Source organism: Schistocerca gregaria, chromosome 2, assembly GCF_023897955.1.
Source record: "Schistocerca gregaria isolate iqSchGreg1 chromosome 2, iqSchGreg1.2, whole genome shotgun sequence".
NCBI classification, from domain to species: domain Eukaryota; kingdom Metazoa; phylum Arthropoda; class Insecta; order Orthoptera; family Acrididae; genus Schistocerca; species Schistocerca gregaria.
The window spans coordinates 180759789-180831877 of record NC_064921.1 but is presented as its reverse complement, the minus strand read 5'-3'; the positions used below and the strand labels follow the sequence as shown (position 1 = coordinate 180831877).

Sequence of the window (72089 nt, the reverse complement as noted above, 5' to 3'; positions counted from 1 at the left end):
GTGATTCTGCCAGAGACTGGCCAAGGACTTGGAAGAGCAGATGGACGGAGTGGATTGTGTATCGAGAAGAGATTATAAGATGAACAATAAAAATAAAACATGTATAATAGAATGTAGTCTAAGTATACTAGGCGATGCTTATGTAATTATATTAGTAAATGGGACACTGAAAATAGTAGTTGAGTTTTGTTACTTGGGTAGCAAAATACAGGATGTGGGCCGAAGCAGAGAAGATATGAAATGCAGACTAGCAACAGCAACAAAAACATTTCTGAAAATGAGGAGTTATAATCAATTTCGGTGTTCAGCAGTCTTACCTGACGTTCTTTGTCCTGGATGTAGCCTTGCATGGAAGTGAAAATAGACGACAAACAGTTCAGAAAAGAAGAGAGAAGGAGAGATTGAAACGCGGTAGTACAGAAGAACACTGAAGATTAGATGGGTATATTGAATAACATATCAGCATCTACTGAATCGAATTGGGGAAAAATAAATTTATTGCACAACTTGACACAAGGGAGGTATAGGTTGATACGAAATATCCTGAGACATCAAGGAATCACCAATTTAGTAAAAGGAAGGAAGTGTGAGTGAAAAAACAGTAGAGGGAGACAAACAGATGAATACAGTAAGCTGATTCAGGAGGATGTAGAATACGGCGAACTGGAGGCCACAACAACAACAACAACAACAACAACAACAACAAAATGAAAATATGTTGAAAATGTGTTTTCTTTCTGTCGGGAATAAAAGCATCTGGAGAAATAAAAGTTCTGTACCTTTAAAATGACATTCGTGCGTTATCAGCGTTAAGCCGGCACGTAAGCGGCTAGCCTGAGTTAGAAAATCGTTGGACACGCTCACCGACGCGATAAACGGAAATTACCTGCCCCGAAATGCTCGTCGATTTGTATCCCCACCGGAAGTCTCATCAGCTTGCAGCGGAGCCGTCGACATCAGTGGCGCAGATATCAGAAACTCGTATGTAGGCCGCAGTACCGGCTATACCGTACCGTCCGCAGACGTTCTATGTAATGATTTCCCTGCTTATTAGTTTAGCACAGCTGTATGATGAGGTATCCCTGTGTGTTAGCAGCTTGTCAAAGGCTATCATGTACGTGATATGCTCTTGTGTGAATAATTACCATCGTGCAGTAACGGTGAGTGGCTTTCATTGAGTACTGGATCGTAGCAAGTTTACACGCTATCCACATAAGGCTGAATCATAATGGGGCTCCTAACATAAAAATTTAAAATAAAAAAAACACACTGAAAAAAATGTTGATGATTAGTATTGCAATTGTCTGTGACAGATAGACTGGTCCCAGAGTGCATTAGCGTTGTTAGTGAATAACGATATATAACGGGCGTGAACGGCCTCAGATATTGAGTGACAACCATAAAGGAGATTGAGATGTCACATACTCGTGTGAGACTGCATAAAAAATGAGGGCAGACACGTTCGTTGTGAAGCTTCCAATCGATTACATCTGTCCACCATATGGGAGCGTCACCGTATTATGTATGGTTCAAATGGCTCTGAACACTATGGGACTTAACATCTGAGGTCATCAGTCCCCTAGAACTTAGAACTACTTAAACCTAACTAACCTAAGGACATCACACACATCTATGCCCAAGGCAGGATTCGAACCTGCGACAGTAGCGGTCGCGCGGTTCCAGACTGAAACGCCTAGAACCGCTCGGCCACAGCGGCTGGCCCGTAGTATGTGTTAAGAACATCGTATCCGTATGACTTTTGTGGCAGCCATCCGAGAATAATCAATGGTTTCCTTGCAATATTCTTTGTCATCTTGCATCATTGGTGGAAATCTGCTAGCAGCAGCCAGGCTAAGGAATAGGTGAAATAGCCGGCAGCGGTGGCCGAGCGGTTCTAGACGCTTTAGTCTGGAACCGCGCAACTGCTATGGTCGCAGGTTCGAATCCTGCCTCGAGCATGGCTGTGTGTGATGTCCTTAGGTTAGTTAGGTTTAAGTAGTTATAAGTTCTAGGGGACTGATGTTCTCAGATGTTAAGTCCCATAGTGCTCAGTACCATTTGAACCAATTTGAATAGGTGAAATATATTCGAATTTGCGAATACTGACAACCATCAGGTATGCAAGTGAATGACGAAAATGAAAATTTGTGGCGGATGGCACTCGAACACGGATCGCCCACTTGTATCCTAAATAAAAATAAATAAATGAATAAGAACCGCACCTCTTCCGGCGTTGGCCTATCTATGCCTGTCCCAAAACAATTAACTTACCACTAAGAGGAGGACTCAGTGAGGTGGCGCCGTGATTAGCACACTGGACTCGCATCCGGGAGGACGACGGTTCAAACCCGCGTCCGGCCATTCTGATTTAAGTATTCAATGATTGCCCTAAATCGCTTCAGCCAGATGTCGGGTTTGTTCCTTTGAATGGTGACGGCCGACTTCCTTACCCACGCTTCCCTAATCCGATGGGACAGATGACCTCGCTGATTGGTGCCCTCCCCCATTTCAACCAACCAACCAATCAACTAAAAGGATGTAGGAAAGGAAGAAAGAAGCGGGAGAGAACATACAGAGTGGCGACGAAAATGAAAGTAGTTGTGTAGGGGCTATTTTACTTTCTTATTTCATTTTTTGTTATTATTTTCTTTTTTGTTTTTGTATTATTATTTTTATTTTTTATTTGTTAAGATACCAGAATTCCAGGAGTGGCTCGCGTCTTCGGATGGTGGAGTTTCCAAAGGTGTCTTCCAAAATTTTAGTCTGTAGTTCGTTTACAGCATGATGTCGGTAGAAGTAAGCATCAGAAACTAATTCGTGTGGACTTTCCAGCTGGAAAGCGGTTCGTGAAAGGGACTCCATAAAAAATTGGAGAGGAACTGCTTGTATCTGGAGTTACGAACAAATGTGCACTGTCAATCGTTAAGGTACGTCCAAAATCCAGTTCCGATTTCTCGTCGTGGCCAAAAAGGTAGTGGTCGGTAAGGCCGCGTATCCAATTCGCAGCTTTATTTCTCCTTGCAGGGTGATGAATGACATCCGGAAATAAAAGGGTCCGGAAAGTGATCTGAGCAGGTGTCTGTCGGGTACGGAAAGCCTGCTCGTAACCTCCAAACATCAGACGACTACCGACTACCCACATTAGAATCGATAGGCGTCTGTGACGTTCACACTATTGTGAACACATACTGGTGTGTCAGCTAGACGGATGCGGTGCAAACGAAATTGTTTGACCCGTTTGTCATTGACGCTGGTGTACCAGACAATTCTACGCTGGTTTTGAGAAAGCCTGCATGCAGTGCTTCCCACACGCAACCTATATAATCTGGGGAAACTTGTGTTTGATGGGACTGGGGGGGGGGGGGGGGGGGGGGTCGACGCATTAGCGCTTTGGCTATCGGTGCACCACTCAAGGCCAGACCCAAACTTCCATAAGTCGTCGTTCCTGCCTAGATACGTCATGTAATTCCCGTACGGGGAAGGACATTTTAACTGAAAGTCGACCCCTGATATAGGTGGAAAAAGACGATACTGCAGTCCCCGTGTTGTTAAGAATAACGATGAAGTGTTCCCAGGGAAATATTGCATCAGTCTTCTTTACAACACAGGCACTATAGCATCGTACCACAAATTCTGTAAAGACTATCGTGTAGGTGCTGTTAACACTACAACACAAACAGTTGCGTTTGAGATGGTGTCGTGACTGGGAAGCATGGGCTTCTAATGAATGGCATCGGATTGTGTTCAGCGATGAATCGCGATTGTTCACTAGCCCGAATGAACATCGTCAGCGACTATGACAAAGAGCTGCATTTGAGATGGTGTCGTGACTAGGAAGCATGGGCTGCTGATGAATGGCATCGGATTGTGTTCAGCGACGAATCGCGATTGTTCACTACCCCGAATGAACATCGTCAGCGACTATGACAAACAGCTGCGTTTGAGATGGTGTCGTGACTGGGAAGCATGGGCTGCTGATGAATGGCATCAGATTGTGTTCAGCAATGAATCGTGATTGTTCACTGCCCCGAATAACCATCATTAGCAACTAGGATAAAGAGCTGCGTTTGAGATGGTGTCATGACTGGGAAGCATGGGCTACTGATGAATGGCATCGAGTTGTGTTCAGCGATGAATCGCGATTGTCCACTACCCCGAATGAACATCGTCAGCGACTGTGGTGTCTACCTGGGGAGAGGTCCTATTCTTGTGATGTTTCGGAGAGTCACGGCGCTGTTACTCATGGTACCATAGTGTTGCGAACCGTCGGTTATGGATTCAGATCGCAGATGCTCATGATTGAGAGAACAATGGTTACAATGGTAAATCACATACTGTCACGCGGCAGTACTGTGCTACAATTTTTCAACAGCACAATGCTCGTCCAACATGATATGTATCTCTATGAACAGTTGAGTGTTGCTGAAGTACTCCAGTGGCCATCAAGAACCTCGGCAGAACATGTATCGGAACAGTTCGGACGTCAACTCCGCCCCTGTGCCAATATCCAGAATATCTAGGACTGATACAACACAGCTGTGAGCCAGCTTCTCACAGAGGAAGATACGACAGCTCTGTGCCACTTTTCCCAACGGAATCAGTGCATTCGTCCAGATCGGAGAGGGTGCTACGACAAACTGATAATTGGGTTCATCCTGTCTCGATTTTGTCATCACTGCAATAACATCACCTACCCTTTCACTCCATGAAATTTCATTTCTTTTTTCCTCCCTTTCTGCTTGCTTCTTTTTTTTCTTTTGGCAGACAGTGTATATTAATTTGGCGCGAGCACCCTCCTCTCCCATAACCGTAAAAGAAGCAGACGTGATTATTTCGAATGACCTTATCAAACGTCGCGTGAAATTCCCATCGCATAGCTGTTCAGACGCGTGGTGCTTTAGTTGCCAAAACCTGTAAGACTATTAAAAGGAGGGTTAACGGCGTTTTGGTAGTTTGATATGAGCTAGATTTGCGAAAAGCCTATCTATTCCGCACTTCGTTCCATCCAAACTAGGATTTGTGTTTTCTTAAGATCACTGAGAATATGCCTTTTGCTTATACTAGCTGAAAACAGGTATCTGGACATCTATAAGTGGACAATTACATGGGGTGTGTCCAACGTTCACCTTTAGGACGGCTTCATCTCCTCTATGGACAATTTCAGTGAAGTATCTGAATGTCTGCGGAGGAGCAGGAACCAGAGAAGGTAGTGCTGCTGGACTCAGGATTCTGCAGCGAAGCCGACGTCCTACCCTGGCCCAAAGGGTAATCTGTTAAGTTCAATTCAGTTCTCTGGGCACGCCAGTCGATTTCAGAAATGTTACTGTCCACAAGCATTTCCCCATAGATCCTGACTTATGACAGAGTGCATTGTCATGCTAATACGACTGTTACCTTACTGTATGCACAACGCAATGCTGTAAAATGTATTCGTATCTTTCCGCATATAGCATTTTTCTTTACCGAAATAAGGGAACCACACATCTACCACGAGAAACACCGCCATACCGTAACACCGCGTTATCCGTACTTCACTGTTGGCCTAACACATGATGGCTGCTAATGTTTCCCAGAGACTGGCCAGAACCAAACCCTCCCCTCAGATTGCCTTATCTGTACTTCACTGTTACCCTAACGCATGATGGCAGCTAACACGATGGTTCTGCCATTCGGTAGTGCCACGTGAGTCGTGGGACCTGGCCGTCCGGAGCCTGGTCTTCTTGCGACCATACATTCTCCCGACCATCACTGCCAGCAGTCAAGTACTGTGATTACATCCCTGCCAAGTCTTTCTGCAATATCGCAGAAGGAACAGCCAGCTTCTCGTAGCCCTATTACACGGCCTCGTTCAAAGTCAGCGAGGTGCTGATAATGACATCTGTGTCGTCTTAATGGCACTCTTGACTAATATATTTACCATGCCCAGTCTCAAAGGTAACTAACTCTTACAACCGTTACGACTTGTATTTGAAGAAAACTTGATTTACTTTCTTGTAGTGGGCTACTATGCGACTGGAGCAAAATTTAAATAGAGATCATCTTTGAAATGTATAAACACGCCTACCAACTTTCGTTTATGTCGCACAACTCCTTCTTCGCGATGAGTCTTTTTCCCAACATTATATTTTTGACCAGTTGATGTATATCATGTAAGTATTCGTGATGCTTTAAATCTGTACGTACTTTCATGTTATTAGAATCTATGAAATCACATACTTGAATTATTTTTGGTTTGTACCTTGCAGTGTCTCCTGTAAATATGGTAGCCAGTACCGAAACTGGCAGAGAATAAATAAAACTGTGCAACTTTTGTCAGAAAAAAATGAGCTTTTTTAAAATAAAAGCGTTCAGGCGCGATCGACCAATGAAGGATAGTATCTGATCGAAAATCGCAAATATCTGGAGACCTATTAGTGGACATAAGTACTGGGTGTGTCCACACTTTGCGTGAGGTGCCTGAAGGTCTGTGGAGGAATGGCGGTCTATTGCCCTCAAGATCCGAAACCAGAGAACGTAGTGATGTTGGATCTTGGTGCCTGGAGCGAAGCTGACGCTCTAAGTTATCCCAAATGTGTTCCATTGGGTTTGGGTCGGGGCTCCGGGGAGACCAGTCGATTTCAGAAACGTTGTTGCGCACAAACTATTACCTCACAGATGCTGCATTGTTACTAGGTCCATTGTCGTGCTGATACAAACAACCATATTCTCCGAACCGTTCCTCTGCCTTATGAAATACACGGTGCTATAAATGTGTTGTTATCTTTTCGCATTAGCGTTTCTTTAAGAGCAGTATGGGAAGAACAGCCTAAGCGCGAAAAAAACACTCCCGTACCATAACACCAATCCTACATACCTCACTGTTGGCACTACACATGATGGCACATAACGTTTCCTATGCATTCGTCAAAGCGAAACGCTTCCATCATAGTTCAACAGAGTATAATGTGATTCATCACTCCGAAACGCTTCTTTCCAGTCATCCACTGCCCAGTGGCGTCGTCTTTTCACCACCTCAAGAGTCGCTTAGCATTGACTGCAGACAAATGGATAGCAGGAGCTGTTCGACCATTGTACACCAGTTTTTTTAACTCCCTCTGCACCGTCGTTGTGCTTGCTGGACTGTCACAATTACTTTGGAACTCGCGAATGACTCCTTCCGCTGATTTCATGCAATTCTTTACAACTACGCTTCTCAGTGTTCGACGATCTCTGTCAGTCGGTACATGAGGCAGGCCTAGCCTTGGTTTAGTTGTGACACCTGAATTGCCCCTGATGGATTAGTCTGTTAGGTGACATCCAATGACTAAGTCCAGGTTCGAAATCACTGAACTCCCCTGACCGACCCATTGTGCTGTTGCTTGTGCTCTTCTAACAACACAGTACTCCCCGCCTCTTCTCACACTTGTAACATTTCCACATTATGCAAGGGTGCCTCGAATCTTTTGATCGCATAATGTACTTCCGTGAATTCCAAGATCGGTACATAACGTCAGAAATCAACCAAGGACGAAGAGTTTTGAGCCGTGCTGCGGCTCAAGTTGGTACTGTTTGTAGGTTTCCGCCCTGTGGTGGAGGCCAGACTGTATCGTTTAGTTGGCATTGTTGCGGCTATTTGTCTTCTTCTCGTCTTGACTGGCGCCACTCGGTTTTGCAAGCGTCGCCTGTCCGCTAGTGGCAGCAGCGGCGCTTATCGATATGTAGTAGCTGTTGCCCTATCTTTGGGGTGACGTCGTTGTTTTTCCGTGTCGTGTGAATGTAGCAGTTAGGTTGGGGACTCTGGAGGAGCCAGGTCCGCGCAGTGCAGGTACACGCCGAGACCACTGGCGGCGCGCATGGACTGCTGGATGGAAGGGCTGTAGTCACGCGGGTGCACAACCTCGACGTAAACAAGTATCGTGCAGGCTTTAAGATGTGTGCGTTTTAATTAGAGAAACCTCAACCATTGTGACATCTCGCTATTCTCCAGTGACTTGGGTTCGTGTTGCTGCTCGTAGTGTCGCCGAGGCGAAGAGCAGCAAGTGGTGTGCTTGGGGGAAAGCGGATCTGATTAGCTTTCCTCGACTTCTTATTACTATTTACTGCATTCAGCTTGTTACAATTTGAAGTTCCACCAGCAGTATTTCTCGTGCCTGGTGGGCGCTAACGTCCCAGTTACCTGCTCTGGGGGTTAGTGTATGTAACGACAGTGTACGTTTCCTCACCTTGCTGCTGCTGTCCGGTAAGGAGTGTAGTTTTGGCACCTATCCTGATTGTAGGCGGTCTGTGATTCTTCCACACTGGTGCTAGTGATTCCTTTCTCGTTCGGGGCACACTAAGCATGGTATTCTGGGGGTTTCGTACAGTCCGCCATTTCCAGCTTTGGCGGTTGTTCCATTCTTGCATTAGGTTCATTGGACGTCAGGTAGCTTCAGCAAGAATGTCATTATTCATTCGTTAGACTGCCGCTAGTATGGTTCAAATGGCTCTGAAAACTATGGGACTTAACATCTATGGTCATCAGTCCCCTAGAACTTAGAACTACTTAAACGTAACTAACCTAAGGACATCACACAACACCCAGCCATCACGAGGCAGAGAAAATCCCTGACCCCGCCGGGAATCGAACCCGGGAACCCGGGCGTGGGAAGCGAGAACGCTACCGCACGACCACGAGACACGGGCGTCGCTAGTATGAGTTACCATCTTGTGAATGCAACTCTTGGCTACCTGTCTCATCGCTCTCGAAAGTTTTTGTTGCCGGACCTTCTCAGGGGTCGATTCCTGGAGCACCATCCGTTATTGGTCCTTGTGTTTTATTATTGTATTATTTATTAGGATATGTTGTAATGCCTACATTAAAGGTTATGTATGTCTAGTTAATAGTTCCGGTCGCCTTATGGAATAAATCTAACAGTGTAAGGGTTGTGTTGCAAGGTTACCATCATCTTATTTCACCCGTTTGGTGGTCAGTTGCTAGTTTTTCTTAATTAACCTTTGCTAGTATTTGCTGTTTTACCGTAGGTTTCTAAATTTTTTATACAACTGCCGATCCTGGTGTGTAAGGCCTTCAGCCGTGACTGTGGCCATCTGCTTTGAAAAAATAATTCGATATTTGTATTTAAGCAGTAAGCCTTAAAACCGTATTTATTGCCATTCCTGGCATCTGATACCTTCTGCTGTGTTTGTGATCACTTACTTTTTAATATTTCAATACCTGTAAGTTGCAATTACAGCGAGTTCTTAAACATTCTTAATTTATTTCCATTCTTGTCATATAAGGCCTTCAGCCGTGATCACAGTGGCTTGTTTTTGTTGTTATTTTTTTTTAACATTATCTGTATCTGTATTTTATGGCGATTTGCTAAACTGAAACGCACTGAGAACAGTAGTATTTACACAGTTGTGTATTTCTTCATTAATAACGAGTCGTATTTTTTATTTCTTATTCAGTCTCGAATTACTGTTTTAAAAATAAATGTGTGTAACTGTAAAAGGCAACCAATAGTAACTGATTATGGCCCCGTCCACAATTGTAATCGAATCCAGCCTCCCCTTGACTACCGGGTCACAAGTTTATGTGAAGACTGCATTGATGAAGTACTCTGGAACATACTTTTAACAAGACGTGAACGCCAAATGGCTGGTAGCGATGCTCGTGATAAATATCATTTAGTGGAATTATACCAGAAATTGCGCTGAAACGAAAAACGCATAAGTGATGGCTGGGTGTTGTGTGATGTCCTTAGGTTAGTTAGGTTTAAGTAGTTCTAAGTTCTAGGGGACTGATGACCATAGATGTTACGTCCCATAGTGCTCAAAGCCATTTGAACCATTTTTGAAAAACACATACTGGTAAGTAATCATGGCGCTAAAAACCACACGTCGGCCGCCGTGGCCGAGAGGTTCTAGGCGTTTCAGTGCGGAACTACGTGACTGCTACGGTCGCAGGTTCGAATCCCGCCCCGGGCATGGATGTGTGTGATGTCCTTAGGTTAGTTAGGTTTAAGTAGTTCTAAGTTCTGGAGGACTGATGACCTCCGATGTTAAGTCCCACAGGGCTCAGAGCCATTTTTCAAAACCACAAAAAATATAAAAAACAGTAGCTACAGTCATAAATCCTTAAACGCCAGTATTGAGTCAGCTATTTAAGTGTAGAACCGAATTAATGGTAACTGGTTTTCCGTTGACGAAGGCACCATGAAAAGAGAGAGTGCTATGTAGCGTCGTCTAACCGTCACTTTAGCTATCGACGGGGGATCTGGCATGCCAAAATTCCACTCTGAGTATGATGTAGTTCTAAAAACATTTTCAACAGACGGTAGGGAAACATCTTCTAGGATTTAGCATGCAGATTTTTCTGTGTTATATTCAGACCATCTGTGATTTTAAAAAATCGTAAAACAGCCCATACAGGAAGGTTTCACACAGCGTTATGAGGAGACCGACACTTTAGCTGACATATGCGACTGACAGGTAGTCCATCGACTCGATGCTTGTGGAAGATGTTAAAATCGTGACAGATCCTCCAAATATGAAACACTTTCTCCCCGTCTGCTCACGTCGCTTATTAATAACGTGATATTCACAAAAACTGTCAATTTCGCGTGGAGTCGAACTCGTCACATGCCACTAGCTACGTGTGGATAAGTCGCTGTCGATTCTGATCAATATTAAAATATTGCGCGTATGATGCGTGTCACGCACGGTTGCACAGATCTCACTGGTTCGCGAGCAGGGCGAGCCTGCAGTCGCAAAATATCAGACTCTAATTAGAGAGAACAGACATTTTCCTTGTACATCAGGAAGAGGAAAGGCTTGTACCATAGTAGCCTTTCCTGACTTCAGCTTCGGAATCTGTATGGAAGCATTGACGCGTAGTATGCGTAGAACTTCATCTGACAGCTATTACATTCACAGAGTAAGACGCGCAAGACACTCCAGCACAGTAACACGTCCCTCTACTTAGTTCAAGTGCCTTAAACATACGAATTTTTGCAATTGGAAATTCTCACCAACAGAACAAGACTCCATTCCATCACAAATATAAGGAAAGGTTTTGGATGTCCGACTTTCTGGTTAATGACGGCCTTCGACCGTCCACTTACGTAATAAAATGAAACACCTGCAACCGTCGTTTTGATATTGTTTTAGTACATTGCAGCCAGTTTCAGTACACTATCTTCAGGCCTTAACTGAACTCTAGTCGTATACACGATCCAGTTATTGGCCAATTTCTGTGAACTGGCTTTCGTAGAATACTGTAATAGTGATGTGCCTGCAACCGTCGCAACATTACTGTTACCGTATTCTACGCAAGCCAGATCAGAAATGTTGTCCACTGATGGGCTCGCTTATACTATTGGAGTTGACACACTCAGCGTCAGGTAAGACCTGAAGAAGATGTACTGTTACCGACACTGGTTGTAGTGTAGTAAAATAACATCAAAACGACCGCTGCAGCTGTTTCATTTTATTACGTAATACGAGGAAAAGTTTGGTGTTGGTATTACTACATCGATGGATATTGACTAAAAACGATTAAACAGCCAAGATCGCATAAAATATTACTTTATTTAAGAAAACCGGTTTCAACAGACTTAACTGTCATCTACACGCCTTAAAAATCTTTTGGTCATAAAACGTTCATTTTACACTGAACCTGTCGCCAAGATATAAAGTGGACCAAAATCACCACAAAACCTTTATAATGTGCTGACTTTTTTTTATCGACTTGATGTCCTGGCGTGAGGATTAGCGTAAAATGAACATGTTTTACAACAAAAAGATTTTTAAGACCTGAAGATGACAGGAAAGTCTGTGAAAACCGGCTGTTTTAAATGAAGTAACATTTTATGCGATCTTGGCTGTTGAATGGTTTTTAGCAATTACAGAAGATCGTCCTTCAGTACTCTCAAAAGGAGAAAATTCAGTTGATAGACATTAAAATTTCAGTATCAGGAAGTATTAAAAACATGTATGTGATTATTGTATGAACACAGTGTGATAGAAAGAATACATGAAGAAATTTCTAGGTGATTTGCGGACGTAAAAGTTTCCAAATTTAGTACACCAGCTGCGACGCAGTCGCGATTATGAACAGTGATCCAATACTGTCCAATGTTTTTTATTCCAGTCTTTGATCACAATATCAATTCCTTTGACGGTGACAGGTTTCAGTCAGCAATGACCATCCTAAGATATGCTCTACAACATGTCCTGATGTGATAAGGCCGTAATGGCATCGTCAAAACACATAAATATACTCATTAGAGCATCGTCACATAGATCTGAAATAAGGTGTAGAATAGGACACGTCGTCCACACAGTCCACCATGACAAATAATCATGGGGCACTGGAATGCAATTGTAGGGGAAAGAGTGGAAGAAAACGTTACAGGAGAGCATGGTCTTCGGACAAGGTATGAGAGAGGAGAAAGACTAATTGAGTTCTGTAATAAATTTCAGCTAATAAAAGCGAATGCGCTGTTCAAGAATCACAAGAGGAGAAGGAATACTTGGAAAAGGCTGGGTGAAACGAGAAGATTTCTACTAAATTACAACACGGTCAGACAGTGATTCCGAAACCAGATACTGGTTTGTAAGGCATGCCCAGGAGCAGACATAGACTCAGATCACAATGTAGTAGTGATGAAGAGTAGTCTTAATTTTAAGCCATTAGTCAGGAAGAATCAATACGCAAAGAAGTGGGATACGGATGCACTAATGAATGATGAGATTCGCTTGAAGTTCTCTAAGGCAACAGATACAGAAATAAGGAATAGCTCAATAGGCAGTACAGTTGAAGAGAAATGGACAAGTCAAAAGGGGTATCACAGAAGTTGGAAAGCAAAACATAGATACAAAGAAGGTAATACGAATAAACCATGGGTAACCGAGAAACACTTCTGTTGATCGATGAAAAGAGGACGTACAAAAATGTTCCAGGAAACTCAGGAATACAGAAATACAAGTTACTGAGGACTGAAATAAATAGGAAGTGCAGGGAAGCTAAGACGAAATGGCGGCTTGAAAAATGTGAAGAAATCGAAAAAGAAATGATAGTCGGAAGGACAATCTCAGCATACATGATAGTCAAAACAACCGTCGGTGACATTAAAAGCAAGGGTCGTAACATTAAGAGTGCAACGGGAATTCCATTGTTAAATGCAGAGAAGAGAGCGAACAGGTGGAAAGAGTACATTGAAGCCCTCTATGAGGAGGGAGATTTGTCTAATGTCATAGAAGAAGAAAAAGGAATCGATTTGGAAGAGGTAAGGTATGCAGTATTAGAGCTAGAATTTAAAAGAGCTTTGGAGGACAAGATCCAAGAAGGCAGAAGGGATAGACAACATTCCATGAGAATTTATAAAATCTTTTGGCAAGTGGCAACAAAACGACTATTCATGTTGATGTGTAGAGTGCATGAGTCTGGCGACATACCATCTGACTTTCGGAAAAACGTCATCCACGCAATTACGGACACTGCAATGGCTGACAAGTGCGAGAATTATCGCACAATCAGCTCAACAGCTCATGCATCCAAGTTGCTGACAGAAGAATGGAAAAGAAAATTAGGTTGTATTAGATGACGATCAGTTTGGCTTTAGAAAAGGTAAAGGCACCAGAGACGTAATTCTCACGTTGCGGTTAGTAATGGAAGAAGACTAAAGAAAAATCAAGACACGTTCATAGAATTTGTCTACCTGGAAAAAGCGTTCGACAGTGTAAAGTGGTGCAAGATGTTCAAAATTCTGCCGGCCGGAGTGGCCGAGCGGTTCTAGGCGCTACAGTGAGGAACCGCGCTGCCGCTACTGTCGCAGGTTCGAATTCTGCCTCGGGCATGGATGTGTGTGATGTCCTTAGGTTAGGACTGAGGGTCACGAAGGAAATGAAGTTAAGGAATTCTGGGGGACTGATGACCTCAGAAGTTAAGTCACGCAGTGCACAGAGCCATTTGAACCATTTTTTTCAAAATTCTGAGAACAATAGGGGTAAGCTATAGGCAGAGACGGATAATATACAGTATGTACAAGAATCAAGAGGGAATAATGCGAGCCGGCCGATGTGGCCGAGCGGTTCTAGGCGCTACAGCCTGGAACTGCGCGACCGCAACGGTCGCAGGTTCGAATACTGCCTCGGGCATGGATGTATGTGATGTCCTTAGGTTAGTTAGGTTTAAGTAGTTCTAAGTTCTAGGGGACTGATGATCTCAGAAGTCCCATAGTAGTCAGAGCCATTTGAACCATTTTTCAATAATAAGAGTGGACGACCAAGAATGAAGTGCTCAGATTAAAAAGGGTGTAAGACAGCGATGTAGTCTTTCTCCCGTACTATTCAATCTGTACATCGAGGAAGCAATGATGGAAAGGAATGAAAGGTTCAGGAGTGGAATTAAAATTCAAAGTGAAAGGATATCAATGATACGATTCTCTGATGACATAGCTATCTAGAAGCAAGTGAAGAAGAATTACATGAATTGCTGAATGGAATGAAGAATCTAATGAGTACAGAATAATGGTTAGGAGTAAGTGGAAGGAAGACGATACTGATGAGATGTAGCTGAGATGAGAACAGCGGGAAACTTAACATCAGGACTGAGGGTCACGAAGGAAATGAAGTTAAGGAATTCTGCTACCTAGGCAGCGAAATAACCAGTGACGTACGAAGGTAGGAGGACATTAAAACGAGAGTAGCACTGAAAAAAAGGCGTTCCTGGCCAAGAGAAGTCTACTAGTACTAAACATAGGCCTCAATTTGAGTAAGAAATTTCTGAGAATGTACGTCTGGAATTAAGTATTGTATGGTAGTGAAACATGGACTGAGAGAAAATCGGAACAGAAGAGAATCGAAGTAGTTGGGATATGGTGCTACAGAAAAATGTTGAAAGTTAGATGGGCGGATAAGTTGAGGACTAAGGAGGTTCTGCGCAGAACTGGAGAGGAAACTAATATGTGAAAACACTGAGACGGATGAGGAACAGAATGACAGGCCATCTGTTAAGATATGAGAGAATAACTTCCATCGTACTACAGTGAGCTTGGGGGAGAAAAACTGCAGGGGAAGACTGAGATTGGAATACATCCAGCAAATAATTGAAGACATAGGTTGCAAGTGCTACTCTGAGATGAAGAGGTTGGCACAGGAGAGGAAGTCACCGCGGGCCTCATCAAGCCAGTCAGAAGACTGATGACCGCAAGAAAAGATGTTTATCGTACACAGGGTGTTACAAAAAAGTACGGCCAAATTTTCAGGAAACATTACCCAGACACAAATAAATAAAATATGTTATGTGGACATGTGTCCGGAAACGCTTAATTTCCATGTTAGAGCTCATTTTAGTTTCTTCAGTATGTACTGTACTTCCTCAATTCACCGCCAGTTGGCCCAATTGAAGGAAGTTAATGTTGACTTCGGTGCTTGTGTTGACATGCGACTCATTGCTCTACAGTTCTAGCATCAAGCACATCAGTACATTGCATCACGTGGTTTTGCAGTCAGTGCAATGTTTACAAATGCGGAGTTGGCAGATGCCCATTTGTTATATGGATTAGCACGGGGCAATAGCCGTGGCGCGGTACGTTTATATCGAGACAGATTTCCAGAATGAAGGTGTCGCCGACAGGAAGACGTTCGAAGCAATTGATCTGCGTCTTAGGGAGCACGGAACATTCCAGCCTATGACTCGCGACTGCGGAAGACCTAGAACGACGAGGACCAATGCAATGGACGAGGCAGTTCTTCGTGCAGTGGGCGATAACCCTAATGTCAGCGTCAGAGAAGTTGCTGCTGTACAAGGTAACGTTGATTACTTCACTGTATGGGGAGTGCTACGGGGGAACCAGTTATATCCGTACCATGTACAGCGTGTGCAGGCACTATCAGCAGATGATTGGCCTCCACGGGTACATTTCTGCCAGTGGTTCATCCAACAGTGTGTCAAACCTCATTTCAGAGCAAATGTTCTCTTTACGGATGAGGCTTCATTCCAAATTGATCAAATTGTAAATTTTCACAATCAACATGTTTGGGCTGACGAGAATCCGCAATTGTGCAATCACGTCATCAACACAGATTTTCTGTGAACGTTTGGGCAGGCATTGTTAGTGATGTCTTGTTTGGGTCCCACGATCTTCCACCTACGCTCAATGGAGCACGTTATCATGATTTCATGTGGGATACTCTGCCTGTGCTGTTAGAACATGTGCCTTTACAAGTACGACACAACATGTGGTTCATGAACGATGCAGCTCCTGCACATTTCAGTCGAAATGTTCGTACGCTTCTCAACAACAAATTCGGTGACCGATGGATTGGTAGAGGCGGACCAATTCCATGGCCTCCACGCTCTCCTGACCTCAACCCTCTTGACTCATTTATGGTAGCATTTGAAAGCTCTTGCCTACGCAAGCCCGGTACCAAATGTAGAGACTCTTCGTGCTCGTATTCTGGACGGCTGTGATACAATACGCCATTCTCCAGGGCTGCATTAGCGCATCAGGGATTGCATGCGACGGAGGGTGGATGCATGTTTCCTCGCTAACGGAGTACATTTTGAACATTTCCTGTAACAAAGTGTTTAAAGTCACGCTGGTACGTTCTGTTGCTGTGTGTTTCCATTCCATGATTAATGTGATTTGAAGAGAAGTAATAAAATGAGCTCTAACATGGAAAGTAAGCGTTTCCGATCACATGTCCACATAACATGTCCTATATAGGATATATAGGATGTAAAGGGTATAAACGCAGCTATTTCTATACTTACTACATATTCGCTGGTCAAGTAGTGAAACTTCAGCATGAAGCACGACGCTTTTATTTATTACTCTTTTACTACCAATTCTATACGTTACACATTTTGCAGACAGTATTTAAACATACAAATGAACGTATCAGCAAAATTTTATCATTGTGCTACACATAGTTCAGGAGATGTATCATAGACACTATGTCTTCAGCCATAAATATTTCACACGCTTATGTCAAATATTTAACACATTAAGTCCTATTTAGATTAATCAGATGTCTGAAGCTGTTTTATACATGGGAATTCGATTCTTTAAATGATCTGAGATGTGGTGGTTCCTGGCTTATGTTGTTGTTGGGTCCTGTGATCACAACTTAACGCTGGAATGAAAGAAAAAGCCTTTCGTCTTTACACTGACTGTAGATACAATTTTTGCTGTTTTCTACGGAAAATTGTGACTGCAGATTCAACATTTAGATAACAACCCGTCGGACTTTTATTTTCAAAACTTAAGCCCGAGTCAGTTGTGTTCTAAAGTTGACAAACAAAGACAGAGCATGAGACGACCGCCTTTAGAAACGAGTACTGCTAGGTAGTTATTTCTCTTCATTTACAGCTGACATCGCAGACCTCAACTGTTCTTGAGCTTCCGTGTTCTGTTTCTAGGTCGGTCGTAAACCCTACACCAAAAACATTATGTTTAGCTTCGTCAGAAATTTACCACTCTTTCGTTAAAGAATATTTCTGTACTCAATGTGGGCTTCCAGTCGTATAATCTATAGGAACGAGCCACACAAATAGCCACAAAACTCTCGAACGTCCGTCAGCGACCGGGCCACATCGCATGTTGTCTTCGAGTATTTTCAGGAAATTACGAAACTGTAGCCGCTGCGGCGCTGCAGTGAGAGCATTCATCAGTGCACTCAGGAACGAGTTTTCGTACCTGTTGGTTTTTCCTTTCACCATTGCCTGACAAAATTGGTATTGCCTTTTGTTTCATAGTCGAAGAACATTTTGTAACTCAAATCTGTCGAATGTAACGTCAATATTAAGTACTATATGTTTTACTATATTTGGGCTATCAAGTACCAGCGGAAAAATGCTCCTATTCGAGCACAAAAATGCGAATATGTTCCAGTTTATTTAAAAGATTTTGAATCCGAAGTGGAGAACCAGCTGCTAAATTTTAACTTCATCAGAACCTTATTCGTGCTTTCTTAACATGCAGCTCGCCTCAAAATCCTACACGCTCCCCTATCCGTAACTCTCTTACACCCATTAGTCTATCACTGTAAGTCGCTGATACCAGTCCACTTCCACTTGCCCTTTCTCACTGATCCAGTTGGCCACATCACTATCATTATCTCTATGTGTTTCTTTGTCATTGACTCCCCTCTCACAGCCACAGTCCCTTCGTTCTGTCCTACTACTCTCGTCCCGTTTCATTGTTATTGTGTTCCTCTTGCTCTCTCTTACTGCTGGTATCTCATTTCTCCCTTCCTACTTCTTCTGTCTGTTCTCACTGTCACTGACTCTTCCTCCGTGTCATATACCCTGTCTCACACTGTCACTGGTTCTCACTCACTTGCACATTATCTTTATCCTGCCTCCCCCCCCTCCCCCACCTCTCTGGCACTGTCAACTTCTCTCTTTTACTAGTACTGTCACTGTCAATTATGTTACACTGCCACTGTGTCTCCTCTTTTTCTGACAGTGTCGTTGTTTCTTTCGATCTTTCCATAACACAGCCAGTGTCTACTATTTTCCAGTATTTATTATATTTCCATCTCTTTGTCAGTGCCACTGTCGTCTTCTCTCTCAGCATAAATAGTACAAACATGTTTGCATCCCAAAATTTTTGTGAAAACTTTAAAGAGGCTGAGAAAGGTAGAATGAGGCAGTTGATACTTCACTTTTCAGTCGGAATCTTTTCAATAAACTGTAAGATATTCGCATTTTTGTGGTCCAATAGGAGCATTTTTCCACTGGTTCCCTTCCTGTCCCTACTGCAGCAGAACATGTAACTCACATGAAAAGAAATGGATTGGTAAGTAAAATTTACATAGTGTACTTTTGTGAAATTGAAATAATGCAAAACTAATTTTACATCTCAGACCGGAATTTTGGCCCAAAAAAGAGAAAAGAAAAAGGGGCATGTGCTTCAGTACTACAAAATGAGATGCCGCCCATTATGATAACGGAGACACTTTACAGCATCTTTCTCCGTGCTACATCACTTTACGAACTACGCTTTTGCCTCACTCCAGATTTCACGTGAAGAAGTAGCGTAACTTAAAATCTGTATCCCGGAAGCAGAAGAAAATTTTCGAGGTTGTTAGGGATCAGGATCTTAGGAATACACTGAAAAAATTATGACCATTTGCTGTGCATAGCCGTCTTTGAATGCTAGGCTGGGATTTGCTTCGCTGGCGGCCGCGAAAATATAGTACAAAAAAAACCTTTTGTCGGATTTCCCAAGGACCGCCCATGAACTAATAGTGCCTCTGTAGGTTCCATCACATCACCGTAGACCACATCAAAAGCAACCCCCCCTCCCTCCCCCCCCCCCCCCCCCCCCTCAATGAACCGTGGACCTTGCCGTCGCTCGGTCGGCCGGCCTGCGTGCCTCAGCGATACAGATAGCCGTACCGTAGGTGCAACCACAACGGAGGAGGTATCTGTTGAGAGGGCAAACACGCGTGTGGGTCCTGATGAAGGACAGCAGCCTTTCCAGAGGTTTCAGGGGCAACAGTCTGAATGACTGGCTGATCTGGCCTTGTAAGGTCAACCAAAATAACATTGCTGTGCTGGTACTGCGAACACTGAAAGCTGAGTGTTGAAAGCAGCCGTAATTATGCCAGAGGTCATGCATCTGTACTGTAAGGTTAAATTATGATGGCGTCCTCTTGGTTAAAATATTCCGAAGGTAAAATCGTCCCCTATCCGGGCGAGGACTACTCACGGGGTGTCGTCATCAGGAGAAACAGAAGTGGTATTCTACGGACTGGAGCGTGGAATGTTAGATCCCTTAATCGGACAGACAGGATAGAAAATTTAAAAAGGGAAATGAGTAGGTTGAAGTTACATATAGTGGGAATTAGTGAAGTTCGGTGGCAGGAGGACCAGGACTTCTGGGCAGGTGAATACAGGGTTATAAACACAAAATCAAACTGGGGCAATGCAGGAGTGGGTTTAATAACGAATAGGAAATAGGAATGTGGGTAAGCTACTATGAACAGTGTAGTGAAAGCATTATCGTAGCCAAGACAGACACGAAGCTGAAGCCTGTCACACTTGTACAAGTTTATATGCCAACTAGCTCAGCAGATGATGAAGAGATTTAAGAAATATATTAATGAGATATAAGAAATTATTCAGTTAGTTAAGGGAGACGAAAATTTAATTGTGATGGGGGTCTGAAATTCGATAGTAGAAAGGAAAAATAGTAAGGGCATATGGACTGTGGGAAAATAATGAAACTGCCGGATGGAATTTTGCACAGAGCATAATTTAATCATCGCTAACACTTGGTTTAAGAATGATGATACAAGGTTGTATACGTGGAGAAGACGTGGAGACACTGGAAGATTTCAGATTGATTATACAATGGTAAGACAGAAATTTCGTGGTGAAGCAATGAATTAAAATTTGTACCAAGGGCATGATTCGAACCTACATCTTCTGCTCACGATCCCTGTGCATGAGCCTAATTTATCTGATTAACTTATTACAGCGTTTGAAATGTGTTTCATCCTAATGTTGGGACCAGATGAAACTGCATTCATCCGGTCACAACTGTGGGTTCTTTGAGTGCGCCAGGAGATGCTTCATTTGTAATTACAACAGATGTATTTTCATTTTTAACTACAGCAGATGAAGTATTAGTTCACTTTATTATACTTTTATTGCCACAGGACTACAGCGTAATTTGCAACTGTCATTGACTGTGAACACGTCAGTTGATGCACTAAGTAAGAAACTGTTCCGTTGCAGCACAAAATGCAGAAGTTAGGAAAGTACATTTCTCGAGAAAGTTAAACTGTCACTGTCCTACTCGGTGATGTTGACTGCTGTAGCTGAGATTTCGAACTGATCAGACCTCTTCCGCGCTCGGCACCGTATTGACGTCAGTGCAGGCTGCTGCTATGCCGAGAGAATGGGCGTGTCTTTTGGAGTGTCTTCCACTGGTTGTTGGAGATTGCAGGGAGCCTTCGCTGTCTGTGATATCGATTCGTGTTGCCGCCTTTTGTGTGGCGTCACGATCTCTGGACGATTCCATACCTAAAGATCTTCAAACGCGATAAACGTACAAGTTTGTTGTTTAACATACCTTCGTGTTTGTGTGGATGTGTGTATTTGCGCTAATTAGCCTTTTGGGTTTACTGGTTACCGCTTTCATTTTACATAGGTTAATCAAAGCGAAGCGTATTACATGACATAGACTACACGACATCATTGCAACGTACTGAGAGCAAATAACCACTACCAAAACTGTTCTGACTTTTATTAAACGTATTACAAATAAGATTCTAAACTTGTCCGTGTGGTTCATCTCTTTCTTCAAGAGTATGTGATTAGCGCCCTTATGTTTCCCTATGAATTCTGCGTATTGTATGTGTCGGTTTATAGTTTGGGTGACGATAATAACTGACTTAGAGTGCGTGCGAAATCTAGTGCCAGTTCGTAGCTTACTGCTCTCTAGTAGAAGCAAGGGGGCCGAAACTCTTTAATGCCGCTATCCGCTGCACATATCACCATTTACAGTGTTCCATATCTTCGCTCCGTGAGGCTAAACTGAGAGATTTCAAAGCTAACCTGGGGTACTTGCACACAGGACGGTATGGAGGATAATGACTTGGGCTAGGGATTTGTGTGACATGACAATTGCCACAAAACGCGGTGTTATGACCAAAAATTTAAGAAAACATGCACAACAACATTAACAATACGACCCTGCGACATTACATTGATGTAAATTTTGTGTTGTAAAATAAATTAGTAAATCAGTTTATAATAATTAACTATTTATTTGAGAATAAAATGAGCATGAGAAGGGAGATAAACTATGGAATTTGATGCTGTAATATGCTTTTATTAAAATTATCAGAATATAGTTAACGTATGATGTATTTTTGTTTTGTGCGTTCTGTTTTTTGCTACAGTTTTTGAGCCCCATGTTGCAATGTATTATTTCAATTAAAAAAGGTTTGCTACTCGTATTAACAGCCACAAAGCATTGTTATACTTCGTAAACCTGCTTTCTGCTTCAGCTGCCATCGTATAAGGAGCAGCATCCCTTACGAAGAGTGGTACATTACTGTATCTAACGCCTTTGGACCCATAGATGTGTCTAACAGTTCACTAATTGTGCAAAAAATTACTTTTTCTATATATTCACACTTTATGAGGAACTTCTCTCCAGCACCTTCTTCTTCCAAAGTTCCCTCAGAGACTTCAAGATATTTCCCATGGAGTATGTGGTTTCAGGAACTGAAACACATACTTTTTTTATTTGAAACCAGTTGTCTCATTTGTTAATTTGCTCTTTTCGTATCCTCGGCCGACGTAATACTTTGTTAATGTGGAAGAATAAGGAAGAGGTTTGTACTTGTAGTTTTCTAAGATCTCACAAAATTTTGGATAGTTTTGTTCAACCAAGGGAATGTCAGCAAGGAGAAGAGCTGACAAAGTTCTTCACACAATGACGAGTATGACTGGCGGGATTCCTCGAGCAGCATTTGCTGTATTGTTTTTCTGTGTGAATTCAGACGAAATAGGGGAGGAACATACTTATTTGCCATTTTCCATGAAATAAAATAGCTTGCGCAATTACTTCTTGAAACAGTGAAAATATTACTAATTTGACCATTTACTTACTAAAATATGCTCTATCAGTGAGAAATGGTCACACATTCATATACAGGGTGTCCCAGCTATCTTGTCCACCCAAAATATCTCTGGAACAATAATAGCTATTGGAAAACGACTTTCACCGGTATCATTGTAGGGCTGGGGCCCTTGAATGTACATATTTGGAAACATTCTAAAACGAAAGCATATGTGTTTTTTAACATAAACTTATATTTTTTAAATGGACCTCCTATATTTTTTCTTCAGCAATCCATAGCATGACAAAGCACATACACAACGGCGTTGATGCATCGCAATATTCCCATTACATCCCGAGATGTTGAGACGCGAAGATGACGCTTGAAGCACCCGACATGCGCTGCTAGCGCACGTCCTGAGGCTCAGGCGTGAACACCATGCTGCCCGTAATCGCGATGTGATTGACATGCGTAATCACACTTCCATACTTATCAAGAGGTCCGAAACGAATAATACGGTCTGCTGCCATCCTGTATTAACGTCGTACGTTCCAGCAGGTATTTATCCCATAGGCTAGGGGTGATGCGGTACTGTAACATATCTGTGTACCGCAACGTTAGTCACAAAGTTAACTTCGCTTATCGTTAATCCGTTAAAACTTTACGTTACTGTAGATCTAGCGTAAGTGACAATTAATCATTCACTCGTAATAGTAAAATTCATGTTGATGGTTTTAGTGAAACGAGCAAGTGAACTAAAAGTTTTACCGTTGTTTAGGTAGAAATGTTTTGATTTAGGAAGTTCAGGTAGAACATAGAAGATGAATGTAAACATGTTTAAACAATTAGTTTTTTTATCACATAATTATCAATGTTATGTTTATCTAATGCGTTAAATGGCAAACTGTTGCAAACAAATGTTTCTTAACATCACTGGGTAAAGTGGCCCTTTGTAGAAACTTCCACTGTGATACCAGCACTACATACTAAACATCGGTGGAGCCAGGCCCTGCGCGACAGGCACAATGGGTCATATAACGCATTAGAGAAACCTTATTTTTGGTGTGCAGGATAAATAAGACAACCTGACGGGTGTACACCGATCGGTACTGGTTCATATTGTGTACGTAGATAAGTAAAACGTGCAAGAGTTGATGGCATCAGACCGTATTATTCGTTTCGGACCTCTTGATAAGTATGGAGGTGTGATTACACATGTCAATCACATCGCGATTACGGGCAGCATGGGGTTCGCGTCTGAGCCTCAGGACGTGCGCTAGCAGCGCATGTCGGGTGTTCCAAGTGTCAACTTCGAGTCTCAATATCTTGGGATGTAATGGGAATATTGCGATGCAATCAACGCCATTGTGTATGTGCTTTGTCATGCTATGGATTTCTGAAGAAAAAATATAGGAGGGCCATTTAAAAAAAAACACAAGATTGTGTAAAAAAACACATATGCTTTCGTTTTAGAATGTTTCCAAAAATGTACATTCATGGGCCCCAGCCGTACATAGATACCGGTGAAAGTCGTTTTCCAATAGCTGTTATTGTTCCAGAAATATTTTGGATGGACAAGATAGCTGGGACACCCTGTATATGACTTAACAGATCACAGTAATTGACTTAATTTTGTCATAACAAGCATTTGTACGTATATAAAGAACATGTCAGTCGAAAAATACGTGATCTATCATAAAAATGCTAGTCCTGACAATAACGCATTTCTTTAATGGTGAAAATTAATTCAACCTTTGCACCTTTAGGATTCGAATCAGACACCTACGTGTGAAATGCATCTACAGGCGGGTGCCATTTCAATATTACCTTCACAGAATACCTACGGAAACGTCGAATTTATTGCTACAGAATTTCGCTAGCTCATTATACTTTTAGTTTTTGAGATTCTCTTTCCACGTCTGTAGATGCCACAAAAGATTTGGAAAATACGTCATACCAGTATTTTCGCTTAACGAAAAAGCCAGGAGATTTATTTGAGCAGTACATAATCGACATCATAAATAAACAGTATATATACAAATCTTTGTTCCATAATTTACTTCATTGACTGTAGTCTTTGCTCGAGAGCTTCGCGTACTCCTTTCCGATGTTCCAAAATCTGTGGATAGCGATCTTCAAAACGTGACAGCCACTGCCTGATGTTAGCGTGTTTCAGATGGTCAACTCCAGCGGCCTTTGGAGTTATCTGGAAAGAATCAAGCATAAAAGTCAAGCGCCAATTAAATAATTAATTAACGGTCGACATTAACAGCCAGTACAACGAATTGGGATGAAGTAACTTTCGGTTAAGTAGACTAATTTCACTCAATATTTTGGTAAATCTCAATATTTTATGAACAATATTCGTATGCTATGTTGTATGTGTAAACCAAAGAGTGTTATAAATAGTTTTTGAAGTTTCCGAGCAAAAGTCATACAATAATGTTTAAAAGAACACGTCGCCATTTCACTGTATTGTTGTTTGTTAAATTACGACCCAGGTTTTGACCTTTTATGCTATTTCCACATGATTGAGTTTATGTCATTAACATATGTTGTAGGTCATCAAGCTCAAAATTGGCCATAAAGTAAGAAAAATATTGGCTCCCCACGAAATGCCGTATGGAAATCATCGTCTTGTAAAGACATCGGTAACTAATAGTGGGGGCACCCGATATTAAAAGGTTTACTTTGGTGTATAGCAAAGATGAACACATGTCCTTGAGTCGTAATGTGTATCCATCTACGTATGAGTTTCCAACATGAAATTTGTGTAGTTTTACCTCAACAGCGGCTAGAGAAGTAGCTACAGCGTAGTCCGCAAGGGTGATATTCTCCCCAGCCAACCACTGTTTATTCTCCAGCATTCGTGACAGGCTCTCGAAACTGTCGTTCACTTTTTCGACATCGCTGGGGTCGAACGATTTGCCAAAAAGTTGCGGGTGCTGTTCAAAAAAGCATAACATCAGCACAGAGATCACTGATTATTAGCAGTCACTATAACCCAAATAAACGCACTTGTACATAAACGTGAAGAACAGGTAAAAACCATAAAGAAAGCAGAAAACATAGTAATCACTGCAATCCAGTTAAACGTATTTCTAAGTAAACATGAAGAACAGGTAAAAAGTCACAAGGAAACCTGGAAATCAGAGCGAATTTTTTTTCCAACGGGAAAAGGAACATTACAGCCGTAACATCCAGAAGATCTCTTAAACCTCTATCCGAACACTGGTTGACACAAATTGTTCTACTCCACCGCTCTCTGTTTCCAATTAGTCTCTCATTTTTTCATATGACACTGCTTCTACTTTTAAAAAAGTGACTGGCTGCAGTTTTCTGTTTTTATATTGAATGAACAGTCACGGGTTCTTAAATATCCATAATGGGTAAGCTTAATCTTTTAACTAGAAAAGTACTGTGTATATGGATCATATCCTTTCCATGCTGTTACTAGCAGACCGTTGAACGCTATTCTCTTTAACTCCCTGCTCACAGTCATTATGCTAATTGCAATGCTAGTAGCACTTCGGAACTCACTAGTCATTCCTTCCGCTGATTTCTTACACCCGGACTCTGCAATGCTCGGCGGTCCCTGTCCGTTAGTATACACGAGGTTGCCTGGCCTTGGTTCAACCGTGGTTGTTACTGCGTCCTTCCCCTCCACAGTCACATCAGCAACAGTCGACTTGGACTGCTTTATAACGTCTTGAATACCTCTGATGGATTTGTTACTCAGGTAGAGCCCACTTTAGAATTTTCCCAGTCCTCCCAACCGATCTATTCTTCTTGTTACTGCTACTGACAGCACAATAATCCCATTCTCCGTCTATACTGGCATATCCGCCTCTTGTGACATCTAGTGGACAATTCCGCATTAAATAGGGTCTTCGGATATTTTTGACCAGATAGTGATATGGCGATACCACTAGCAACTTTGTGCAGTTGTGCTGAAATGCTATTATTTTACACATTTTGTACACTTCATACCAATTTGATGGTGGTGTTGCAGTCTTCACGGGTGTCAGTTGTTTTCCTTGATTTTATTTATATCCTGACAGATGGTGAGGTTAAACTAAATAGGGAACATACACGACACGGATGTGTAAGCCCACGGTATTGGTGGTAAATTGAGAAAACCGTCACGGAACACATGTGCTACAAAACGCCACTGCTTCCTGTGAATGTACCCCGACATCAATATGGCATATGATCACCATGCACACGTACACAGGCCGCACAACGGGTTGGCATACTCTGGATCAGGTGGTCGAGCAGCTTCTGCGGTAAAGCCTCCCATTCTGGTACCAGTGCCTGTGAGCTAAAGTGTCCTAGGGGTTTGAAGACGTGCAGCGATACGTCGACCGTGAGCATCTCAGACGTTCTCGATGGGATTTAGGTCTGGAGAACAGGCAGGCCACTCCATTCGCCTGATGTCTTCTGTTGCAAGGTACTCTTCTACGATGGCAGTTTGGTGGGGCCGTGCGTTATCATCCATCAGGAGGAAGGTGTGACCCACTGCACCCCTGAAAAGACGGACATACTGGTGCAACATGGCGTCCCGATACACCTGACCTGTTACAGTTCCTCTGTCAAAGACATGCAGGGGTGTACATGCACCAATCATGATCCTAATACACACCATCAAGCCACGACCCCCATACATGTCCCTTTCAAGGACATTAAGGGTTTGGTATCTGGTTCCTGGTTCACGCCAGATGAAAACCCGGCAAGAATCACTTTTCAGACTATACCTGGACTCGGACCACTGTTCCAATGACCATGTACTGTGTTCTTGACACCAGGCTTTACGGGCTCTCCTGTGACCAAGGATCAGTGGAATGCACCTTGCAGGTCTCCGGGCGAATAAACCATGTCTGTTCAGTCGTCTGTAGACTGTGTGTCTGGAGACAACTATTCCAGTGGCTGCGGTAAGGTCCCGAGCAAGGCTACCTGCAGTACTCCGTGGCCGTCTGCGGGCACTGATGGGGAGATATCGGTCTTCTTGTGGTGTTGTACACAGCGGACGTCCCGTACTGTAGCGCCTGGACAAGTTTCCTGTCTGGTGGAATCGTTGCCATAATTGTGAGATCATACTTAGTGGCACACCGAGGGGCCGTGCTACGACCTGCTGTGTTTGACCAGCCTCCAGTCGCCCTTGTATGCTACCCCTCATAACATCAACATGTGTTCATTGAGCCATTTTCAACACACAGTCACCATTTGCACGTCTGGAAACGTCTGCTCACTTACTCGCTACACCGTACTCAAACTTGCACCAACACGCCTCTGCGTATGTGGACTGCTGCCGGCGCCACCTTGTGACGACCGCAGGTCAAATGCACCTCATGGTCATACCCTGAGGTGATTTAAACCCTCAAACCGTCCACCAGAGCGTTGTTTAACCATGTATCAGCATTATCTTTAATTTATGACCATGAGTGTAGATAATGAGGGAAATGTGTCTAGTGCGGATTTGAGAGTTTTGCAGTAAATCGAGGAAATCAAAGAAAGTGAGTGCAGATATTAATGAAAGTAACTTGCGAAATGAGACAATCAGTAGATCCAAACAAACAGATCGGCCTTAAATGACGCTGTATAAACTGACAGGACATGTAAACTTACATGGAACCAAGTAATATTGTACTTACGAAAATGTTCGCCAATCTGCCGAACAGGTCTTGATCAAAGAAGAGCCTTTGGTCGACGAGAACCCGCTTGTTCACATCTTTCGGGTACAGAGAGTCGTCTTTTGCATACTTTGAGATGAGGTACATTGATATGGCGCGGCTGTTACGGAAAGAGATGACGCATTATCAACGTATCATGTCAAATCAATTACATCTTAGAAACTAACTTGTTACTTCTTTTGTATGGTCATGTATATTTGTGAATGTTTCATTCCCTTCAATTCGGGTTATTGTATCATTCCAAAAACTACTGCTGCAATTTACTACATCGGTTATTATGACAGGTGGTCCTAATTAAACTGATGACGTTCCAAGTGCTGCAGTGTTATTTGTATACATCGCAGGAAGATGAAAATCGTAGCATGTTCATTATTCGGTGCGGTCGCGGAGTATGCTGTACAAATAGTTCCACATTCTGCCACCAAGTGAAAATATGACGCCGTAAGCAGTCAGAATGTGGTGTAGGTGCAGAAAATGGGAAGGAACGATGAAACACATGATAACGTTGATTCTGGCACGGTCATTATGATATGGTAACAAGTTATGTGTTCAGTATGGTCTCGAGACTCAGCAACGTGATGCATCCTAACATTGAGCTGGTCGACAGTTGCTCGCGGGGTGTCAAGTGTAATTAGAGCGATGTGTCATTGTATGCCATCCTTCAGACCAGGAAGAATCCAAATACATCCCCGATAGATACCATCTTTCAGATATCCCCACAACCAGAAGTCACATGGTTTCAGGTAGCGGCAACTGGAAGGTCATAGGCGTTGAAATTGCCTAGAGATGATACGGTTGCTAAGGAAGGTTTCTCGAATTAAATGTTTCACATGTCAAGATACATGTTGTGTCGCCTCAACATGCATGAAAGTAGTGGTGTGGACACAGCTACGTTCTTGTAAAGCTGGAATCACGTGTTGCACAACGACGACTTTATAACGTGCAGGTGTCACTGTACACTTATCAGGACCGCGAGGTGTCATCTGCTCGAAGGAGAACGGACCGAGAATGGAGGAGCTTGTGAAACCACAATAGACAGGTGAATGCAGTGGATGTTTCTGCACAACGTGTGGCCGGGTAGAACCCCATATGCGACGGTTCTGTGCAGTGTAGAGTATATTGTGCTTCGTCCTCCAAAGAATATTCATCCGCCATCAATTTCCAAGAGTGCCAAAACACGAAGGACGAGGCCATGACGTTGTAGCCTATGCTGGAGCTTGGTTTATTGCACATTCTGATTGTTGTAGGGATATCAGTATAAAAAACGCCGTAAAAACTTTTCAAACTGTTGACCAGGGATTAAACAATTCCCGTGACACAGCGTGAGCACTGGCTGCAGAATTTGAGGCGTGTTTTGCAGTGTCGGTTATAGCTAAAGCAACTTCATTCACAACTGCCGCGGGAACTGACCACCTCCTTCTCCCTACTGCACCACAAAATTCACCTGTTTTCTAGACTTTATTGGTCATATTCCTCAACTCATGGCATGACACCTCATCGCATCTGTATCTGTCGGCGATATTCCCAGAATGCAGCGCCGCCTTTGTTACTGTTCTGATAAAACAGTTTTACCAAGAATGCAGAGCCTTTCTTCTCAATAACCAATGTATTTCATACGGGAAACTTGAACCTTACAGTCACTTCACACACACACAAAAGGACGAGCAGTCGCCAAGCGGCAAATAGAATAGTCGTCAGAACAGGAAACGTTTCACATTCGGAATGCTTACAGCGACCTATTTTCACATGCTGGCAGAAAGTGGAACTATTATTTGTTTCAGCGCACTTCGCGAGTGCACCGATTAATGAAAATACCTGCGTTGTATCCAGGCCGGACTGCATAACTTCGACACAATCAGTTACAATCACCTGGTGGTAAGCGGGTTATCATGCATACACACACACACACATACACACACACACATACATACATACATTAATCCTTGTCCCATAGATCATTAATACGACATGTCGTAACGATGTGGAACGTGTCACTTGAACATAAGTTTTCTTCACACAAAATAATTAATTTTTAATTTTTTTGTTTTTATTTTTATTTTCCTTTATTTTTTTTTTTTACAGGTACTACTTCATATCTAAGAATTCATCTATTGAGTAGAAGGAGTTGTCATTCAGAAATGCTTTTAATTTGCTTTTAAATGTTGATTGGTTGCCTGCCAAACTTTTAATACTATTTGGCAAATGACCGAAGACTTTTGTGGCAGCATAATTCACCCCTTTCTGTGCCAAAGTGAGATTTAATCCAGAATAGTGAAGATCATCCTTTTCTTCTAGTGTTGTAGCTATGCACTTCTCTGTAATTTTTGGATTGAGATGCGTTATTAATAACAAATTTCATAAGTGAATATATGTATTGCAAAGGTACTGTGAATATTCCGAGTTCCTTAGATAAATGTCTGCAAGGTGATCTTGAGTGGACTCTACCTATTATTCTGATCACACGCTTTTGTGCAATGAATACTTTCTCTCTTAATGACGAATTGCTCCAAAATATGATGCCATATGAAAGCAGTGAGTGAAAATAGGCAGAGTAGGCTAATTTACTGATATGTTTATCACCAATATTTGCAATAACTTTAATAGCATAAGCAGAGCTAGAGACGTGGTGAACCAAAACGATGGTTCGATAATTTTGAAACTGTACATAAATGATGCAGTAAATCATGGCATTATCGGTAATATTGGTAGCATTAGCAGGGAAAGAAACATAGATGAATGTTTGAAAGAGAAACTACCTGCTGAATACTCCTCTTTGTTTTTTCTTTGTCAGCTTTGTACATAATTAGAACACATTGTTCAGTGTTAGTCAACTGTGTATCGTATACCTTTACAAAATGTAACCTGCGACCGTAGCAGTCGCACGGTTCCGGACTGCGCGCCTAGAACCGCGAGACCACCGCGGCCGGCAGAAACATATTTTATACAAGCTTGACAAAGTAGTGAAGCGATGTTTTGATGCTATGTGCATTTTTGTTTTGCTTTTGTCATATTTTACCTTTTTTGTGAAGAAATTGCGTTTTCTAGCGCTAAGTGATAAACTTGTATTGTAGAAAAATGAGATGGTGCCCCGTCGTGCATAAACCGCAGTTTTGGTCTTTCCAATAAAATTATGTTCTCAAATAAAGCTGGTAATTCACCGCGCATAAATCGGTGGCACACAGCATCTGCTTATCTGATTGCTAAGGCGGAGCATGCTCCTCTGAATCTGTCACCGACAATTCCTGACTATACACTGATAATTATGAAGCGATCCTGATCCCTCATTTCCATGAATGCTCTAAGATCTTTATCTTGTGAATCCAGCCTCGTCTGTAAATAAAATGCAGAGTATGTCCAGTGGATCCTCAACGAGCCCTATGTCAACAGGTATTGGTTTCCGGACATGTCATTATATGAACTTTTCTTCTAGTTTTGATCAATACTACCTCGTGCACGAATATGTGATCCTTTTTTCTGTGTGTCCCCTATTACCGCTTTCGGCTTCCCTTAATAACCATCCCCACGACACAAAAGTTGATATATTATTTACGTATCATGTTGTGTCACATCAGGTATGATATCAAATATGGGATGATATGATACATGAATAACAGGGACTATATTAACTTTTCTAATGTGGTGATGATTACTAACTAAAATCAATAATAATTTGTGAAGAACATACAGACAGCTACATTTCATTAATATCATAAGATACTTAATAGCTGTTCGCAATGCTTTCATATAATGAAAAATCTTCCCACATAAACTTGTTAAGTCACTCCAAAGCTGAGACAGTATGGCACGAAAAAGACTAAGTGGCGTTATTAATATCAGTGTCGTTTTGAGACATGGAATTTCGGAGGAGCTGCAAAAATAAGCAGATAAAAGCATTTTACAAATGATCACATGTGTGTGAATTCCTAAGGGACCAAACTGCGTAGGTAATCGGTCCCTAGACTTACACACTACTTAAACATAACTTATGATATTGAACAACACACACACCCATGCCTGAGGGAGGACTCGAACCTCCGTGGGAGGGGCCGTTTACCAGCTATAAAAATACGAAAGAAATTAATGCCACTCGGGCGTTTATTTTGTTGTTCGATGGCCATTGTTTACATGAGTGTGCCTTCTCCCTAAATTAGCTTCGATAAGAAAAATCTTATCTCTAGCTTTATATGAGGCACACTCGTTATGTCACTGGAACAAGTGAGGAGCAGGAAAAATGTTATTAATGACATCGTTCACGAACTAGGCTCATCTTATGGTCTCTAAATATTTTCAATAACTTTACTAGTTCGATGATATTGGTAAAAGTTCAGCCAGATTTAAAAAGGAATAGAAAAGAATCTGACTGTATCTGAAAGATCGTTTTTTTATCAAGCAAAAACCTTTGGTACCATTAAGGTACATCACTTTTTCAGCAACGCACACATAGGTGCTTAAAACAAACATGTTCGTAGCCCTCATCCCTCAATACTTGTATAGGTAGAGATTACCAGTACGAACATATTTCGTTGAATGTATACTTTGGCGCGTCTAAACTTGAAAGACCGATTTTAGCTGAGGCATCTGTTTTATTTTTTTCTAAGTGAAAAAATATCTATCGTATAATATTCATCTCTAAAGTAGTCAACAGTGAGAGGATAATCAGTGGCGATTAACACCTACCTTTCATTAATCCATAACCCGTTGTCATCCACTACTGGAACTGTGTGTTGTGGGTTTTTCTGAAACAAGTGCAAATTCAGCTGACAATGTCGTACAAAACTCTGGTTTTTAATGAGCAATGCCCTAAAGCGTAACCGATTTAAGAGATGGAGAGTAAAATTAGTATCCCATTAACTAAAACTAAATTTCTACCAACAACTCTTTTACAAACATTTAACTGAGTAGAAAGAATTATTATTATTATTACATAATTTTATTTTTAAGACAACGAACGTGGTTTTCCGTTATGTCATTTTTCATGCTTTATTTCATTATTTTAATGGTTACATTCAGAATTATAGCATAAAACGTAAGTTCTTTTACAACGAATACCTTGTGAAATTTGTCTTTGTAGGTGATTTTTTTTCAAAACTGCGTTCTAGCTTACCTTCAACCACTCAGGCGTCCTCAGATCAACCCTAGGGACGACGTTAACAATTTTCAGGTCGACTCCAACAAGACCAGCCACTATACGTACCAAGCGGCACGGGACGCTCAGGTTGCTGTTGTAGAGAGTCAACGGTGGCATGGTTGTTTCTGAAAAATAACACCCATTTGAAGTCGATCATAGTGTGGTAGACCTGAATAGGAGGAGGAAAGAACAGATTAGCTGAGCATCTTGTAGAAAGTGTAAAGGGGTGGGGGGTGGGGGGTGGAACAAGCACACAACGCAAATACCTGTGGTCACTGGAGTCCGAGGGGCATATTTTTTAGCTTTGTCAGGCTATAGACAGTCAAACTTGAAAGAAATTAGAACAGATCCGGACCATAATACATGTGACAGTTACCAGAAAAATACAAATTTCTTTCATCAGAACATTAGATGGGCTTCTTGTATGTCTATAAGGTGTGGAGACTTCTGGCGTGATAGATATTGTGTGCCTCTATGTAACTACGGAGATAGAGAATTTAAATATAATCTTTTGTAGACTAGCATCATTTTCGTATAAACATGGCAAAAAAAGGAGTTGAAACATATGTAACAGTTGGAAACAAAGTAAAAGATATTCAAACAAATAGTTTTTGTGTGCATCAGAACGTAGATACATGTGCTTGTGAGTTATCACAGCAGAGGACTACTCTTGTAGTTGTAACAGTCTACAAATCCCCAACTAGGAAGCTTTCAGCTATTTATGAGAAATCTAAAAGAATTATTGAGCTTCTGTCAGACAAGAAGAAACAGTTATAATTGGATATCTTAAAGACAGAAAGTGGAAAATTAACTGCAACCATTATTTGGGTATTTCAGTTCAATTTCAGTAGTTAATTTTACAGCTCGTGTGCAGCAAGGTAGTGGGATCCTGACAAAATTTTTATAGATAGTGTTTAGGCTGAAACCATTAATGTGTAACCTATGGTTAATGGGTTATCTGATATTGATACACAATTAATGAAAATAAGCAATATAACATCTTGCAGCTCTGAGGCAGGATCATAAGGCGCGTGTTAAGACATCGGAAATAACTTCCATGGTAGAGAGTAAAAACTGTATGGAATGACATAAATTCGGAAACATCCAACAAAAGTAGGAAAGTGAGGACTCAGAAAAAAGATCGCATAGTCCAATCCGTATCTAATGTTAGTCTTCACTGTCAGATTGTGAGACGTACACTCGTACTAGCACCTGAGTGCGATTATCGGGATTCACAATAGGCAAGCGTATCGTCTCGTGATAAGTGCGCGTTCTTATCGCTAGAGACATGCTCTCAGTTGTGCAATCTCCATATCGAAAACAAATTTTAACGAGTTTGGGAGATTAGTTACTGTGTCATTTGTAATAACTCTGTAGCAATCTCTTTGAACATCGCACAAGTTTGGCAATATTAGGGATACTTTTACTTTACATGAAATCAGATAGTTCATAATTGTATTAATCATAAATAACATTAATTTAGTTCTATATAGGCATGAGACTCGAAAATTCTTTCACCCGGGAATAATAGTTTTTTATACTGCCCCATGATTTGGTCTTATCTTGTGGAAAACTAGGGAAAATCCGTAAGCAGAGCGTTCAACTTCATGTGACATTTCGTTTTTCCACTCACATTGTTCATCTTCTCCTATATTGTTTGAATTGTTGGTGAATAACTCAACCAGCCACAAATGTTTCTAAAAAGCTTTATTTCAGTGTCATAACCGGTTTCGGGCTGTCATGCCCATTTTCAGCATGGCAGACGGAGAGCAGTTTTGCAGTGAAATAAAGCATTTTAAAAGTATTTGTGGCTGGTTGCGTTGTTAACAAACAGTTCTTTAGCGCCAAGGAAGTCATGACGTCCTGAATGGATAACATAACATTTTATTTTAATGTCTGTAGAATTTCATCTTTCACAGGTTGATAGCTCCTCTCGACCTTTTTCTGTGTTTGCTATTTAAAATTTCGTTTTTTTATTTTTTTATTTTTTTTCTCCTCGCTATGTTTTGATACGTATGTGTCATCTTCACTTGTTCAAATGTATCCCTGTAAAGTACAATACAAAGTTTTTGATCATTTATCGATCGTAGGGCTAAAGATTATGACATGTGCATTTTGATTTTTTTGTTTTGCCTGCTGAACTGAGAATTACATTCCTAGTGAAAATGCGTTTTTATAGATCGTTTTTTCTCCTTTTTTGTCGTATTGACAGCATGTCATCTGCAAGGTAATCAGAAAGAAAATAAGTGCATTTTATGTACTTTTTCGTGGGTAGTGGCTATGTGCGTTACTGAACCCTCATTTTTCGTGCTGTTTATCTCTGGTGGGTATCTCTTTCTACTTCTATTATGCGCACTGCTTTCGCACTGTTTTTTGTAAATTCACTCTCACCTTTACTTCATATTTACTTTCCACAAAACGTGATTTGAGCAGATACTTCTGTCTCCATACTCATTGAAAGATGCTGTATTGTTGTCGTTCGTTGCTTTTTCGTAGTGTGCCATACGTTGAGAGTGACGCTAATTCCGAATGTTTTGTGAAAACTATTGCGGTGTCTCTGCTGGCTGGAGAACTTACGCGATGTGATGTGATGTGTCGTGACGTCATATGTGTATGTAGAGGGGGGGGGGGGGGGTTGTGTGTATGGGTGCGTGGGTGTATTTCTAAACTGAGAGAGAGAGACGGATGGAGAGTGAACGAGCGAGAGAGAGAGAGAGACTGTAGAAAACGACCTCATTAGCTTCTGAGTGAAGGACGTGATTTAATAGTGTTTAGTATGTCAAAGATCAACATCGTGGTCAGCAAGGAAAATCGTTCTTGCAGGAAGTCAATTTGATAAGATGGATTCTGATGTAGGTGGTTAGTAACAAGAGATGTCTACATGGCTGTTGATGAGACTTCGTGTTAATCATGCAATGAAAGATGTAATATCTTGATTCAACATAGGACTTTTGGGATGGTTATTGACAATCGTTATTCACCATATGTGACTACAGAATTACTTGAAGCATTACAGCAAGTGTTAAAAATATGTAAAAGAGATATCCTAAAACAGAAGCAACATTTTAGTTGCTTATGATTTTGAAGGAACTTAGGGACCTGGTTAGACCAACATAATACCTAATGCTTCATAAGGATTAGGGATTTATTCACGTGGAAAAGCACTAAGCAGCCCAGATGGTGAGGAAAATTAGGATTATCCAGTGGTGTCGCGACAGGCGTGAATGGAGGGACGAATGGAGACGTGTCGTCTTCAGCGATGAGAGTCGCTTCTGCCTTGGTGCCAATGATGGTCGTATGCGTGTTTGGCGCCGTGCAGGTGAGCGCCACAATCAGGACTGCATACGACCGAGGCACACAGGGCCAACACCCGGCATCATGGTGTGGGGAGCGATCTCCTACACTGGCCGTACACCTCTGGTGATCGTCGAGGGGACACTGAATAGTGCACGGTACATCCAAACCGTCATCGAACCCATCGTTCTACCATTCCTTGCTGTTCCAACAGGACAATGCACGTCCGCATGTATCCCGTGCCACCCAACGTGCTCTAGAAGGTGTAAGTCAACTACCCTGGCCAGCAAGATCTCCGGATCTGTCCCCCATGTCCATGTTTGGGACTGGATGAAGCGTCGTCTCACGCGGTCTGCACGTCCCGCACGAACGCTGGTCCAACTGAGGCGCCAGGTGGAAATGGCATGGCAAGCCGTTCCACAGGACTACATCCAGCATCTCTACGATCGTCTCCATGGGAGAATAGCAGCCTGCATTGCTGCGAAAGATGGATATACACTGTACTAGTGCCGACATTGTGCATGCTCTGTTGCCTGTGTCTATGTGCCTGTGGTTCTGTCAGTGTGATCATGTGATGTATCTGACCCCAGTCAATAAAGTTTCCCCTTCCTGGGACAATGAATTCACGGTGTTCTTATTTCAATTTCCAGGAGTGTAGATATGCTGGATACGACGTTACAGTTAAGCGTCAATGATAACAGAGTTCTAATAAGCTTTCACGGATCGGTATAGATGGGATTCATCAGGTCTAGCACAATGACCCCTGCAGTTGGGAAGCACATGCAGGATCCGAGATCGACGGCTAAAGGCATCCATTCACAGCCCGACTGGTCTGCTGACCCGTCCAACTTGAGTGAACACCGGTGACTGTGTGCCGGACCCTAGCTGCTTGCACTGCGTAGTTTAGTCTGGTAGGTAGCTGCCTGAACAAGCAGAGGTCTGCCATTCCAACCGACGGACATGGACGACGGACACGAGATGAAACCTTCGTCCACTCAGAGGCGAACAGGTCGGAGCTGACCCACTTGGCGAACGGGTCGGCGGACCAGTCCGCCTGTGTGTGGCAGCCTTAACCTTGTGGTGCATGAATTTCACTGCAGTGGACAACTTTTAATGGTCATTTCTCTGACGGTTTCGATCAGTCATGAGGCTACAAATGCATGAAGAACACAACACCAGTAGGGAGTGCTCACTTCAGTGAACTGTATGCATTTGCAGCCTCAGGACTGACTGAAAATGCCAAAGAAACCACCATTAACAGCTGTCCACTGTACTGGACGCTATGCGCCACAGGGTTAAGTAATTACCAAATTCCAGGGGCAAACGCTAACGTGACCTACTTCCATAGCTAACTTTGTTTGTGAAGAGCTACAAAATTGTTTCCATGTGTAAAGTAATTTGAATGCTGGTACAGAAATAACACTCAGAGATGAAGAGGTAGATACGGGAGAGTAAGTCGTGGTATGCTGTAGCAATCAACTCAGAAAGACGGAAAAGTTTTGCCTAGAGTGTATGTAACAATTTAACATGGGCTAAACCCTCTATTAAGAATCCTAATGACAAGCTGCTTATTATCTTCATTATCTAGTTGAAAGGCAAACTTACTAAGATCTCCAAGGTTTTGCGTTAGAACGGGGTCTCGATAAAGTATTTTATGCGTTTCCCTTGACAGATTTAATGTATTATCCATTCGCCTTCCTCGATGGTCATTTCACGAATTAGTTCCTTTTTATAACTTGCCTTGGCAATTTTTGAGGATGTTACCATATGAGCGCTACTTGAGCATAACCCCATAACCATCCAGCAATGACACTCTTCTGTAGCCAACAGGGTCATCAGCCAAAAGTTTAAAAGTATCACTGACTTCGCTTTGTCTTGAGAATATTATGGCCCTGTTATGCTTCCTTGGGGCCCACTCGATGTTAATCTGTCCAGACAAAATATTAGTCGTCCCATTAAAAGAGTCTCACAGGTTTGGAGTGTTTTATATGGTGTAGAACTGCTACCAGACGGTCACGTGACCCTGAATGTTTCGCGTAAATGGTACCCGTGGTCTACGGGTTTAGCCGGCACGGTAGCTCAGCGTGTTCGGTCAGAGGGTTAGCAGCCCTCTGTAATAAAAAAACTGAGCTAATCGATCAACAACGAACGGATGTCTTACAACGTCCGCCCCGAGCAGATGCAACGAACAAAAGCGAAAAAAATGAGACTAAAAAGAAACACAAAAAAACGGGTAGCGTCTTTGATTCATAATCAAAACGTCTTCAGTCCCGGGTTCGTTCCTCGCCACTGCCTGAATTTTGATAAATAGTCAGCATTGGCTGCCGAAGACTTCCGGCATAAGAAGTCAGCCTCATTCTGCCAACGGCCTTGCCAAAGAGGGCGGAGGAGCGGATAGAGGTTCAGGGCACTCTCTTGTCCTAGGGGTGGGAAACTGCCCCTGAAGGCGGAAGAATCAGCAATGATCAACGACATGAGGATGCAGAAGGCAATGGAAACCACTGCATTAAAGACACGTAACGTGTATCCACAGGACTTGTGGACTGTAGTTGAAGAAGTGTCATGATGATCTCTCCATTGGCAAAAGATTCCGGAATAGTCCCCCATTTGGATCTCCGGGAGGGGACTGCCAAGGGGGAGGTTACCATGAGAAAAAGATTGAATAATCAACGAAAGGATAATGTTCTACGAGTCGGGGCGTCGAACGTCAGAAGCTTGAACGTGGTAGGGAAACTAGAAAATCTGAAAAGGGAAATGCAAAGGCTCAAGCTAGATATAGTAGGGGTCAGTGAGGTGAAGTGGAAGGAAGACAAGGATTTCTGGTCAGATGAGTATCGGGTAATATCAATAGCAGCAGAAAATGGTATAACATGTGTAGGATTCGTTATGAATAGGAAGGTAGGGCAGAGGGTGTGTTACTGTGAACAGTTCAGTGACCGGGTTGTTCTAATCAGAATCGACAGCAGACCAACACCGACAACGATAGTTCAGGTATACATGCCGACGTCGCAAGCTCAAGATGAACAGGTAGAGAAAGTGTATGAGGATATTGAAAGGGTAATGCAGTATATAAAGGGGGAAGAAAATCTAATAGTCATGGGCGACTGGAATGCAGTTGTAGGGGAAGGAGTAGAAGAAAAGGTTACAGGAGAATATGGGCTTGGGACAAGGAATGAAAGAGGAGAAAGACTAATTGAGTTCTGTAACAAGTTTCAGCTAGTAATAGCGAATAGCCTGTTCAAGAATCACAAGAGGAGGAGGTATACTTGGAAAAGGCCGGGAGATACGGGAAGATTTCAATTACATTACATTATGGTCAGACAGAGATTCCGAAATCAAATACTGATTGTAAGGCGTACCCAGGAGCAGATATAGACTCTGATCACAATATAGTAGTGATGAAGAGTAGGCTAAAGTTCAAGACATTAGTCAGGAAGAATCAATACGCAAAGAAGTGGGATACGGAAGTTCTTAGGAATGACGATATACGTTTGAAGTTCTCTAACGCTATAGATACAGCAATAAGGAATAGCGCAGTAGGCAACACAGTTGAAGAGGAATGGACGTCTCTAAGAAGAGCCATCACAGAAGTTGGGAAGGAAAACATAGGTACCAAGAAGGCAGCTGCGAAGAAACCATGGGTAACAGAAGGAATACTTCAGTTGATTGATGAAAGGAGGAAGTACAAACATGTTCCGCGAAAATCAGGAATACAGAAATACAAGTCGCTGAGGAATGAAATAAATAGGAAGTGCAGGGAAGCTAAGACGAAATGGCTGCAGGAAAAATGTGAAGACATCGAAAAAGATATGATTGTCGGAAGGACAGACTCAGCATACAGGAAAGTCACAACAACCTTTGGTGACATTAAAAGCAACGGTGGTAACATTAAGAGTGCAACGGGAATTCCACTGTTAAATGCAGAGGAGAGAGCAGATAGGTGGAAAGAATACATTGAAAGCCTCTATGAGGGTGAAGATTTGTCTGATGTGATAGAAGAAGAAACAGGAGTCGATTTAGAAGAGATAGGGGATCCAGTATTAGAATCGGAATTTAAAAGAGCATTGGAGGACTTACGATCAAATAAGGCAGAAGGGATAGATAACATTCCATCAGAATTTCTAAAATCATTAGGGGAAGTGGCAACAAAACGACTATTCACGTTGGTGTGTAGAACATATGAGTCTGGCGACATACCATCTGACTTTCGGAAAAGCATCATACACACAATTACGAAGCCTACTAGAGCTGACAAGTGAGAGAATTATCGCACAATCAGCTTAACAGCTGATGCATCGAAGCTGCTTACAAAAATAATATACAGAAGAATGGAAAAGAAAATTGAGAATGCGCTAGGTGACGACCAGTTTGGCTTTAGGAAAAGTAAAGGCACGAGAGAGGCGATTCTGGCGTTACGGCTAATAATGGAAGCAAGGCTAAAGAAAAATCAAGACACGTTTATAAGATTTGTCGACCTGGAAAAAGCGTTCGACAATATAAAATGGTGCAAGCTCTTCAAGATTCTGAAAAAAGTAGAGGTAAGCTATAGGGAGAGACGGGCCATGTACAATATGTACAACAACCAAGAGGGAACAATAAGAGTGGACGATCAAGAACGAAGTGCTCGTATTAAGAAGGGAGTAAGACAAGGCTGTAGCCTTTCGCCCCTACTCTTCAATCTGTACATCGAGGAAGCAATGATGGAAATAAAAGAAAGGTTTAGGACTGGAATTAAAATACACGCTGAAAGGATATCATACGATTCGCTGATGACATTGCTATCCTGAGTGAAAGTGAAGAAGAATTAAATGATCTGCTGAAGGGAATGAACAGTCTAATGAGTACACAGTATGGTTTGAGAGTAAATCGGAGAAAGACGAAGGTAATGAGAAGTAGTGGAAATGACAACAGCGAGAAACTTAACATCAGGATTGATGGTCACGAAGTCAATGAAGTTAAGGAATTCTGCTACCTAGGCAGTAAAATAACCAATGACGGACGGAGCAAGGAGGACATCAAAAGCAGACTCGCTATGGTAAAAAAGGCATTTCTGGCCAGGAGAAGTCTACTTATATCAAATACCGGCCTTAACTTGAGGAAGAAATTTCTGAGGATGTACGTCTGGAGTACAGCATTGTATGAGAGTGAAACATTTACTGTGGGAAAACCGGAACAGAAGAGAATCGAAGTATTTGAGATGTGGTGCTATAGACGAATGTTGAAAATTCGGTGGACTGATAAGGTAAGGAATGAGGAGCTTCTACGCAGAATCGGAGAGGAAAGGAATATGTGGAAAACTCTGATAAGGAGAAGGGACAGGATGATAGGACATCTGCTAAGACATGAGGGAATGACTTCCATGGTACTAGAGGGACCGGTAGAGGGCAAAAACTGTAGAGATTAAGATTTAACATGGATCACGTGGAGACGTGACAGCACGACAGAAAGAAGCTATAGTGTTTGGGTATCTCCACCGCCACATTTCAGTAAAGTTATGCGATTAGTTTGTGTATCAGAGCTGCCTATCGAACGCGTTACAAGGAATGGTTTACCACTCACAGCTGCATAACACGGCGCAAAAGAGTGATCGTAAAAAGACGCAGAGTGGAGATGAATGGTACGGCTTGTCAGTGACAGTCGGTTTCAAACCCGACAGCAAATGCCACTGTTAGTGAATGCAGAACCATCTCAAGCAATAGTCGAAGTGAGTGCTGAAAAGGAAACTGCAAGCACAAGACAGTTGGATTCGAATTCATAGCAAAAGGCCAATGCATACAGAGTCATGTAAAGCAGCACGACAAAATGAGTCAAACAATGGAGAAACGTAATAAAAGCTTTCCGGGTTTCAAGCTGCGTCAAGTGTTTAACTGCCCACGAGCATTCGGCAGAGACCTCGTCGGCCATTGTAAAGTGGCTAACTAATTGACAATGACAGAGATCTTTCCTGAAAGCTCGTGGGCAGTTAACCACTTAATGCGGCTTGAAACCCGAGAATATTATATTAATGGATATCGCCGCAAGAGCTCACATTCGTACAATTGAGAAACTTGTGACTAGCTGACTCCACAGGCTAAGGGTGGTAGGTTGAATGCAAGGCGTCGAATGTAGCAAAAGTCAAATGAGGCGTTTAATTCTCATTGTGTGGAGGATGTAGGACAGAGGCGGTTCCGTGCTGTTCTGAGGGTGTTTCTTGCACTACATCTATATCTTACTCCGATAGCCACGTAATGGTACTGATAGAGGGTACTTCTGGTACAACTGATATCCCCTACCCTGTTCCATTCGCGAGTGTCGCGTGGGAAGAATTATTGGAAGCGAGATGAATGTGGGAGGAAGTAATACGTTATTCGACTCTTTCCAAAAAGTTCCCTCTCCAAATTTCAATAGCAGACTTCTCCGTGATGCAGGACTCTCTCTTGTAACGACTGTCAATGGAGTCTGTTGAGAATCGCGGCAATGCTCTGGCGCCGACTAAACGATCCCGTGACGAAACGCGACGCTCTTCGTCGGATCTTCTCTACCTCTTCTCATCGGTCCTACCGGACAAGGATCCCATGTTGTTGAATAATACTCAAGAATGTGTCGAGAAAGCGCTTTATAAGCCACTGCCTTCGTGCATGTGTTACGTCTCCTTAAGTTTGATTCTATGAATAATATCTGGCATCTGCTTTTCGTACTGTTTGTTTTATGTGGTCATTCCACTTAAGATCGCTCAGGATAAGTACTCCTAGATATTTTACGGTAGACAATGTTTCCGGCATTTTCTCATCGATAGTGTAATTATACAGTAGGTTTTTCTTTTCCTATTTGTGCGCATCACGATAAAATAAGAGAAATCAGGGCACGCACAGAAAAATTTTAGTGCTCGTTTTTCCCGCATGCTGTTCGAGAGTGAAACGGTAGAGAGACAGCTGGAAGGTTGTTCATTGAACCCTCTGCCAGGCATTTTATTGTGAATAACAGAGTGATCACGTAGATGTAGATGTAGACGTTGTTACATTTATTTACGTACAGGCTCAGCTGCCAGAGCCTGCACCATTCACCAGTCCACTGCAGGTCATTCTGCAAATCGATACTTTCTTCTGGCGTTGCTGCTTTGCCATAGAAAACCGCTTCATCCACGAAAAGCCTTACAGAGCATCCGTCGCTTTCTGCTAGATAATTTATATAACGCGCAACGGCTACGGTCGCAGGTTCGAATCCTGCCTCGGGCATGGGTGTGTGTGATGTCCTTAGGTTAGTTAGGTTTAAGTAGTTCTAAGTTCTAGGGGACTGATGACCTCAGCAGTTAAGTCTCATAGTGCTCAGAGCCATTTGAATCATTTTATTTATATAAGTTGTAGAGAATAACGGCCGTATCGCACTTCCTTGGGGTACTCCGGAAGTTACGGCAGTAAGAGACGGTAAAAAAAGGTGTCCTGAAGCCAAAGACACGGCATCAACTTGAGCTACAGAGCTATCGATCTTACGGAGGAACAGTGCTAATAGAATTTGGCAAGATCTCTGTATGCAGAAACCGTGTTGATTTTTTTAGAGGTGATTTTCGTCCTCCAAAAATGTTGTACTTCTTGAGCATAAAACATGTTACATAATTCTACAGTAGGTTGACGTCAATGATATAGATCTGTAATTGAACCGGTGAGACCAAGAAGGGAATGTTTCCACTTGAACTTATATTCGGAAAAAACTTCAAAGGAACCAAACTAAAAGTAGAATGAAGAAACTTACAAGTAAGTTACAAACTTAACCACAATAGCAATATTTTCTTATCTTTGTCTTAGCTCCGATATATTTTCAGAACTGGTGGAATCATTCCCTTCTTTGTCTCAACTGCGTAAAATAGTGATGTTTTCTCTGTTTATTACAGGACTTTTATTGCCTTAAAACGCAAAAAACCGATAAGTGACAGAGGCGTATTTAAATTTAAGAACGACAAATTCTTCATCTTTTAGTCGTTGCAGAGTTTCTGAGTCTTTAATCATTGGGGGAAAAAGAATTGGAAATTTGTGGTAAGGTCTTATAGGACCAAACTACTCGGGTCATCGGTTCCTAAGCCTATACACTACTTAATCTAACTTAAAGTAACTTACGCTATGAACAACACACACACCCGCGCCCTAGGGAGGACTGAACCCTCCTACGGGGGAGAGCCCCACGGACCGTGACAAGGCGCTCCAGACCTCGCGGCTACCCCGAGCGGCCTTAATCATTGTCATAATCTGTAGTCTGACTAGTGGTAGCTTTATGTCAGTGTGAAATACTGTTATAAGAGTATCTGTATATATCAGGCACATAATGTGTTATCTTGGCAGCATCTTATAGTTTCTTCTTTTTGACAGGAACGTTCCATTACACACTCTTGTAACACATATGTTCCTTTGTACAACTTGAAGACTTCTCTGTGTATACCAGCTATATACGTGTAAGCAGTAACATATCCCCTTTTTGCTGATATGAAAGTGATGTACTTATAAGACTTATCTGAAAGACTGTTTATTAGTAGCTCTGACGACAGTCTTTTTGAAAAATTGTGGCTACCAGTCTTTAAAGTTCAAAATGCATTCATTTACTGCTGTTTTAACGATGAATGGAGGTTGCTTTGTTTTAATACCGTTAATCATGCCGTCATATTGATCAGGGGCATGAATCACTTTCTTTATCACTCCAAGATTCGGACAAAATTTACAAAACTATGATCTCTAGCATGTCATTAAATCGCTTAACAATAGTAAGAAACACAAAAAACAACAATATGTGGTTCTGGTTTTGTCCAGCATACGAGATGCACAAGTAGCGAATAATATCGCTTCCGAAACATAGTGATGAGACTGCAGCAGGATTCACAGATCCATTGTCCCACATGGACTTTTGCTAATCGTTTACTTGACATTGTGAACATCCTAACTGAACTTTAAAGGTCTGCAATCCTGATTTAGATTAATTTTCTTTGTCATCACGGGAATTATAAGGTTGGGCTGATGCTCTAGAAATACTTTTCTTGTTGTTGATCCTGTCTCTCACGTGCTGCTCTTAGTGACCATGTTTGTTTTTCGTTATCAACTGCACAACTGCAGATCCAAACTGAAGAAATTACAAAAAGGTAGGAAATTGTGGAGACGGATCTGGATAAACTGAAGAAACCAGACGTTGTTGAGAGTTTCAGAGGTAGACTAGGTAACGATTGATTGAAACAAGTCACAATAATAGAGCGAAAGACGAATGGGTCACTTTGAGAGATGATATAATGGACTTAGTAGAGGATCACATAGGGAAAAAGAGAAGGCCTAGTTAATGTCTTTGGATATAAAAGGATATACTGAATTTAATTACTGAAAGGAAAAAAAACATAAAAATGCAGCAAATGAAGCAGGCAGCAGGGAATACCAGCGTCAAAAAATGATATGACAGGGCAAAATGGTTAAGCAGGACAAACGCAGGGCTGTAGAAGCATGCATAACAAGGGAGGCGGTAGATGGTCTTACACGAAAATTGAAGATACCTTTCGAGAAAAAGAGAAGGAGCTGTATGAATATCAGGAGTCCAGACGGCAGATCAGTGGTGAGCAAAGAAGGGAAAGCTGAAGGACGGAAGGGATCTGAAGGGGGTCTACGTAAGGGAAACAATCTTGAGAACAGTGTTGTAGAAAGAAAAGAGAAAGTAGGTGTATGCGAGATGGGAGATATGGTAGCGCGAGAAGAACTTTACAGAGATAAGAAAGATCTACGTGGAAAACAGTTCCTCGGAGTTATCGACGTTCCCTCAGAATACCTGAGATCATTATGAGAGCCAACCAGGATAAAATTATTCCACCTGGTGTGCATGATATATGAGACAGGTGGAATACCCTCAGACTTCAGGAAAAATGTAATAACTTCAGTTCTAAAGAACTCATGATTGTAGAATATTGACACGAATTATTTACAGAAGAATGGAAATACTGGTTGAGGCCGACCTTGGAGTAAATTAGTTTGGGTTCTGGAAAGATGCAGGAATACGAGCGGCAATATTGACCATACGCCTTATCTCAGAATATAGGTTAAGGTAAGACAAACTTACTTCTGCAGTATTTGTAAATTTAGAGAAAGCTTTTCACAGTGTGGTTTGAAACGTATTCTATGAAACTGTGAAGGTAACAAGGATAATGCACAGGAACCGAGAGGTTATTTACGGCTTGTGCACAAACCATAGTACAGTTATCAGAATCGAAGGATATTAAAGGTAAACCAATGTTGCGAAAGGAGTCACACCCGATTGTAGCCTGTCCCCGATGTTATTCAATCTCTAAATTGAGCAAGCAGGATAGGAAACCAAGGAGAAATTAGGAAAGGGAACTAGTACCTGGGGAGAAGAAATAAGAAATTTGCAGTTTTACGATGACTTTATAATTCTGTCAGAGACTGGCTAAGAACTAGGAAAAGCTTATGTACGGAAAGCATAGTATCTTGAAAAGATATTATAAAATGAGATTCAATGAAACTAAAGCAAGGTTAATGGAATATAGCCTATTGTTATTCACAATATATATAAATGACCTTGTGGATAACATAGGAAGATCACTGAGGCTTTTTGCGGATGATGCTGCAGTATATCGAGAGGTTGTAACAATGGAAACTTGTACTTAAATACAGGAGGATCTGCAACGAATTGACGCATGGCGCAGGGAATGGGAATTGAATCTCAATGTAGACAAATGTAATGTGCTGCGAATACATAGAAAGAAAGATCCTTTATCATTTAACTACAATATAGCAGGTGAGCAACTGGAAGCAGTTAATTCCATAACTTATCTGGGAGTGGGCATTTAGAGTGATTTAAAATGGAATGACCATATGAAATTAATCGTCGGTAAAGCAGATGCCAGAGTGAGATTCATTGGAAGAATCCTAAGGAAATGCATTCCGAAAACAAAGGAAGTAGGTTACAGTACGCTTGTTCGCCCACTGCTTGAATACTGCTCGACAGTGTGGGATCCGTACCAGATATGGTTGATGGAAGAGATAGAGAAGATCCAACGAAGAGCATTGCTCCCTACTACGTATATCTCGTGAGGAGACCATGAGGATACAATCAGAGAGATTAGAGCCCACACAGAGGCATACTGACAATCTTTCTTTCCACGAACAATATGAGACTGAAATGGAAGGGAGAACTGATAGACATACTCAAGGTACCCTTCGCCACACAGCGCCATGTGTCTTGCGGAGTATGGATGTAGACGTAGAATTAAATCGGCGATGCCGAGGGCATTAGATTAGGAAACGAGTTTTGTTATTTGTGCAGGGAATAGCTGATTATGGCCGGAGTGGAGAAGACATAAAATGCACACTGTCAATAGCAAGCAGAGCATTTCTGAAAAAGAGGAGTTTTTTAGTCTGATATAAATTTAAATGAATTTAGTACACAAAGTCTACACTTTGAGAGTTAATTGTTAGTGCTTCCACATTTCTGTCTTCATTTTGAACAATCTTTGTTAGCCTTTTAAGTTCATTTGTTCTATCATTTTGTTTATCAGAGGGATTTCATAGAGGGATGGGTTGTTAATCAATATACTTGTGTAAGCATTTGTTGTGATGTGACATTTTTCTTCTCACGGGCGCAGAGTTATTGCAGAGAGCCTGTGTAAATATCAGGGTTTCTGTCAGAGGTTCCACAGCGGTGCTGCATTATAGTGCGTGTAACATCTAACACAACTGCTTTAAGTTCCGCGAGCCTGCTATGGACAAAATTTGAGCTAGCAAAGTGAATCCTATAAACCATATTCAGAAATTTCTGATACTATTCACGATATTCGACTCATCCGTCTAATACACACCTTTCCTTAGTTGTTGAAAGCACTGATGTGTCCGTATAAAGTGAGTCTTGTGATAGTCTTTTAGTGTATTCTATTTGCCTTGATTATGCGATCTCTGAGGAGTGCAAAAAGTAGAAGGTAAAGTGTCAACAAGCCTTAATGATTTAGCAGTCTGTATGCTGAAACAACGTATACATTTTGTACAAGATATCTTAAGAAACATGATAAGTGAGTGATTCGTGTTAAGACACTTAACACAGTATTTAAAACGGGCGAGAATTATACCTCTTCTAATAAAGGGTAGCACAAAATACGTGCAAAAAATAGTTCAAATGGCTCTGATCACTATGGGACTTAACATCTGAGGCCATCAGTCCCCTAGACTTAGAGCTACTTAAACTTAACTAAGCTAAGGACACCACACACATCCATGCCCGAGGCAGGATTCGAACCTGCGACCGTAGCAACAGCGCGGTTCCGTACTGAAGCGCCTAGAACCGCTTGGGCACAGCGACAGGAATATGTGGAAAATCACAAGCCTATTTTCTGATTTCGCCATACTCAAAAACCGATTTGTGAAATTATTTTTGAATACATTATGGGAGTGAACAGTGATCAATATCAACTATCAAAAACACTGGATAATCACTACTCAATGATTCTCTAGCAGAAGGAGGTTTTTACTCATTGGTCTGAAGATGACCACAGTAGTGGTCGACACAGGTCACCGTAATAAATAAATAGTGATCAAGTCTGTTTTTGATAGTAAACGATTTGTGAAATGACTTGCTTCTATAAATACAAATTTCTTAGCGTGTCACAGCTTGATTAGTGATGTGGTGGAAGTACAGAATCAGCTACATTTGCAAAAGTTTGGTTTGATGCTCATGACATGGAAGGGTTTTTCACAGATTACTTTGAGACCATTTGTAGCCATTCATAGACTTCATATTCCCAAACAACGATGGAATTTCGTGGATGACAATGCGCCAAGTCACTGGACCACAATTATTTGCGTCTAGTTTGAAGAACATTCTGGACAGTTCGGGCGGTTAGTTTGGCCACCCAGATCGCCCGACATCATTCGAGAGGAGAGTTCGTGCACAAAATACTGCCATGCCAACACTTTCGCAGTTATGGACGGCTATAGAGGTGGCATAACTTATTATTTCTGCTGGGGCTTCCATAGACTTGTTGAGTCCATACGACGTCGAGTTGCTTCTCTACACCGGGCAAAAGTAGGTCGGATACGATATTAGAAGGTATCTCACGATATTTTTCTCCTCTGCGTAAGTGACTCTGGTGAGTTAAGGAACGGTTAATGAAGGAAACAGTAATTCTGAAGGATAATTGATGATATTCAAACACATTTTTCACGTTCTAATGAGGAAAACTTTTTAACTTCTTCCTATTTTAAATATGTATATATTTCACTATCTGAAGAGTGAAAAACAGTTATTTTGATTTTGAATCTTAGGTGCGCAATGCCATCATGGTTTATTGTATATGATGGCTGATAGGCATTTAACGCCACACGTGAATACAATTGCTTACTACTGCGTTTTTATGCCTGAAGATGGGATGGCTACCTCTTGAAATGTGAAGCAACTGTTTTGTAAAGAAGTATTTTACAGAAGAGCAGATAAAAGGTCAGGAATACCCTGGTTCAAAATGGTTCAAATGGCTCTAAGCACTATGGGACTTAACATCTGAGGTCATCAGTCCCCTAGACAGAACTACTTAAACCTAACTAATCTAAGGACATCACACACATCCATCCCCGTGGCAGGCAGCAGCCGCGTGGTTCCGTCTCACGCACCTAGAACCGCTAGGCCACAGCGGCCGGCAGGAATACCCTGTACAAAATATGTTTACCGTCTGCAAAGTAAGCGGATTCTCCTTTTTTTTGCGTGAGCAAGAATTTTCTGAAGCCTGTGCGGATGGGATAGGACATCATCGCCGGTGAATCATCTTCCTACTGCCAGACTTTCCCGTTTATTTTGTTTTAATGTACTTTTATGTATTTTTCTTTTCAAGAAATTTTTAAGAAATGAGACCCGAGAAGCTATTTAATCCTCTGAAGCCACTCTGGGTCCTGAACACAGTACCTGTCGTTGAAGGCCTCTCTGGTTGCTCAGCAGATTGTGTAAGCCGCTTCACCACGCTGTCGCTCGATACGCGCACTTGAGATATTCTACCGACCGAGATAAGCATCTCTGACGTGAGTGACTTTGAGTTACATAATCGAAGTAAAGCGTTGCCACGTAAATAACTACACAAATGCGAAATTAGTTAGTCGCCGAGATGCTGCCACGCCGTTCCCTTCATCGTGTTTATCGTTGGTGTCCTACAATATACAGTCATGGCAAAAACAATTCATACACCGTTGTTCATGTAGAATAACATTACTGAGTAGAACTAAAGATCACAACCAGAGATGTTATTTCGTGAACTATTGGTATGCATTTTCCTTCTTCATCTGTATACAAAAGGGTAAACCAAAGACGCCTTCTACAAAACGTAAATATAAATTTTGTAAGAGCTGGCTTCACAGACAGGGAAAAAAGTACTCATACACTACTAGAAATGCTATTTTGTCTAAAACTGACATGGTGAGACCTCGGCTGTGTACAATTAATGTAGGTTAATTCTTACAATGAAGAAGACAGCAACCAGCCACTATTATTACTGCTATTGATTTAGGTAAATAGCGCCGTTACTTGTTTCGAACTGGCAAGTTCATCATCAGACGGCTGTTCACATGATTTTCAAGATACACTTTACATTATCGTCCGTTTTCGATTTCTATTCTTCCACTGTGCCGAAATATTTTTGGCGTGCTGTTGCCGTCGAAAATTCCGTGCGATTTTGTTGCGAAGTTACAGGATTGTGTTTTTCGAATGTTCCAAAATATATCCATCACTTATGTAATTTGTACATTACCATATTGTGCAAAGCACCACACACACACACACACACACACACACACACAAACCAAAAATAATTTGCCACCTGTGAAGTTATCACAAAGATTGCAGATTTACAAATGCCAGAAATGCAAACATAGAAACGACTAACGAACCGCTTGCAGCACGAAATGCCTTCAGCGCCAAGCAGAACGTTGGCTCTGATACGCGGTGAATGTCGTGCAACAGCAAAATGGGCCTCAAAGGGGCGCAAAGTGAGTCGTGACTTCCTGCGATGCTCTTGACAGTTTTTCTGTCGAAGTTACGCGCTTTGCGGCGTCCTGGCTGGCTAGCGCCCTTCATTTAGGATGGCCACGGCTCGCGAGGTGAGACTCGGTCGGGGGCAGACTCTGTTGGCGGCAGTGACAGAGGGAAGACAGCACACGGAGCATCGCGGGTAGTCACTCAGCGCTTGGTGTACTGCGAGGACGGACAGTGTTGACATTCCGGCGCCTGGGTCTGCTGGCGAGCGGAACTGGAGTGTGGAAGCAGTCACCGGGCAACATAGGCTCTGTTTAAGAGCCGTGTCTATCTTGAACCCTGAGGAGAGCGCGGGAGTTTACCCTTTTAACAGCGAGCTCCTGGACTAATTTTAAATGGTGAGCCATTTAGTGGCTGAACTTGTGGATGTGATTGATCCTTGTAGCCACTGTGATGTTCGCTAGTCATTCCTTAAACCACTTGGACCGGGGTCCCGGATACTCGGTATTGCAAGTCCATATAACTGCGCTGTGCCCTGGTTCCGTTGCATTTATCTTGAATTACAAGTGTGGTCGACATGCATCGATTCCTTTTTTTATTATTATTGTTAATATGTTAAGGGGTCAATTTTATGAATCAAAGTTTAATCTCTGTATCAAACTTCAGCCGCTAATTTAAATTGGAGTTGTGAACTTCTTCTTTGTTGGCAACTAAAATAGTACAAATTTTGCGTTCTCATACGGTGCTTTGGTATTTAAGATTGTGTGCGGATTCTCTGGTCTTGATAACCTTGAGCTAGTTGTGGTTTATAACTTTATCAAGTGAAATTTCACGTCATTGGAGACCGTTTAATAAACTATTGGCCGGCCGGTGTGGCAGTGCGATTCCAGGCGCGTCAGTCTGGAACCGCGTGACCGCTACGGTCGCAGGTTCGAATCCTGCCTCGGGCATGGATGTGTGTGATGTCCTTAGGTTAGTTAGGTTTAAGTAGTTCTACGTTCTAGGGGACTGATGACCACAGATGTTAAGTCCCATAGTTCTCAGAGCTATTTGACCCATTTTTGAATAAACTATTGCTTTAATAGTAACAGCGGTTGTCACACTATAACGTTTAACATCTCTGTTTGGCGCTACCCAGTGCTTCACTGTTGGTTTTACTATTTCAGTGAACTGTGTATTAATACTGGCTTCGTGTGTTCCAGAAGCCGTTATTGGTGTGCGCAGACCCTCCTGTCTGTTGTTGTCTCTTGAGCTCTCGAGCACGGAATTCAGGCGCGCGCGGCCGATGTGATAGCCAAAGGTCGAGAATGTGCTGATTGTTGTGTAGATCTTTCAGGCTATCATAACATCATATTGCCGAATGGTTTCCATGACAGCTAATTCACATATTTATGAGATATTGCTATTTGAGTATTGTTGAGACGTAATAGATTTTACAAATTTTTAATTTTCATATTCACAAAGCCTGATAATTGACTTAATTTCACAACTACTGAGCTTAGATCTGCTGTTATGTTAAAGTTATATTTGAGTAAAGTATTTTTTTATTAATTTGAAGTTGGGGCCATAAAGCTGTTTTTCTTTCAAAAATTTTTGAATTATTCTCATTGCATTTCTACAGTTGAATAATTGGTGAAGGTCAGGGCAAATTGCAAATGCTAATTAATCATTTTGTTGTTACCAATACTCTGTTTTAATTAACGTGGTGAAACTAAATTTTTGTATCCTCAAGTAGGGTCAGCATTCCACTCCTGTAGTCCATGTGCCCTCCTTACCAATCCTATACCTTACCAGAAAGGATTGTAGAGAAAAATCTTTTTCAGAAATATCTGATGCTTATGGAGGAAGTCTGGCAGCTGTGCAGTCCACAATATCACCATTTAGAGAAAGAGAATAAGCCATGGCTAACTAACGTCATGTCTTTTTTTAAATTGTCTTTGGTTGCAGTCCTGTCGTATCTTATTTCTACTTCGGTTACCGCCATTACCATGCTGTATTCTCTCCATGAATGGCAGCAGCAGCTTTTATCGATACTACTACTGCAGTAATATCTTTGGGGTAGGGGGTATATTTTCCGGATGTCCGGTGTGGAGGATCGGTCGGTTGGCGCAGAGCAGCGAGGAGGTGCCCGCCGTGCGGAGTCAGGCCGCAGCCGCTTGCAGCGTGCACGTGAGATTGGAGTTGTGGGGCACTACTTGCGAGGATTACGAAGTTCGTCGCCCACCGATCTTGGGTGCCCACTTAGTCTACTATCAAGCCTCAACTGCTATCACTTCTCTTCATTTGATCCCGGTTGTTGCTTTCTGCGAGATTCCCACGAGCAACAACGTGTGTGCTTTGAAGTCGGCTAGAATTGCAGCTGTTTTCTTGGGTGGGGTTTAACATTTAATTCGCTCCTCCATTAGTGAAGTGTACAAGCGGTATCTTCTGCTCGTGGCCGTTAACTTTCCAGTTACCTGCCCTGGGCGTTGACGTAGTTTTGGCAGTGTATTTTCCTCGTCGTGTTGTTGCTCTCCAGCATGGCATGTAGTTCGACAGCTGAGGTGTGTTGGTAGTTTTGAGTGTTGTTCTGATTTTGCTGCATCGGGCACCAGTATCCAGAACGTTTAGCTATGGACGTCTTATTTTCGTTTTGTTAATCGGGTGGAGCAGAACTGATTTGGATCGTTGGTTCCTCGGCTGGCCTTCGGTTGGGTTGCCTTCCGATTAAGAGGTTGTCGGTCTGGCTGCCTGTCTCACCTAAACGTGCATTTCCAGGTCGATCCTTGGAAACATCTGAGCGCTTCTCCTTGTTTTACGTAGTGATGTCCTTTTAGTCTTAAATACTGTGTGGCCTTCAGCCGAGTTTTACCTTACTAAAATTGTAATTTTTTTTTCTCTTTAGGTCTTAAACTGTGAAATAGTTTTTTCCATGGTATGTGGCCTTCAGCCGAGTTTAAACTCTCTTAAACTGAAAATTTAAAATCTTGCTCCTCCCGTTGCGTTATAACATTGTTATTTTTTTGGGTATGAGGGCTTCAGCAGGGTTTGTATGAAATGTTTTATGCTAAGGCACTCAGACTTTTGAAATTGAAAGCTCTTCTTCCTAGGCCTTAAGCCATAAAACTGTTTTAACATGGTGTGTGACTTTCAGCCAGGTTTTAATATCTTTTAAATTAAACTTTCAAAATTTTGGTCTTGTTCTCAGGTCATAAGATTGGTGTTCTTCAGTATGTGGCCTTCAGCCGAATTTAATCTCTCTTAAATTGAAAATTCTAAATTTTTTCTTGCCCTTAAGTCGGAAGATTGTTATTCTTTAGTATGTGGCCTTCGGCCGAGTTTTAATCTCTCTTAAACTAAAAAGTTAAAATATTGGTCTTCCTTTAAGTCATAACATCGTTATTCTGAATACGAGGCCTTCAGTCGCGTTCGCATGAAATGTTTTAAGCTAATGCCCTCAGCCTGTTAAATTGAAATCCCTTCTTCGTTGGCTTTACGCCGTTAAATGATTTGGTTGAAATGCAGCCTTCAATCGGGTTTCAGCCTATTTAGAATTAATATTGAAAATCTTTGTTTTGGCCTAAAGATGTAACACTGTTCTTGCTTAATGTGCGGCCTTCAGCCTATTTTTACTGAAGTAAAAATTTTTTTTGGGAAGAAGTGAAACTTCCAGAACTCCTGGACCTCAATTCCTTGCTTAAGCCTTGGGCCCTGTGTTTTCCGTATGTGGCTTTTAGCCGATTTCAATCAAATCAAAGGAGCTCTTGCGTTAAACCCTTGAGTTTTTAATTCTTGCTTATGTTGTTGTGTGTTTTAACTAATAAAATTTGTATGTTGAGTTTAACTGACAGCAGCTTATTTTGGCTGCTTTCCACAAATGTAACCTCACCTGCTCTGTACTTATAGTCTAGGGATTTCAGAGATACTTTCATTAATAGCGAAAGAACAAGTCGACCACAGAAGCTAACGAAAAGAGAAGTATGTTAATATTTTTGCTCAAAAAGATTTAAAATTGACAGGTGCTTCATTGTCTGCGCAAGTTAATCATCATTTTTGGAAGGAACCTCGCTGCCATCGCCGGAAGTCAATTGTATCGCAGAATGGCACCACCAATAGCCTTGAAATGTTTTTAGAAAGTGATGTAGCAATTAAGTACAATGCTTTATTTGAAGTACAATGCTTCATTTTCTTTAAAAGATTAAAGATATACCTACCGTGTTTATAAAATAATACAGGAAGAAAAGTGAGGTAAATTAATAAATTAAAAAATTAATCGCCATTTATTTATAGTACACAAGAAATATAGAAAGTAACTGATCTGCTGCCAGTGCCTACAGAATATGCCTTTATGTGCTTGTAGCTTTTGAAAACGGACAAATTAACACCAAAAACAGGTTCTTCAACCTCAGTTATCAATCCGTTAGTACTGTCTATTCGTAATGCCAAAATAATGCTATGATCACCGATTACACCATGATTTTTCTGGAGCGTTTCAAATAATTGGAAGAATACTGGTGCTTTTTTTATAGTATTTAACAACTTACCACTTTTCGAGAAAAGCGAACGGTGGACGGACAAAAATTTTCTTGTATTTGCCTAATTAATTAAATTTTTTATTCTACGGATTTCGAAACGGATTATCAAAATTTTTAACTTGGTTCGATTTCTACTTTTATTACAGGATTTAATATGAACAAAAAGCCGAAAATCGGTTGTTTCAGAACCGCTTATTTTCAGCGGTTTTAAAAGTCAGCTTAAATTGTCTTTGGAAAAACCGAAAACTTGTTGCTTCAGCAATAACCGCCATTCCTACAGAGAATCTTTCTCGCAACAAGTCCATTATTGCAGTTGATGTGTGACAGGTTGCGTCATCTTGTTGAAGCCAAACTTGTTCAATATTTACGCGATACGGTTTAGAAACTCTCTGGACATCTTGAGGTAGCGCGCACTGTCCCCTGTTAATGCGCTTTCGACGCCATCTTCAAAGAAGTACGGCCCAGTTATGCCCTCAGCAAAACGCCACGCCACACACACTCGCTATGGATGTAAAACCTTCTTCATAATTATTCGTGGTTTTTCTGTGCCCCAACTCCTACAGTTTTGCTTTTTCAGGAAGGCCTTCAAAACAGAGGCGCCTCATCCGTGAGACTATTTTGTCGTTGTTGTCCACTCGTTGTTTCGCAGGCACCCAATGGGCAAATTTTCCCCATCTTTCATGATCTTCGGATTTAATGACTGTGTCGAACTTCATTAAATTCAAGTGTAGATCTCCGTTCAGAACTCTTCACATGCTGATTCTGCGAGCATCCAGTTTTGTGGACGCCGACGAATACATTTCCGGAACTTAGAAACCTTATCACTCACAGCGATGATGTTTTTCGCCGAATGACTAACTCGAAAACGTGTAGTATCGAACCAGTTTCCTCCAATTTAGCAGCCAGTATCGTCACAATCGACTTATTTGGTGCACTGCGTTGTACAAACATTCCACGGAGTCTGCGAAACGTTTCTGCGCAACATTCATTTACATTTATAATAAGTTTTCAACTTGACAACAAGCTGTTCCGTCGTGAAACGCTCTACCACTAACCACAACTAAAAGAGTTGAAAATCGCTTTACTATCTGTGCTGCCATCTCGCTAGAGCAGAAATGGCTGGCATTTTAGAAGCTACGTTCTCTACGGGATGCCCTTTAAAGGAATACTGAGAACTCCGTATCGCCAACATCATCGCACCAGATGCACAACAGATCACAACAACAAACAACGAACACTTCCCTAGGAGAGGAAAATCGGTTTTAGGGAATTCATCGAAAGAGACTAAACCCAGCAGGAGGTATAATTAAACTCTTTGAATACAAAACAATTATCAAGAAATTTATTCAGTGATTGCCTGTAGTTAATTTGTCTCAGTGGGATGCACGAAGCATTGGAGTGCTTAATACAAAGCGAAATGAGCTACTGCTTCATGGTTGTCAGTTATGTTTGAGACTAAATTAAGAGTTATTTCATGTTGGAAATAAAAGAAATCCCGATTACCTACATATTTTTCGAGAGAGAAATATTATTAAATTGCGACAATATCTAATTCGCCGATTTTCCGGTCAAAATTTGCGCCTAATAAGGAGAATCTACGGTAACTACATTTAATATATTATGAAGCACATTGACAATTGGAGTACGATTTCTGTCAATACTCACTCATATAAAATAATGAGCCGAAGCATTATGACAACTGCCCACCATGAGATCGAATGCTACCTGGCGGCGGTGTGGACATATGACACAGTAAGGAAGGTAGCTTATGAACGGCACAGAGAAGGATAGTGAATCGTTCTAGCGACAATACGGGTCGCAAATGGGTATGTACATGGTCTTCAGCGAATTTGACAAAGGGCAATGGGCCTCTAGGCAACGAGCTATCTCGTAAACGCCGATGCTGGTAGGCTGTTCACGTGCTACTGTCGTATCCATGAGAAGTGACTGAAGGATGGTGAATCCACGCCTAGGCAAGAAGGTGTACGACGTGATGCCTAATCACACAACGTGGAAGTCAGAGGCTTAACCGCTCTGTAAAGCAGGATAAGCCGGTGATCTGTGACAGATCTGACGACATAGCAGATACATCAAAAAACGTTGTGCATCACCCCATTCCCAGAACTCCTGAAGATAGGCATTGACTGTGGTTATTGTATCACAGACACAATACCTTTGACTGTTCAGACATATCACTAAACCTGCCGAAAGATGTAAACAACCATGCATGAGCCGCTCCTATTAGTTACTCAGCACCGATAAGTTCCAGTCATTCCACCAGGAAGGAGGTACACAGCTCGTCTGTAGTTCAACCATGTCTAGGCGGTCGCATATGCCTTCTACAAAGCAATCATCTGAGACGTGTTTGGAGGCAACCTGGTCAGCCTGAACGCCTTAGACACATTCCCTGCTGTTTTGGGGTGGAATTATGTGGGGCCGACGTACGTCGCTGGTAGTCATGGAAGGCGCCATAACGGCTGTACGATACGCGAATGCCATCCTCCGACCGATAGAGCAACCACATCGGCGGCATATTGGCGAGGCATTCGTCTTCATGGAGGGCAATTCGCGCCCCAATCGTGCACATCTTGTGAATGACTTCTTTCAGGATAACGACATCGCTCGACTAGAGTTGTCAGCATGTTCTCCAGACATGAACCGTATCGAACATGCCTGGGATAGATTGAAAAGGGCTGTTGTTTATGGACGACGTGACCCACCACTCACTCTGAGGGATCTAGGCCGAATCGCCGTTGAGGAGTGGGACAATCTGGACCAACAGTGCTTTGATGAACTTGTGTATACTATGCAAGAGGAAGTGCTACTGGGTATTGTAGGTACCGGGTGTGTACAACAATCTGGACCACCAACTCTGAAGGTGTCGCTGTAAGGAGGTACAACATGCAAAGTGTCGATTTCGTGTGCAATAAAAAGAGCGGAAATGATGTTGAACTCTACTACAATTTTCTGTACAGGTTCTGGAACTCTCGGAACAGAGGTGATGCAAAACACTTTTTGATGTGTGTACGATGCTGGTGGAAGCGCAAATGTTTGCGTGTACACCGTTCAGCACACACTGCTATGAGTGCAGTTGACACAGGATTATTGAGACCATGCATGAGTGAGAAGGTGTCGCCTGATCGGAAGAATCACGTTTATCGATTTACTAGGTCGACGGTCGTGTCTGCATACACTGTCATCCATGCGAGCGATTGCTGCAGACATGCACAGCGCCTCATTTGGACTTCCATTGAGCCGATTATAGTAACCGAAGACACCATGACAGTTGAGGACTAGGTGTACATCATAGTCGACCGCCGACATCTCTTCAGACTTGTTGTATCCCCCGACAACGATGCTGTATAAGTATCTCTGCCATAAGGCCTATGTAAGTAGACGTCAAAAAAATGTTGTCGCATTTGGACGAGAAAGCTGCACATTGAAATTTCGTCAGAAGATCCCGAAGCAACGAGAAACGCATTTATCTAAATGATGTCCACGCGCCCCTAATCCCATGCCATGTCCGTGACACTCTCTCCCCTATTTATCGATAATACAAAACGTGTTGCCCTTCTTTGGACTTTCTCGATGTACTCCGTTAATCCTATCTGGTACGGATCCGACACCGCGCAGCAGTACTCCAAAAGACTCCCTATAAGCGTAGTGTAAGCTGTCTCTTTAGTGTATCTGCTGATCTTCTAAACATTCTGCCAATAAATCACACTGTTTGGTTCGATATCCCTACAGCGTGTTCTATGTGCTCTTTCCAATTTAAGTTGCTCGTAATTGTAATTGCTATATATGTAGTTGAATTTACGGCCTTTAGATTTGATGTAACTGAAATTTGTGTTCCTTATAGCGCTCATGTGGATGACCCAACACTTTTCATTATTTAGAATCATCCGCTAATTTTTTCACTGTACAGTATGTTGCCTAAATCGGTTTTCAATTGGTTTTGAACTTCTAATGACTTTAATAGACCATAAATGACAGAATTATCTACAGACAAACTGAGACGGTTGCTCAGATTGTCTTGTAAATCGTTTATATAGGTAAGGAATAGCAGAGGGCCTATTACGTGACGTGTGCGCCAGGGGTGGCTTCTGAGGTGGTGCCGCTGTGCCGTGGCACCAGTTGTATGTAAAAGACAGAAAGAGAAGCGTAGAACATTGTTTCGTAGTATGTGTTTTCTGATTTGAAAAGGCGCCTTCTACCGCGCGCGCTGTCACGGTAGTTTTCTGAAACTTGGAGTCAACTGTGTGCAGGTTGGTACCGTCTGCTCTCATAAGCATTGTGTGAAAGGATCGGCCTTCAGTTTATAAACGCTTCTTATGGCGGCGAATGGAGCCACAGCTGGTCTGGCTCAGAGCTTACTGATCTTTCCGCCAGAGAGCAGTACAGTGAAGACTATAGAAGTAAAAATCTGCCATCTATCGACCATGTTAGAATACATCGGGGCACAAACGTCTTGTAACCCAGGCTGTCGACAGGCTTTGATATACATCAACGGGGACAGTCGAAAATGTGTGCCCCGACTGGTACTCGAACCCGGGATCTCCTGCTTACATGGCCGACGTTCTATCGATCTGAGCCTTCGAGGGCACAGTAGAAAGTGCGACTGCAGGTATTTATCCCCTGAACGCTCCCCGTGACACCCACATTCCAAACTTGATGTCCACACACTACATTCGTAGTGTCCCTGCCCATTACACTCATTACTGCCGGCAGACAATCTTACCGAGTCCCGTAAGAGTTCGGGCAATGCATGTGTATCCAGCACAGAAGAAGGTCAATGGCCGGTTAGTCTGAACTATATGATGGTATCTGTTCTTTCTGACATATCCGAAAGAACAGATACCATCTTCATATCTTGTAACCCAGTTCCATAATCTTTCTGCAACTTAATGCTAAAGCATTCCTAAACGCAAATTAATGCTTAATTAAATCGAATACAGAAATAATAAATTTATTTATCGTTATAATTATTTTTATACAATTTGAATGTAATTATGGACCGTGCAGGGTAGCCGCGCGGTCTAGAGCGTCTTGTCATGTTTCGTGCGACTCCCCCCGTTGGAGGTTCGAGTCCTCCCTCGGGCAAGGGTGTGTGTGTTGTCCGTAGCGTAAGTTAGTTTAAGTTAGACTAAGTAGTGTATAAGCTTAGGGACCAATGACCTAAGCAGTTTGGTCCCATAAGATCGTACCACAAATTTACAAAAATATAATTATGCCCTTAGATTTTGAAACGAAGAGGTATTATTTCAATATTGGTAAACTTCACGACAGCAGGGCTGTAGGAACAGAACAGAAAATCTAACGTTTTCACCACCTGTTGAGCATCTGTTTTACAAACAACTGTGTAGTATTTCTGTTTATACTCGCTACGTTCGTGTAATACAATTCCGTACAAATATGTTGTAGCTATTGTGAGGTCAGGACATTGACAGTATACAGCTGTGTGCACAGTGTTATGTGTAAGGGAAGATTCAGTTGACTGTGAAACTACCAAACGTGAACAAAGTAAATGAGCTATTAAAGAGGCCATTTAGTGACAGGACTCTGAGTGAAAGAATTTAGATAAAAGCACTAGGTAGGCCACTACCGAATCTGAATCTGCAGCAGCAAACAAAAAATGAAAATGAAATGAGCATATGGCATCGTTGGCCGGTAGGCTCCATCCAGGGAAGATCGGCCGCCAAGTGCAAGTTTTATTTCGGTCGACGCCACGTTGGGCGACTTGGGCGCCGGTATAGACGATGTAATGACAATGAGGACAACACAACACCCAGTCTCCGTGGGGAGAAAATCTCTAATCCAGCTGGGAAACGAACCCGGGCCCGCCTGCATAGGAGACGAGCACGTTACCACCCAGCCAAGCAGGCGGACAGCAAACAAAAAATCGATGCCGTAAGTTCAATCCAAAAATGTACCAAAGAACAAATGAATCTGTGGCTGTGAAGAAAGCAACGCTGTTTTTTGTTTTCCTTGCTTGGTATTTGGGGGAGATGTTCATTGCGGTAAGACCGAAATAACTGATTTCGGGCATATACGGAGCAAAATAGAAGTACATGAAATGTCAAAGCGACACATCAATATTGTTCTTAGTCTTTCATTTTTAGACAAAATAAACAATCAGCAAAAATTAGATTCCCAAAATAGACAAACAACTGACAGCTACAACAGACGTGTAGAAAAGAATAGATTATATTGAATTTATTTGTAAACTGTATTCAGTTCTGTGGTGCTTTGGAACTGGCACTCAGGTGCCACGATGAACCTGATGCCTGTCAAAATAAGGGGATTTTCCGACAGCTAATTCACTTCAGTGACGAACAGGATAAAGATCTTCACGTTCATCTTAGTGAAGCATCAGTGTTCAAAGGCATGTCTAAGACTATTCAGAACGAACTACTGCAATGCATCTTAGAAGTGTACCATGATGAAGTTCGTAAAGAGATAAAACTTGCCGCATTTGTTGCAATAATCGTGGATGAAACCGCAGTTCTGACTTGCAAATTTCAATTGGTTATTGTTTTGCGTTATATTGTTGAGGCAAACCTGTTGAAAGATTTTGGAACTTTGTTAATCCAGGAAGTCAGAATGTTCATACTATAGCTGAGAGTATTTTGAAAGAAATTGAAGCATTAATTGGCGACCACCGAGAAAAACTAATAGCCCAGAGTTAAGACGTTGCAAACGTTACGAGTGGAATCGGGGTCTGAAATTAATGAAAGGCAAACACCCAAATGAAAACTATACCCATTGTCATGCGCATCAGTTCAATCTTACTATATCTACGGTAGCCTCTGTTAATCGCAACGGCCGAATTTTGTGCACATCTTTCAGGGAACTTCTTCCTTCTTTTTTAACTCTCCACAAAGATCAAAAGTGTTGCATAGCATTGTTGAAAAAAGCTTGCACCGTGTGTGTCACGAGATGGAATTGCCATCCTGGAGTGGTATAAGATGTTTTTGGAAACAGGAAAGATCCTATTACTGTTATGGAAGTCCCTGAAACAGGTGAGAGAATAAAACTATCTCCTACCATTGAAAAAGCTGGTTCATACAAACAAAGACTGCAAGATTACGATTCATTTTCTGACTATGAGCTTTCTATAAGATAATTCCTCTTGCAAACGTGCTTTTTAATCAGCTTCAGGAGAAGACATCCAGAACTTTGAAGTGGTAATGCAAAACATCAGAGATGACATTGACTCAATCCTTAACGACATTAGTTTCGAATATGACGAAACGGTGCCTGCCAAGGAGCCAAGCTATTTTCATGGGCATAAATTAAGAGATGCTTTTGAAATGTGCGTTGTCATCCTTTCTGAAACAAAATTAAATTTTCAGTTCAATGGACACCTCATTGCATCCCACTTATTTGTTGTAAATCAGTCTGACAAATATATCACAAATTTTCCACACAAATACCTTGAAATGACAGACACTTATACATTTCTGGAAAAAAGAAATTAGAAGGGTGAGCTTACTGTCTACTGCATTAGATTGCGTTGAGAGCAGTTTCCGGCACAGTTCCGTTTCTTTCGCTGATTCTAGAGGATGAACTTTGTGACATATTCGACGCGACTCTTAAAAGTTTTGAAACTGCTCATAATGACGCCATCTCGACATTAGAAGCTGAGCGATGCTTTTCCATGCTCAAGAGAATTAAAACGTTTCTACAAAACACCATGAAAGAAGAACGACTGAGTGCCTTAGGGATGCTATCTTGTGAAACGTCATTCGTGTGTAATATTGAAGATTTGAATTTCGAAGTGACAGATTTATTTTCGAAGGAGTGGATTTCCAATATCGTTCCTGATAAATATTTTGAAGCTGCCATCCCGAAGTAATAAAGTTGCTACTTTTGGTGAGTACAGTGCCTCGAGTTTTAAATGTCAGTAATTTGATTAAATTTGCTTCGCAATATCCAGATTACAAGTTCGAATAATTTATACATGCTCTGGCAGTCTATGGGAGAAGAGAGCGCAGTGGGAGGACACGTCACGCCTCCCTCTCACAGGCCTGACAGCCTACGTCCGTGTTCTGTGGTCCTGGAAAGGCAGAACCGATCTAATAATGGACATACGGATCACTAATCTTTCTGGTTTTGTGAGAGTCGTATTCTAACCCTATGACAGAACAAGATTGCTCTCTGCACTCAATTCAAAATAAGAAAAGGAAACAACCAGCAAGCACAACTCAAATCAAAGCTGAGCACACAAATTATTCGGTAACGGGTAGAGCGCAACTGTTGGCTGATACTGGCAGTGCCGTTAACGTGGTGGTTCAGGCCCCATCTCCACCACACTCTACTTACGTCTGCCACGTAAAAGTGACCGCTTGTACCCTGTGAGCAGTGAAGAATTGTGCTGTTTATATGTGTGTGCGCGCGTGTGCATATGTGTGTACAAGAGCGATTTTGGAGGCAGGCATTGGAAAAAGAGAGCTAAAGCAACCTCACTCTCTCTTTTTGTTTTTATGGTTTTGATTTTAATGATTATACTTGATTTTTCATTTGCTAGACTAAGTCTTATTTTCTTACACAAACGCTTGCTATCATGTTCTCCAGCAATATATCAAACTCTCACAGTGCATAAGGAGGGTGCTATTGTAATAAGAGTTTATTTCTGTCATTTTGTTTGATGTGATACCTTATGAAATATATGAATTATTGACTAAATGCCATAATATTTTTTTTTTTTTTTTTTTTTTTTTTTTTTTTTTTTTTTTTTTTTTTGCACCACCAACGAAATGCGTCAGCGGCCGCCACTGCTGTACGCAGATACTTGGTGTCATATATTTCAAGAAACGCGATATTGTAGCCAAGATAGGCACGAATCCGGCGCCTACAACAGTAGTACAAGTTTATATGCCAACTAGCCCGGCAGACGACAAAGAGATTGAAGAAATGTGTGATGAGAAAAAATAAATTATTGAGATAGTGAGGGGAAACGAAAATTTAGTAGCTATGAGGGACTGGAATTCGATAGTAGGAAAAGTAGTAGGTGAATATGGAACAGCGATAAGGAATGAAAGAGAAAACTGCCTGGTAGAATTTTGTACCGAGCGTAACTTTATCATAGGTAACACTTGGTTTAAGAATCATGAAGGAAAGTTGTATATGTGGAAGAGGCCTAGAGACACTGGAAGGTTTCAGATGGATTATATATTATAGAGATTTAATAATCAGTTTTAAATTGGAAGACATTTCCAGGGGCAGATGTGGACTCTGACCACAATCTATTGGTTATGAACTGTGGATTAAAACTGAAGAAACTGAAAAAAGGTGGGAATTTGAGGAGATGGGACCTGGATAAACTGAAAGAACCAGAGGTTGAAGAGTGTTTCAGAGAGAGCATTAGGGAACGATTGACAAAAACGGGGGAAGAATATACGTTAGAAGAAGAATGGGTAGGTTTGAGAGATGAAATAGTGAAGGCAGTGGAGGATCAAGTAGGTAAAAAGACGAGGGCAAGTAGAAATCCTTGGGTAACAGAAGAGATATTGAATTTAATTGATGAAAGGAGAAAACATAAAAATGCAGTAAATGGAGCAGGCAAAAAGGACTACAATCGTCTCAAAAATGAGATCAACAGGAAGTTCAAAATGGATAAGCGGGTATGGCTAGAGGACAAATGTAAGGATGTAGAGGCATGTATCAGCAGTGGTAAGATAGATACTGCCTACAGAAAAGTTAAAGAGACCTTTGGAGGAAAGTGAACCACTTGTATAAATATCAAGAGCTCAGATGGAAACCCAGTTCTAAGCAAAGAAGGGAAAGAAGGAAGGTGGAAGGAGTATATATATGGTTTATACAAGAGCGATGTCCTTGAGAACAACATTATAGAAATGGAAGAGGAAATGGGAGACACGATACTGCGTGAAGAATTTGACAGAGCACTGAACGATCTAAATCAAAACAAGGCCCCGGGAGCATACAACATTTCAATTCCAAAGAAAGCACATGTTGACAGGTGAGAAAATTACCAAACTATCAGTTTAATAAGTCACGACTGGAAAATACTGACACGAATTCTTTACAGATGAATGGAAAAACCGGTAGAAGCCGACCTTGGGGAAGATCAGTTTGGACTCCGTAGAAATGTTGGAACACGTGAGGCAATACTGACCCTACGACTTATCTTAGAAGATAGGTTAAGGAAAGGCAAACCTACGTTTCTAGCATTTGTAGACTTAGAGAAAGCTTTTGACAATGTTGACTGGAATGCTCTCTTTCAAATTCTTAAGGTGGCGGGGGTCAAATACAGGAAGCAAAAGGCTATTTACAATTTGTACAAAAACCAGATATCAGTTATAAGAACCGACGGACATGAAAGGGAAGCAGCGGTTGGGAAGGGAGTGAGACAGGGTCGTAGCATATCCCCAATGTTGATCAATAGGTATATTGAACAAGCAGTAAAGGAAACAAAAGAAAAATTTGGAGTAGAAATTAAAATCAATGGAGAAGAAATAAAAATTTTGAGGTGTTGCCGATGACATCGTAATTCTGCCAGAGACACCAAAGGACCTGGAAGCGCAGTTGAACAGCATGGACAATGCCTTGAAAGAAGGCTATAAGATGAACATTAACAAAGGATAACGGAATGTAGTCTAAATCAGATGTTGCTGAGGGAATTCGATTATGAAATGAGACAGTTAAAGTAGTAGATACGTTTTGCTGTTTGGGGAGCAAAATAACTGATGATGGGCGAAGTAGACAGGATGTAAAATGTAAACTGACAATGGCAAGAAAACTTTTCTGTAGCAGAGAAATTTGTGAACATCGAACATAGGTTTAAGTGGTAGGAAGCCTTTTCTGAACGTATTTGTGTGGGGTATTGCCGCGTATGATAGTGAAACATGGACGATAAATAGTTTAGACAAAAAGAAAATAGAAGAAATGTGGAAGATTAGATGGATAGATCACATAACTAATGAGGAGGCATTGAACAGAATTGGGGAGAAGAGGAATTTGTGGCACAACTTGTCTAGAAGAAGAGATCGGTTGGTAGGACATGTTCTGAGGCATCAAGGGATCGCCCATTTAGTATTGGAGGGCAGCGTGGAGGGTAAAAACCGTAGAGGGAGACCAAGATATGAATTCACTAAGCAGATTCAGAAGGAGGTAGGGTGCAGTATTTACTTGAAAATGAAGAAGCTTGCACAAGATAGAGTAGCACGGAGAGCTGCATTAAACCAGTTTCTAGACTGAAGACCACTACAACAAAAATTTCAAGAAATCTGTCAAGAACTTGTTGAATTAATGTCTCACAGTATCACTGGGTTATTGATGAAACAACACGCTATTAAGCAGGAAGGTATAATATTTTGGCTCTTCTTAGTAATCGGCAGTCATTAGAACGTCACTTAAGACTATGCACCAAGGCTGGGGCCCGCCACGCACACAGCTCAATAGAAAAAGATGTGCTAGTAATGTAGTGCGTACATCAAGAGCATTTATAGATCGAAAAACCAATTATTGCCCGATAGTAACAACATACAGTGTCTAGGAGTAAGCGTGCAGACCAGTGTAAAGTGGCATGGTGACATAAAACCAGTTCTAGGAAAGTAGGTGTTAAGACTATCACAAATTTACCCACGAAAGCTCGGGACCAGCATTTCGGAAACTGCACGACTTTTGGGGTGTTCGAGGAGTGCTGTGGTGGTAGTCTTCAACACGTGACGAAACCAAGGTATACGTCGTGGGGTTGGGCGGCAACCGTCATTACAGGCGTCGAACGTCGTGGGCTGGGCAGACTTGTAAAACAGGACAGGCGGCGAACTGTGGTGGAAATAACATCGGACTTTAATGCTGGCCAGGTTATAAGTGCGTCTGAACACGCGGTGCACTGACCACTCCTAACGATGGGCTTCCTTAGACGACGACCCATGCATTTGTCAATGTTAACAGCACGACATCTTCAACAACTACTGAAATGGGCAAATGATCATCGACACTGAACGCTCGCACAGTGACAGACCATTGCACTGTCTGATGAATAACGATGCCTTCTTCTTCATGTCGGTGGGAGGGCGCGAGTCTGTCGTCTTCCAGGGGAACAGCTCCTTGACGCCTATACTGCCGGACGGAGACTAACTGACGGCGGCTCCATGATGTTCTAGGGAACATTCGAATGGCCATCCATGGGTCCGGTGGAGCTCGTAAAAGGCATCATGTCCACCAAGGAGGGTCGTACAATGGTTGCAGACCACGTATACCCTTAATAACGATCACGTTTCCTGAGAATAGTGACAATCTTCAATAGCAAAATGCACCATGTCAGAAGGCCAGGAGCGTGATGGAGTGGTTCGAGGAACATATTTGCGAATTCCAGTTGACGGGCTGGCCACTCAACGGGCCAGATCCAAACGCGATCTAAGACATCTGGCATGTAGTTGAACGTGGCGACAGAGCTCATTGCTCACTCCCCGGAATTTATGCGAGTTAGGTGACTTGTGCATGCAGAAATGTTGCAGCTCCCTCGAGCGACCTACCAAGTCCTCACTGCTTCCATTCCACGACGCGTCGCCGCTTTTATCTGTGCAAAAGGTGGACTTACCGGCTATAAGGTAGATGGCCATAACGTTCTGGCGGATCAGTATATTAGCCCTCTTTCTGCCGATTCTAGAGTATCGTGTCTCCTTACCAGGTGCGATGAGTGGTTTAGTGTTAAACATCCGTGAACGTACGTCCTAGCATAAGTCGTAATATATACAGAATGAGCATAAAGTCTTTCTCTGGTAAGAAATATTTGTTTCTAAGGAAATATGGTACATACAGATATGTGGCTCGTTGCAAATGGTAGCGCAATTCATAAAGCTGTTTTACGAATACGCTTTCACACATCTCTACGGTTTTTCTGAAAATGGTAGCTTAGCTCATGGGTGCAGTTCTGCATGTGTTCTGTCAGCATCTGATTCTTTTGTTTCCGTTTATTGTAGGCAACGTAATTCAGGAGTTCTGCTATCGCAATGGCCTCTACGTAGGAGAGAGCCGGTGTGGTAAAGCGGTTCTAGGCGCGTCAGTTTGGAACCGCGCGACTGCTATGGTCGCAGGTTCGAATCAAGCCTCGGAGATGGATGTGTGTGATGTCCTTAGGTTAGTTAGGTTTAAGTAGTTCTAAGTTCTAGGGGACTGATGACTTCAGAAGTTAAGTCCCTTAGTGCTCAGAGCCATTTGAACCACTTTTTTAGGAGAGAGCCCAACGTGTTTTCTGGTTTCATGAAACACCGTCGCCTCTAAAAGTTCAGCGATACTTCTGAAGTGCCTGTGGTCGAGATCTGTCAGATGTGAAGAGTATCAAAGGATGGTACGAGAAGATTAGAGAGACCGGCAGACTCAGTGACAAAGCAACTGGCGGCAGACTTGGGGTGAGTGACGACACCGTGCGTACAGCTTTTTAACGCAATCCACGAAAGTCGACGCGTCGTGTTTCCAGAGAAACAGCAATACCTCAGAGCGCAGTGATGAAGATTTTACACAAACGGCTGCATTTACGTGGATACAAGGTTCCAACTCTTGAAAGCTTGCAGGCAGATGATAGGTCTAGACGTTCTGAGCTTCCTAGGAAAATGCAGACAATGAAGCGACTTTTCACATCTCTGGGAATGGAAACAGACACAATGTGCGTATACGGGGTCCGTAGAACGTACAGATATTGCGATGCAGCAGGTAAGAGACAGACCAAAACTGAATGTTTGATGTGGCTTAATGCACTAGGCCGTTCTTTTTTACGGTAGTTTTCCCGTGCACCCTTCTCGAACAAGCAGAAATTATAGTGGTACAAAAAGTACTCTCCGCCAAATACCGAAAGATGTTATGTGGAGCTGAGTTGCAATGTACTCACTACTCCAGGTAGCTGGTATCAAATGTAAACAACTATCATTGATGTTCAAAAAATGGCTCTGAGCACTATGGGGTGGTCATTAGTCCCCTAGAACTTAGAACTACTTAAACCTAACTAACCTAAGGACATCACACACATCCATGCCCGAGGCAGGATTCGAACCTGCGACCGTAGCAGTCGCACGGTTCCGGACTGCGTGCCTAGAACCGCGAGACCACCGCGGCCGGCCTATCATTGATGTTGTTTCCATATTTGGTTAGTTCAGAAAGACAAATGCTTAGAAATATTAAGTGAGTTAAACGGTAATATAGAAAAAAAATTCTGTGTATTCCAGCAGTTTTACTGATACGCGAATATTGCAGTGACTTCTCTTACGACACGTGCAGAATTATTCCTCTTCCTCGACACAGATTTTACAACACGCTGTAGTCGAAGAGACCAACCATTTCACTGCCATACAGCTTTGGTGCGTACAGAATGACATTTGATGCGTTACTTACCTGGCGTCGTCAGCGTAGCACTTACTGCCTGTGGAGGCAATTTGCGTCTGTAGCCGACTTGTGGGCTGCTACTGGTTTTATGTGGACGCAGCGTCAAGGTCACTCAGCGCGCGCGCGCACATCGGCCGTGATAAGGCTCGCTCGAAACTTGCTTATCATGCCAGCTTGTTCTGCTCTGTGGAAAGCCCGTAACTTGTCTTAGAACCCGCAGCATTTCCTCTGTGACCGATTAGTCCATGGATTGTATTCCAACCTGCTCTTCAAAATGTTACTAATCACTTCCTGTGCTCTCTTGCTTGAAACTTTCGTGGCTCCTTTTTTAGGTTTGAGATTACACCTGCGAAACACAGAAATTAATTGAGTGAGGACTTTACTTTTACACGTTTACCCACATTTTCACTCACGGATTCACAGCTACGAGACTGGCTCTGTGGCTCTTATACTTGTCGTAGCACCCATAACGTGCGCTTATTAATTAAAAGACAAGAAAATTGCTGCAGTTACTCGATACTGAAACATAACGCTAGTAGCAAGGGCACTGACAGCCCTGCAGGACTTGGAAAAAGCACCCAAGCTCTATCCATCATGAAAGATATAACTGAGTGTCAAGTATGACCTATAGAGAGTATGATCCAATTCTTTCTGTCCGACGCGCGCATTGCTTTAAATTAGTATATAAACTTTGATGCCATATGTATTTTCTTATGAACTTCAGAGATTGTAGAAATACGTTTTCGAAGCTCGTGTACATAAGCTTGTATTACAACCGCAAGTTGTACATCAAAGGTACGGCGAATACGTACATTTTCGTTTAGTGTCTAATTAGTATAATAGAATAGCATCTAATTAGCCAGAGCCAAACAGTGAAGAAGATGTGACCTAACAACAAAAGTTTCATACACTCAAAACCGATTGTAAGACGAAAAAGAAAAAGATATAAGAAGAGCCCCAAAGAGTAAGAAATATCAATAGAAATAAAAACTGACAATAACAGGATTTTATTGTTCAGAGTAATTTGTATTACATTCATGAGATATAGTAAACATGTATTTCTGTTGCTTTAATGCCACTCAGCAGCACTCCCTATCTTGAGTTAATCTTGTAGTTAGTATACACAAAGTATATTAAATGTTTCTTACAATCTGTTTCATGTAGTTCTTATCCTTGGTTGCCCTACATTTTTTCGCTTCTGTCGCTGCTTCCATTGACAAAATTATTATACCTGAATGTCAAATCTTGTATCTTATTAAACTGGCGATTCTTATATCTGAGGTTTTCCAATGACCTCTTTCCATGCCAATTTTCCTACTTTTTCTGTATACATTGTTAACACGGTTCCGTGAAACCATGTTTCAAATTATTATATTTGCTTCCTGTGTTAGAACCTCGAAAAGAGCTGAACTTGGATGATGTACTCAAGTCGAGTTAAATCAGGTGACGTTGAGGGACATAGATTTGAAACTGAGACAGTGAAAGTAGAAGATGAGTTTTGCAGTTCCGGTAGCAAAATAATTAATGTAGGCAGAAGCGAAGAGGAAATATGAGTAAAATACAGATTGATACAAGAGCAGGAACTAGTATAAATGTAAATGTGTGTCTTAT

The 72089-nt window shown here is 42.0% G+C and overlaps 1 protein-coding gene across 1 annotated transcript; it reads right to left on the bottom strand.

Annotated features, from left to right (window-relative positions):
* Positions 1-24520: 24520 nt before the first annotated feature.
* On the bottom strand, positions 24521-70562 carry LOC126335612 (glutathione S-transferase 1-1-like). The gene is made up of 6 exons (XM_049999065.1): positions 70488-70562; positions 33346-33494; positions 32919-32977; positions 28203-28341; positions 25335-25496; positions 24521-24757 (listed from the first exon to the last, which is right to left on the bottom strand). The coding sequence occupies exons 2-6, from the start codon at positions 33484-33486 to the stop codon at positions 24608-24610; spliced, it is 651 nt and encodes a 216-aa protein (XP_049855022.1). The 5' UTR covers positions 33487-33494; positions 70488-70562; the 3' UTR covers positions 24521-24607.
* Between the last annotated feature and the right edge of the window lie 1527 nt (positions 70563-72089).

Bases quoted from the DNA above. Each gene is read 5' to 3' on its own strand.
- LOC126335612 (XM_049999065.1), bottom strand. From the start codon at position 33,486: ATGCCACCGTTGACTCTCTACAACAGCAACCTGAGCGTCCCGTGCCGC. The intron at 32,978-33,345 runs GTAAGCTAGAAC...CACTTGTTTCAG, and splicing joins GGACGCCTGAGTGGTTGAAG to AAAAACCCACAACACACAGT. The intron at 25,497-28,202 runs GTAAGTACAATA...TTTTTTGAACAG, and splicing joins GCAGATTGGCGAACATTTTC to CACCCGCAACTTTTTGGCAA.